The sequence below is a fragment of the Leuciscus leuciscus genome (genome assembly GCF_965113295.1).
Source record: "Leuciscus leuciscus genome assembly, chromosome: 4".
Taxonomy (NCBI): Eukaryota; Metazoa; Chordata; class Actinopteri; order Cypriniformes; family Leuciscidae; genus Leuciscus; species Leuciscus leuciscus.
This window is the reverse complement of record NC_138728.1, coordinates 28,030,372-28,085,786: the sequence shown is the minus strand read 5'-3', so window position 1 is coordinate 28,085,786 and position 55,415 is coordinate 28,030,372. Positions and strand designations below refer to the sequence as shown.

At 40.0% G+C, this 55,415-nt stretch overlaps 3 protein-coding genes and 2 long non-coding RNA genes across 5 annotated transcripts in view; 1 reads left to right on the top strand and 4 right to left on the bottom strand.

The window, feature by feature from the left end:
• Positions 1–18,150: 18,150 nt before the first annotated feature.
• LOC309497693 (uncharacterized protein) lies at positions 18,151–20,629 on the top strand (the record flags this gene model as incomplete). The annotated part of the gene is made up of 4 exons (XM_082168021.1): positions 18,151–18,420; positions 19,432–19,525; positions 19,646–19,733; positions 20,450–20,629. Exons 1-4 carry the CDS (start codon positions 18,387–18,389, stop codon positions 20,627–20,629), a joined length of 396 nt encoding a protein of 131 aa, XP_082024147.1. The 5' UTR covers positions 18,151–18,386.
• LOC309497656 (putative nuclease HARBI1) lies at positions 20,535–23,737 on the bottom strand. Its single transcript, XM_082167955.1, has 2 exons — positions 23,393–23,737; positions 20,535–22,882 (listed from the first exon to the last, which is right to left on the bottom strand). Exons 1-2 carry the CDS (start codon positions 23,639–23,641, stop codon positions 21,851–21,853), a joined length of 1,281 nt encoding a protein of 426 aa, XP_082024081.1. The 5' UTR covers positions 23,642–23,737; the 3' UTR covers positions 20,535–21,850.
• Positions 23,738–25,407: 1,670 nt separating this feature from the next.
• LOC309497726 lies at positions 25,408–32,439 on the bottom strand. Its single transcript, XR_014205686.1, has 3 exons — positions 32,316–32,439; positions 32,143–32,239; positions 25,408–25,882 (listed from the first exon to the last, which is right to left on the bottom strand). It is a non-coding gene; the product is annotated as an uncharacterized lncRNA (long non-coding RNA).
• Positions 32,440–45,696: 13,257 nt separating this feature from the next.
• LOC309497704 lies at positions 45,697–47,033 on the bottom strand. Its single transcript, XR_014205663.1, has 2 exons — positions 46,445–47,033; positions 45,697–46,084 (listed from the first exon to the last, which is right to left on the bottom strand). It is a non-coding gene; the product is annotated as an uncharacterized lncRNA (long non-coding RNA).
• Positions 47,034–54,796: 7,763 nt separating this feature from the next.
• Positions 54,797–55,415, bottom strand: part of LOC309497660 (uncharacterized protein) — a 7,604-nt gene continuing 6,985 nt past the window's right edge. Inside the window, exon 3 of the mRNA XM_082167960.1 lies at positions 54,797–55,415. This exon is cut by the window's right edge and continues 700 nt beyond it. Within this exon, the coding sequence (XP_082024086.1) occupies positions 54,929–55,415 (487 nt within the window). The 3' untranslated portion in view covers positions 54,797–54,928.

The following is a 55,415-nucleotide window of genomic DNA, read 5'->3' as shown; positions in this document are numbered from 1 at the left end:
CTGTCGAGTGAGAGAGCGGTTACCGAAGGCAAACTTCTCCAAATATCCAAGGGCAAAAGTGAGCCATACAACAAAGAATTGGAGGGACACGACCTCCAAGCGGAACGTTACCTACAAAAACGCCAGTACATATAGGCCTATGCCAAATCCATTGACCTCATGCCTGAGAGCCTGATAGGTCACAAGTTACTGGTGCGAACACAATCCGAACTCGATCAATATCGGAAGTTATTACAGATGCTCGAGGGTGTTTTAAAATGAGTTTTGAGCAGGACCTCTCTGGAACACAGGCCTCCACCACCCGGAAAAAAAAACATGACCATTCCGTCCAGGCGCCACAGCAAACTTGAGCTGATGTAAACTTTCACATAAGACCCGCTGTCTTCTTTGAACACAAGGCAACTGACCAAGCTGTATACGCTAAAAGGGGCCAAGGAAGGTCGTGTCACGCGTCCTAAATGACACGGATGCGCTAGTGGACACACGTGTGCTAAATTCTGGGGCCGTGTTGGTGGTTACATGGCAGCACGTCAACGAAAAACAGCCTTCGTCCCTGGGTGGGCTCGAACCACCAACCTTTCGGTTAACAGCCGAACGCGCTGACCGATTGCGCCACAGAGACCTGCGGTGAGCCGGTCCGTGGGTGAGAGAAGAAGAAAAAAAGCAGACTTGGACTTTTCCGGCAAATCACGGACTCGCTAGGTTGCACGCTGGAAACCGAGACCCCGTTGGGAAGAGAGAGGACTAATAGATACGCCCAACGTGGGGCTCGAACACTGCAAAAAATGCTGTTCTTACTTAGTATTTTTGTGTTGTTTCCAGTCCAAAAATCTAAAAATTCTTAAATCAAGAAGCATTTACTAGAGAAGTAAAACTACATAAGAAATTATTTTTTGTTTTCAGATAAACAGTAAGTAACTTAAGTAATTTTTGCTTAAAACAAGCTAAATTATCTGCCAGTGCAGTAAGAAAAAAAAACTTAATTCAAAAAAACTTAATAAAAACATAATCTTAAAACAAGATTATTTTTCTTACTGCACTGGCAGATAATTTAGCTTGTTTTAAGCAAAAATAACTTAATATACTTTCTGTTTATCTGAAAACAAACTATAATTTCTTATGTAGTTTTACTTCTCTAGTAAATGCTTCTTGATTTAAGAATTTTTAGATTTTTGGACTGGAAACAACACAAAAATACTAAGTAAGAAAAGCATTTTTTGCAGTGAACCCACGACCCTGAGATTAAGAGTCTCATGCTCTACCGACTGAGCTAGCCGGGCTGCCGCGGTGACCTTCTGCGGGCTGGTCGCGGTTTTTATCCGTGCCTGAATTGCGCCCGTCAAACGGAACCTCACATTTCGCAGAGGCTTGGCATAGCGTCTTGCGGGTAAAGTCAGGGTTAAGCCTAGAGGTAGGCTTAGAGTGTACTTTGTTTGTTTTAGCCATATCTCTTGTTGGGGGATACAATTTGACCCAGTAGAGCAGGCCAATAATGTGCACAATCACAACCAGGAGCGAAAGCTCCGTTTCGGTCTGTCGAGTGAGAGAGCGGTTACCGAAGGCAAACTTCTCCAAATATCCAAGGCCAAAAGTGAGCCATACAACAAAGAATTGGAGGGACACCACCTCCAAGCGGAACGTTACCTACAAAAACGCCAGTACATATAGGCCTATGCCAAATCCATTGACCTCATGCCTGAGAGCCTGATAGGTCACAAGTTACTGGTGCGAACACAATCCGAACTCGATCAATATCGGAAGTTATTACAGATGCTCGAGGGTGTTTTAAAATGAGTTTTGAGCAGGACCTCTCTGGAACACAGGCCTCCACCACCCGGAAAAAAAAACATGAACATTCCGTCCAGGCGCCACAGCAAACTTGAGCTGATGTAAACTTTCAAATAAGACCCGCTGTCTTCTTTGAACACAAGGCAACTGACCAAGCTGTATACGCTAAAAGGGGCCAAGGAAGGTCGTGTCACGCGTCCTAAATGACACGGATGCGCTAGTGGACACACGTGTGCTAAATTCTGGGGCCGTGTTGGTGGTTACATGGCAGCACGTCAACGAAAAACAGCCTTCGTCCCTGGGTGGGCTCGAACCACCAACCTTTCGGTTAACAGCCGAACGCGCTGACCGATTGCGCCACAGAGACCTGCGGTGAGCCAGTCCGTGGGTGAGAGAAGAAGAAAAAAAGCAGACTTGGACTTTTCCGGCAAATCACGGACTCGCTAGGTTGCACGCTGGAAACCGAGACCCCGTTGGGAAGAGAGAGGACTAATAGATACGCCCAACGTGGGGCTCGAACCCACGACCCTGAGATTAAGAGTCTCATGCTCTACCGACTGAGCTAGCCGGGCTGCCGTGGTGACCTTCTGCGGGCTGGTCGCGGTTTTTATCCGTGCCTGAATTGCGCCCGTCAAACGGAACCTCACATTTCGCAGAGGCTTGGCATAGCGTCTTGCGGGTAAAGTCAGGGTTAAGCCTAGAGGTAGGCTTAGAGTGTACTTTGTTTGTTTTAGCCATATCTCTTGTTGGGGGATACAATTTGACCCAGTAGAGCAGGCCAATAATGTGCACAATCACAACCAGGAGCGAAAGCTCCGTTTCGGTCTGTCGAGTGAGAGAGCGGTTACCGAAGGCAAACTTCTCCAAATATCCAAGGGCAAAAGTGAGCCATACAACAAAGAATTGGAGGGACACGACCTCCAAGCGGAACGTTACCTACAAAAACGCCAGTACATATAGGCCTATGCCAAATCCATTGACCTCATGCCTGAGAGCCTGATAGGTCACAAGTTACTGGTGCGAACACAATCCGAACTCGATCAATATCGGAAGTTATTACAGATGCTCGAGGGTGTTTTAAAATGAGTTTTGAGCAGGACCTCTCTGGAACACAGGCCTCCACCACCCGGAAAAAAAACCATGAACATTCCGTCCAGGCGCCACAGCAAACTTGAGCTGATGTAAACTTTCACATAAGACCCGCTGTCTTCTTTGAACACAAGGCAACTGACCAAGCTGTATACGCTAAAAGGGGCCAAGGAAGGTCGTGTCACGCGTCCTAAATGACACGGATGCGCTAGTGGACACACGTGTGCTAAATTCTGGGGCTGTGTTGGTGGTTACATGGCAGCACGTCAACGAAAAACATCCTTCGTCCCTGGGTGGGCTCGAACCACCAACCTTTCGGTTAACAGCCGAACGCGCTGACCGATTGCGCCAAAGCTGGGGAACATTAGTCTGTTAGAGGGGGGGAAGAAAGGGAAGAGGGGGGAAGAAAGGGAAGAGGGGGGAAGAAAGGGAAGAGGGGGGAAGAAAGGGAAGAGGGGGGAAGAAAGGGAAGAGGGGGGAAGAAAGGGAAGAGGGGGGAAGAAAGGGAAGAAGGGGGAAGAAAGGGAAGAAGGGGGAAGAGGGAAAAAAGAGGAAAAAAGAGAGAAAAAAAGGGAAAAGGAGAGGAAAAGAGAAGAAAGAGATTTTTTTATGACTTTGTACCCCCAATAGCAATATTTGTGAAAGTCTACATTTGTCATAAATTATCGCAAAAACTGTTTTTTTGTATCTTCCTATACATTTATATGGGAGTAAAGCGAATCACAAGGTTGGCGGTTCGAATCCCACTGCTGCCAGAAATTAAGATGTCTGTGAATTATGTTTCATCATTAAAAATCACATAACTGGTTTACACATTACAGAAATGAGTCTGTTCTGTCATTTTACAGTATAATTTAATATTGTACTAATGATATATAAATTATTCTAGATATATTATTTATAGTAAATTATTCCATAGTTTTAATTATATTTCTGCTTCAGTTATTTTCTAATAACTATTGTAAAAACTAATCAATTATTTTAATACTGAATGCATCCATTACAACGTTTTTTTCACAAGTGACTATAACTTGTAGTTGAATGATACTATAGTAAAGGAAAACACAAAAAACAAGGAAAGAAGCATTTATGATCAAAAGACCAAACTTTCATTTTATTGTACAAAAGAAATTAAGAACTATATACAATGAAAAATATATACAAAGAGAACTATATACAAGGAGAAGTATAAAAATAAATGAATTATTTTCTTTTTTTTACATCCTCCAACCACTGCTCCTTTGGCACTGTCTCTACTGAGGGGCAGTATACAATGCCCTCTGCTGTTCTGAACTGCCCACATTTCTTGCACGTGTTGTGCTGCACTTTGCGGGTCAGTTTTCGAACTGGAGCTGGACCTGGAGCAGGAGGGGCAGGAGGGGCAGAGGAGAGGCTGACCCTGAGAGCCTGTGGAGCAGCAACCAGGACGGGTCCCTGTGAAGCGACTGGCGTCAACATCAGGAGTTGAGTGCCTGGGGGAGGAGCAGGAAAGAGTTGCCGCTGGGTTGGTGGTGTCTCAGCTGCTGGTGCCAAAACCACTGGGGCTGAAGGGGTCTTCCTCTTCCTCTTCACCTGTGCCTGGCCCACGGTGCTACTGGGCAGGTGGTACTGGTGAGCCGGGCCTGGCTGGGGGGGCGCAGATGGGGGGCGCACATTGGCAGGGAGCAGAGGGTCAGCAGCCACAGACAAGCGGCTAGGCAGTTCCAGCCACTGCATCACTACCGCATTGTCCTGTCTTTTCACCCTGCTGTTGTGCCACTGAACCAGGGTGGTGTGGCTCACGTCCACCAGCTGGATGGTGGTCTGCTGCATTACTATTGCATTGCCCAGAATGCACCGCCTGATTTTTCTGTAGTCCTCCAGGATGAGGTCCCATCTGGACACTGTGCCAGTCCCCTTCTTCTTGGGACTCCGGTGGATGGCACAGAGCCTGACAAAAATATTTTCCATCAGGCGAGAACAGTCTGGCCACTGGGCAAGTGGGGCAGTGGTGGTAAGTGCGTGCCTCTTCACACTCTCCACCCCTGGAGTGAACTCCTGCCTCTTCTTGGGGGACCTGAACCTCCCAGTATCCAGCCTGCTCTTGTGTCTGGGAGAAAACACAACTCTCCGCTTGTCGTAGTCCAGCAGGTTCTGCCAAAGAGCAACAATATTGCTCACCTAAGCAGAGAAGAGCATATCATACAGAGAAAATGAGAAAAACAAACAAAACAAGTGTAAAAATGAATGACAAGGCAAAGAGGGAAAGTAGAAAAAGTTGAATGATCCTGACCTGCTGGTTGGTGAGTGCCAGAGAGGGATGGTTCCTGAGCTCCACAAGACACTCCGCCAGGCTGTCGACTCTATCCAGGCCGGGCACACCTAAGTCATCCACAGCCTGAAAAAAATAAAGATATGTGCAACAATATGAGGACAGTGAAGTGGGACAAAACACAGATACATATACACTGGTCTATATAAATGCCAGGATTGATTATTGCATTCTAAAATGTCAGCAGACGGTGACAATAATTTAGACATTTGTAATAAAAAAAATTTAAGGTGTCTTTACCATCAGCAGATCTGATATTCCTTAGAATAGGAACGTAACTTTTAATAAGTAAGGGAAATTCCATACTTTAAATATATAAACATTTAAATGTTTACTATGTTTGCATTATTAGACGGTACAGGGAGACTGGTAATGTTTTCACATTAAAATCAGATGCTTTCCTATTAATTCAATTGATTGTGAGGGAATTCTAGGGAATACCAATATGGCGGCACAGTGGCTTCAATTTTTATCACGTCATGAGCAATCCAGTCATTATATAGATCAGTGCACATTTAACAAAGTATTTACATACCTCAGATGCATCAGGAGATGCTGAGGCACCTTGCTGCGGCATGGAGGAGGCAGCAGACTGGGTGGAGGAGGCAGCAGATTGGGTGGAGGAGGCAGCAGACTGGGTGGATGAGGGAGCAAGCCAGGTGGAGGAGGCAGCAGACTGGGTGGAGGAGGCAGCAGATTGGGTGGAGGAGGCAGCATACTGGGTGGAGGAGGCAGCAGATTGGGTGGAGGAGGCAGCAGACTGGGTGGATGAGGCAGCAGGCTGTGTGGAGGAGACAGCAGACTGGGTGGAGGAGGCAGCAGGCTGGATGAATGAGACAGCAGGCCGGGTGAATGAGGCAGCAGGCCGGGTGGAGGAGGAGGCAGTAAGGGTTGAGGCAACAGGCTGGCAGGAGGGAACAGCCAGGGCAGCAGCCATGGTGGATTAGGCAGCAGGCTGAGAGAAGGTAGCAGGCGTGGTGGAGGAGAGAGACTCAGATGAGGGCATAAAGCAGGAGGAGACAGAGAAGCTTGGGTCATCCGTGAGACTTGACACAGTAATGTCATGTGTCTCGTCTTCCCCGAAGCCCTCGTCTTCTTCGTCCACACCTTCGTCCACATCCTCCAGCATGTTCTCTGTCTCCTCTGAGTCGGGGTTCACCACCAGGGGCTGTCCAGTCTGACTCAGGAGATAGTCAACACCAAGCAGCTCTCCTATGAAAAAGAAAAAGAAAAGCACACACATACATGACTAATTATATTCAAAGCATTCTGTCAAGATAGAATGCAACTGTAATCAGACTCAGTGTATGGTTGGCTTTGTTACTGGGAATAATATAATTATAGACTCAATCTCTAGTTGGAACATTGAAAACCACAAATTAAAAGTATAATGTAACCAGATAAGGGTAAGACATACCAGTGTATTTGGCAGGTGCCCTGAAAGTTGGCACAAAAGCCCGGCCAAACACCTTCAGGCTGTTGGTGTTGACGCAGTGAGCCATATCCCCGGAGTAGGTGAGAAGGGACGCTGGCTTGCTGGTCACTGCCGCAGTCCCCCGATCCTGATTCCACCTGTTCAGGCCTTCCAGGAGGTAGAGCTGGAAATTCAGTGCATTTGCACTGGTTCCTTGAAGAAGAACAACACATTTATACCACTGTAAAAGGACTTGCCTTTCAATTTGAATAATGCATAGCAGTTATTTAAGACATCATATGTGAGACACCAACCTGGAATGAACCTGTTCAGGTGGCAATGAAAAGATTCCAGGGATGTGGACCCTCTGGCACAGCGATACCGGGTCAGGATGACCCCCGCTTTTTTGGTGGTGCCCACCTCAGTATAGAGTGACACTCCTGGCAAGTCCTGGATGCACTTGACATGGCGTTTCTGCACACGCCAAATGTGCTCCATGCGCACTTGATCCAGGAGTGGCACACCCATAAGGTCCCTCCCATTTGCCCCGCCCAGCTCCTGCAGCAGCCTGTCAATAAGGCGTATGATGTCCTCCTCACCGCGCGTCCTCCTGCGACAGTAAAGGCTGAGGTCCCTTTTACTGATGCTCCTGTCCACCAGGAGGTCAGTAATACCTGGCATACCCTCCTGCATCAGCTGCTGTTTTTTGGCCAGCCGCAACAGGTTGAGGTCCCCCGCATCCCACTCAAAAATACAGGCGGACAGGCATCCCATGAAGGTTGGGTAGAGGGGATGGGCATCGGTGGTGCAGCCCACGGCCAGCCTTCGCATGAAGTGCCAGATGTCCAGCCGTATGTGGAGGTCTGGCCATTGCCCAAACCTGGACTGCAGCTTGCTGGTTGCCCCCTCACTAATGCAGCAGCCACAGTCCACATACAGCAGCACTGGGGGTGGAACGGCTGCCTGGCGGTACCGCTCCATTACACCAGCCACCATCCTGTCCAGTCCTGGCCCCTCCTGCACCGACAGGACACTGGTCAGTATCTGGCCGACCTCATTGCCAATGGAGCTCACCCAGAGTGCTGTCCCCCGTCCATGGCCAGCCAGCTTCTTTGTGATCTGGAATTTACAAATGTAACGACACATTCAGAGATCTGAACTTATTGTTTTAAGAGAGAAAAATCTCGTTTGAGAATTGAGCCAACGCGATTGAGAAAACATTTTTTTTCTCAGATTATTTATTACCTTTTTGGTGGAATCCATCTTTAAGATGGTGCCAAAGGTGGACGTGATGCTGGCCTTGATGTGGTCTATACGGCAGAGGATGTCCCTGCCGTATACGGACAGCAGCCAACGACTGGTGGGGATGTCGATGGGCTCTGGAGGCTCCTGGCAGACCACCGGAAAGAGGCTGGGTCGATCCACAAAGTCAGCACACTCCCCAAGATAGTGTGCCAACCGATTCAGCCATTCCTCCCCATGGTTCTCTTTTAACTGCCTCACCAATCTAGCTGGACTGTTGCCCAGCGTCCGGTCCCGAAGCAGCCTAATGACACGGATGTCACAGGCATACCTGAAAACACATTGTTGCTGTGATTAGTTACATGTTAATTGAAGGGTCAATTCAGTAGTTTAAGTCTTCACAATCAACATCTTTTCTACACTGATTTACTCACTTGCGGGTCAGGATCAGCCGGAACATTTTCTGGTGAGGCAGGTCAAGCTGGTCCCGGACAGTCTGACTCGTTGACAGATAGTTCAGAGAACACACAGTGCACCTGAGTGTCTCTGTCACCATCAGGTAATACCTGTCAATGTCCAGGACCTTCCGAGCCCTCTTGTGAACACCATAGCCCGTCAGGTTCTTGCCACAATCTGGGCAGGACACCCTCACCTTCCACAGGTGGTAGGGCATCCACACCATCAACCGATGGGTGAAGAACCGGTCAGGAGTTGGTGTCTGGTGGTAAATGAGGGCTGGGACAGGGGGCTCATACCACAGCTTCAAATCTGGCCGCAGCTTGCCAGTGTGAAATAAGGTGTTGGCAATCCACCTCTGGTCCTGCACAGGGATGGTCTTGCTCATTTCACCTGGCAACCAGAATGAAGCTGAGGCCCCAGCAGGGGCTGGCATGACTTCTCCAGGCTCCTCCTGTTTGAAAGACAATTTGTTTATTGAATAGTGTTTTTTAATTGCTTTGGTGCAATTCCCACAAGCAATTGGTACATTTTCAAAACTCTTAGTACTAATAATACAACAGATAATCAAAAGTGCACTTTTTTTTCGAACCATTTCAGCGTATTTCCATTTGTGTAAATTAAGACATTGTTTAAATTACTACATTATTAGCTTACTATAGCTGAATAACTGTGTGATCTGTATATGTACATCTCTGATAACAGGTCACTCTAAATTGTAATCTAGACACATTCAATTTCTGTAAAGCTGCTTTGAAGCCATATGCATTATAAATACATAATAAATTATAAGTAAAACTTATAATAAATAAATAATAATTTAAAGAAATATACAAATAAATGTGAATTGATTTGAATTACTATAAAACTCTTCTCATTTAGTTTAACTAGATTGAAAGCATGAGATCAGGTTTGTTACACGTGTTTGTACTGTGTTACAAATGTGATCAGTTTTTGGTAGGAGTTTTGGTAAGAGTTTTGAAAGTGTACGCCTTACTTGTGAAGCAGTACCAAAGTGAATTTAAAAAAAAGGAAATTGGTGCTGTTATACTCACAGAGGATGGAGCAGGACTGGGGGTCCTTATACAGGATGGTGAAGGGGTGGTGGTCCTCACAGAGGCCATAGATGGGGCCCCCTCAAAGGATGGAGAAGGGGTGGTGGTCCTCACAGAGGATGAAGGAGGAGGAGACGGGCTGGGAAGAGAAGGGCTGGGGGTCCTTGAAAAGGATGGAGCAGGACTTCGGCTCTTCGCAGAGAATGGAGAAGGGGTGGTGGTCCTCACAGAGGCCATAGATGGGGCCCCCTCAAAGGATGGAGAAGGGGTGGTGGTCCTCACAGAGGATGGAGGAGGAGACGGGCTGGGAGGAGAAGGGCTGGGGGTCCTTGAAGAGGGTGGAGCAGGACTTGGGCTCCTCACAGAGAATGGAGAAGGGGTGGTGGTCCTCACAGAGGCCATAGATGGGGCCCTCTCAAAGGATGGAGAAGGGGTGGTGGTCCTCACAGAGGATGGAGGAGGAGAGGGGCTGGGAGGAGAAGGGTTGGGGGTCCTTGAAGAGGGTGGAGGAGAGGGGCTGGGGGTCCTCCGACCCACTAAATTGGGCTTTATTGAAGACGTCTGGGTCCCACCAAACCGTGACTTAGAAAACTAAAAAGAGAAACAAAGTTAATTGTATGACAACCGCACTGTACATTTTCAACACAAACATTTTTATTTAAATCTACTGTTTACACATGTGTGATGGGTAGGTTTAGGGGGAAGGGTTGGTTTGGTGATAGAAAATATCTTTAACCTGACATAAAGGCAATGGAAGTCTATGCAATGTCCTCACTAATATAGTAAAAAATGTGTGTGTGTGTGTGTGTGTGTGTGTGCGTGTAAAAATGTGAATGGCCTGACTGATCAGTCTGCAGGAGTATGCTATAATTATTTTGATGTTGGTGGGCCGTAGATCATATCAAACAAATACAAAATTAATCTAAGTAAACATTAATTACAGATTATATATTCACCATTGACAAACTTGGAGGGGGCCTCATGAATGTCCGTGGGGTAGGAGCCGTGTCTGAAGCCTCATTCTGTGGCGCAGCTGTACCAGGAGCCGTGTCTGAAGCCTCAGACTGGGGAGGTGCAGCAGGAGACTGAGTGGCAGCGGCAGGCTGCTTAAACAACACCAGAAGGGCATAAGATGTAGTGAAACAGCCTAACAGTATTTTAACATATGTGATGCAACATTAAATGTCACTTTCAAATACATCACCTTAGTGGTGTGGAATCCACAGTTGCAGGCCATGGACCCTCCAAAGAGGGTGGTCTGTCCGTGGACCTGCATGGGGCATTTCTCAATCTGAAAAGACAAGAACCATTATTTACTGATATTTTCTGCACCATTCATTGTCAGGTGACCTGCATACTACACACTATGTAATGAGATACAGGTAACTTTGCTTTACCTTCTGATAGAGGTCATACCACTTCCGCTGCCTTGGGGCTGGTCTATTTCCTCCTCCAGCAGGCCAAACCCCAGAGCTGGCGAAAGCCCTTAACCTCGCCATCCACTCGCCATCTCCCATGGCCTTGTGGCTCTTTGGCTTTGTGCTCATCTAAACATAATAGGGAAATAATATTAAACAAATACATTTTTGCAAGTACTGGACAACTACACTGATTTTTTCCCATGGCACCCCTTACGAAAAATGGTTTTACTGCAGATAAAACATGGTTCATATTAAACCATGGTAACACAAATTAACCATGATTTTCTACACTAACCATAGTCTAACCATGGTATTCGTAGTAAAAACTGTGGTTATATAAATGGTAATCTGCAAAAAACATGGTTACTACACTTTTACTACAGTAAAACCATGGTTACTTTTCTTAAGGGATGACTACTATTATAACATTGTTCTTTTCATTCAAACCAAACTTCAAGCTGACTAAATGGTGTTTAATGTAAGATTATAGGCAACTGGTGATGGTGTGACCACAGTTTATAAACAGAAACAGTTATACTATAGTAAAACCATAGTTAATATAAATGTGATGACTTTATCCACAACTATATGAGGTTTTATTTATTCAAACTGACTAAATGGTGTTTAATATGTAAGATTATAGGCAACTGGTGATGGTGTGACCACAGTTTATAAACAGAAACAGTTATACTATAGTAAAACCATAGTTAATATAAATGTGATGACTTTATCCACAACTATATGAGGTTTTTTCATTCAAACCGAACTTCAAGCTGACTAAATGGTGTTTAATATGTAAGATTAGATGCAACTCCCGATCACGTGATCACAGTTTATAACGACAATCACTTTTACTATAGTAAAACCACGTAAACATCGCGACAGACAGATCTAGCATACAGAACAAAGACTCCTAATTACATCTCACAAAAATAAAGTATTTTCACGTGAATTTAATGATGATTTCATTCATAATTCTCCTCAGAACGTTAGGTTAGTAACTTAGTGATTGCTAAAAGGAAACACTCGACAAAACGGCTTTGTGTGAGGGATGAAAATGTAACTAATGTATGGCCAATTAAGAATATAGTAAACAAGTAGAAAAACAAACATTTATTTCTTACTTTGCTCGTTTATAACTCGATTATAGAGGTTTCTGAAGAGCGCCGTGTCCTGCGGTGAGCCAGTCCGTGGGTGAGAGAAGAAGAAAAAAAGCAGACTTGGACTTTTCCGGCAAATCACGGACTCGCTAGGTTGCACGCTGGAAACCGAGACCCCGTTGGGAAGAGAGAGGACTAATAGATACGCCCAACGTGGGGCTCGAACCCACGACCCTGAGATTAAGAGTCTCATGCTCTACCGACTGAGCTAGCCGGGCAGCCGCGGTGACCTTCTGCGGGCTGGTTGCGGTTTTTATCCGTGCCTGAATTGCGCCCGTCAAACGGAACCTCACATTTCGCAGAGGCTTGGCATAGCGTCTTGCGGGTAAAGTCAGGGTTAAGCCTAGAGGTAGGCTTAGCGTGTACTTTGTTTGTTTTAGCCATATCTCTTGTTGGGGGATACAATTTGACCCAGTAGAGCAGGCCAATAATATGCACAATCACAACCAGGAGCGAAAGTTCCGTTTCGGTCTGTCGTGTGAGAGAGCGGTTACCGAAGGCAAACTTCTCCAAATATCCAAGGGCAAAAGTGAGCCATACAACAAAGAATTGGAGGGACACGACCTCCAAGCGGAACGTTACCTACAAAAACGCCAGTACATATAGGCCTATGCCAAATCCCCCCAAAAAATTCACAGATGCGAGAAAAAAGATGTCAAACTGTCTTTTATTTTCGAATTTAATTCCTCAATCAGCGCTGGACTGAGCCCTGGCTGTAGACAGATCATTTGTTTCACGCTGTCAATGCAGTGGTGTGCGTTGCGCTGATCTTATTCACACTATCGAGTGTAGGTGCAGCATTCTAACATTTTGAGTCATAATGAGCTGTTTGTGAAGAAATTGTCCGCTTCCAAATTATGTCATTTTAATCAAGAAACTGAAACATTAAAAACCATTTAGCTCTTTATGGTGTGCGAGTGATAGAGCGCGGCAGCAACGAACCAACTGATCAGCTTGCAGCGTAACAACATTGAATGCTTGGCCGAACAGCTGATCATACCTGTACAGGGCGCCTTATTATTTTTCATCTCCATAAATATATCTAGTAGTAAAGCTAATGCAAGGGCTAGAAATCTATTAATCTTTTGCTGATACTTCCTTGTCATCATGGAGAGCGCAGTTCATGGTTGCATAGCAACGACAGACGCCACGGAGAGCAAGCACTTGTGGGAAAGGAGACAGCGGCGCGCCCGCTCTTTCACTTTTTTTTACACTTGGTTTTCACTTGGTTTAACACATCTAGAGCGAAAATAAAAGTGCCACAGTGTTTGCAAAGCCAGTAATGTGCTTTTAGGAACTGCACTCCTAACTCTTACTGTCATCACAGTAGTAAGTTTCACAGAAGGAAATGTATGTTTTTTTAATGAAAACTAACATCTCTACCTTGTCAGGTTTGAGCCTGTTTCTGTTCTCATCAAGGACGTTTGCAACGGTACTAAAAAGTCTGTCCACAGAGCTGCAGGGGGCACTGAGATACTGGGTTGCAACAGCAGCCATAGAATACCTCCAGACTGCAGACATACTCGCGCTTTCCGCTTCAAGCTGCTTCCGTGTTATACTTTGCCGACATTTAACCAATAGCGTCTCTGCAACAAAGTGACGTCATGCCGCACGCGTTGCTGTTTCTGTGTGGAGTCAAAAGGGTCTAACTGTGTGCCACCACATAACTATAGATGTGTTAAAAAATAATGAGAATATATATACATATATATCCGAGTCCTGATCGGGAGGTAACGTCCGATTCCGATAGAGTTTGAAACCACGTGATCGGCCCGATTTCCGATCACGTGATCGGATCTGGACATCCCTACAACACGTAGAAGGAAAATGATGAGATGGGAAATTACATCCATGTTTACACATTTCTCAAGTGGTTATATATAGAATACATAAGACTGCAGGGTCTATTTCTCTTCCTTTACAAGAATTCAAGTGAGAGTTGTGGTTCCCTTGGAATTCCTGTTGGGGTCGTAAACTTTTATGACCTAGCAAGAGGTAGGGTTACAGAATGTGATCCTGTTAGGGGAATCATTCTTTAGAAATACACTCTGGACAAAACTAATCAGACGTGCATGCATACCGGAAGGTCAGATACAATTCTGAGTTACATACAGAGGACGTTTGTGTGTGAATGTGCGTGTGTGGGTGTCTGTGTGTGTGAGATTGGAATGTCACGTAGAAAGTTCATCATCTCTTCGGTGCATCTCTTTGAGGCTCACCACAGGCACGTTAGTTTTAGGTCCTGGAGTATCTTAGTATGACTTAAGTGCCGTTCTTTGTTCTTTTCTCAAAGAAAAGTTTATCTCCAAGTCCTCCAGAGTCGCAGCCAAAGCCGATTCGAAAGACCGCTGTTCGTCATCAGCCATTCTTTGTTTTCAAGTAGCAGGGAATTCACACGGAACCGTCACAACTCTGTCGTCATTATGTTAAGCCCGCCCACCGACTCTATACACGATGTGATTGGCTTGACCAGAGTTTGGTTTTTCCAGCTCGAAAGTCAACGGAGAGTTGCTAGACTACCCTGGAAGCAAAATACATTTTGCTGCTGCTAGGGTGCGTCTAGATTTCTAGGCTACTAAGTATGTTCTCTGACCCCAAATAAACAGATAATGGAGTGATCACAATCTACAATATGCAGTTAGATATTCTCCTGCTTTGTATGTGTGTAAATAGTTGTGCTTAAATCTTTGGGTGTATTTTTACACGCCAACATATTTTGTCTCACCGCAGTGTCCCATAGTACCACACTCTTGTAAACCCTATGGACTAACTTTAAAAACATAATCTTTACACTGGAATCACATGTGTCCAAAACATCCATGAAAGATTCAAAAGACCAAATCATTAAAAAAAGAGGGTTGAAAAACACTGTTTATAATAAATACACAAAAGTTCGCAAATTATGGTTTTATTACTCCACTAGATTTAGTCATCTTGTTCAGATAGCAGATGTCACCGTTTCACATTTTGTATGTTGGACTGTATGTGTTTTAGGTGAAGACTTTTCTTTGAGGCTGTCAACATGCAGTGTTTATAGGAATAAATGACAATTAAGAATTTGAGTGATAGTCTTTCTGTTTGAGACTGTTTGACTAAATTGATACTTCGTATTAGTGCAACTTTCCCTCTATCTATCTCACAAAGTATTAACACGAAAGGTAAGTGCATGCTGTTTTACACTTAAACTATTACAACAGAATCACATCTGACTATTGCCCTGAGAGAGGCATATTCATTAAAGCTTGAGGCTGTTAAACAAAGCTCCACACTAACTCTGCACCCTGCAGATAAAATTGCACCAAAGTAAATTCTAGAGGTTAACTTGCTAAAAAGTAATTACAGCATGAGCCATTTAAAACAAATACAGAAAAGCCACTTGTGATCAGTTTTGACTTTAAAATGTTTGTAATTGACATTTATTGTAATTTATATGCTAGTCGATTACGCCGTTTACATCTTATTTGTTTTTGTTTTTGTACAGTTTGCAAAAACTATAGGCTCCGAGCGTGGTCAAACACGTTCATATAGGAATTTATGAAAAATATGAGCAAATATAGCATAAAGATAATTAAATGAGAGTCCTTCTACATGAGAGTGTTTAAGACTAAACAAATCATATTTATTTTAGAACATCTTTCTGCTATGTCTACGAAAACAGCTACATGAAAGATGAGTATTGCTGTTTTTCAGTCACCTAGAAAACTATTACACTTCAAACTCGTCTAACTATTACACTTAAAGATGTGCATTTTACAGCACAGTCATAGATACACTGTTATTTTGTGTATGTCACTAAACAACAGTTAAGCAAATGAATTACAGTTGATAAGTGGTATTTTTATGTGAAAGGGGGGATGATTCTTTTTTTATTCTGTCCACACCAATACTTTGACACCAGAGTTTTAGGCATCGGTCTTTTAGGCATCGGCCTTTTAGGCCCGATCCAGAAAACAGACGTTGTGTTTTATGTCTTAATAATTGTTCTTCTTTTTATGAAAACATGTGCTATGCAGTTTTTGGCCTCATCAGCAGAATGCCCAAATGTTTTAACATTGTAAATTCCAATTGTTAGATAAATCATCTAACTATTATATCTAACAATCAACAGTTATATGTTGATATACAGAGTTGGATTCTTGTTTATATTGAACCGCATGTTTAACATTGCTAGTGTTCTCGGCCTCATCAAAGTTCACAAGTCACAAAGTTTTCACTGGAGCACACCGACTCTGAAACAAGACCAAATATTAGCATGTAACATTTTGGACACCTTTGTTTTTATGCATCTTTGATTTTGTTTGCATTTCTTCTGAAACACCCTGTTTGGAAATTGTTTACCAATTTTTAACATCACCATGATTGTAGTGGCAAAAACAATGTTTTTCTGGCAGAAAGCTGGTAGAAATTTCTGTTGCCTGCACCACCTAATCTACAGCAAAAGAAAACATTTACAAGAGTTGCGAATGTGCGTTTTGTATGTTGAAATGTATGTTATTAAATTAAAAATGCCATGGAACAAAGACAAGGACACATCTTTCTATAAGTGGCCCTCCAAATCTGTGCATACAACAAAACACAGTGCATCAGTGTCCAATGATTTATCAGAAAATTACTTTTGTCACTTTGTTTGAAGAAAAAACTTAAATCAGCTGGTGCTTAATAACTATTGCAGTTATTAAACAGCCCTGAATTCGGTAATGACGTGTTTTATGCAATATTTATATCACACTTTAATTTTAACTCAATACATTTGAATGCGCTAAAGGTCTATGAACTTAATATTTGGTAAAATTAACTTAAAGCATGCACAAAATTAAATACATCCTAACTACTTTCTAAATGTTTAGTTAGTCCTGAAGTTATGACTTCTGAAGGCCTCTCATGTGTAGATTCACTCGGTTGAAAAATGGTATAACATCTGAAATTAAAGGTACAGTAGTTTTTTTATTGTATTTTATTAGCTAAAATCATTGTCTTTATTCATAAATATGTCCTCATTGGTGTAAAATTACCTCTGCCAATGATCTGACGTATCCTCGTAAGCGAAGAATTTCTTATCTTTATTTACATGGGACAGGTAAGTCCAAGGAGGCTTCCATGTCGTTCCGCCATCTTGAAAAACTATAATACCAGAGAGGTACAAAAAGCACTGGCCTACCTCAACACGTTTCATCAACGCGTTTTCGTTCAGAGCCGGCTGACTGAAACCAGCTGAAGGCAAGGCAAGGCAAGTTTATTTATATAGCACATTTCATACACAATGGCAATTCAAAGTGCTTTACATAGAAGAAATTAAAATAATAAAAAGAAATAAGAATAATTAAAGCAGTTTAGAAAAATAAAATAAAATACAGTACAGTACAAACAGTCGGACGAACAGCGGCACAGTGCTCATTCAGTAAATGCATAGCTAAACAGAAGTGTTTTGAGTCTGGATTTGAATGTGACTACTGTAGGAGCACATCTGATCTCTTCTGGAAGCTGGTTCCAGTTGCGGCTGGCATAATAGCTAAAAGCCGACTCGCCATGCTTAGAGTGAACCCTTTGTATTTTTAGCTGATATGATCCTAATGATCTGAGTGATCTGTTGGGTTTATATTCAGTGAGCATATCTATAATGTATTGAGGTCCTGGGCCATTGAGTGATTTATATACCAGTAATAATACTTTAAAATCAATCCTAAATCTGAAGCGGACACGGAGATCAGTGAGAGGTGCTTGTCACTGCCCCGGCACATCTGAAAGGCTGCACTGCAAGGTACAATATAATGCAGGATCATAGTTATGCAGAGCCACAGGAGAAGGAATGCTCGTCGCCAAAAAGCAAAAATTTAATTTAAAAGGAAACGTGACCGGCAAATTCAAAACGAGGGTAAATATCGGGATAGCTTTTCCCAGGTGGAAAGAGCTAATGAATGAGAAAGACTTTGAAAGTGACGCTGAAGTTGCCTGCTTTCTTCTCGACAGGTAAGTCAAAGTTACGGTCTATTTTTTTTCATTGCTTGGTTGTGTAAATCATTATATAGGCAGCATAACAGCCCAGGTGAAAAAAAAGTTCACTAAAATACATTTTATTTAAGTGCACTTAGTACACTTCCATAATGTACTTCCATAATGTACTTAAAGTGCTCTATTTTCGAGCACTTATTTTGTACTTAATATACTAAAAGCTTATCTTTAGTACTTCTTAAGATAAACTTAAGATCATCTAAGGCCCTGTCCCAATACCTCCCCTTACCCTAGATTTCTGCCCTAACCCTTGTTTTTGCGCGTTCTCGTGTAGGGGTAGGGTGTCCCAATACTCTAAAGAGCAAGGGGGAGTGCTTTTCTCCCCTTAAAATCAACCCTCAAAACATAGTGCGGTCTGATGCAGGCTTAAAACGAAGTGGAAGATGAAATTACCCAGGATACCTTGCGGCCTCAGCAAGCCGGTAATTTTTTTTACACAAGATGGCGGACACCGCTGGAAAGGAACAATTGAATTGTAAGTATATTTTCGCAAATAAGCATGTTTAAAATTCTAACTATGTTGGAATATGTTAGTTTGATGCACATCCAATGAACTGTTAAGTTTTGAACACTAATATTAGAAAATATTTCGCGAAGCTATCTATCTGACGATGTTCATGATATCTGCCGAGTGCTTCGAGAGAGTCTGCCCATCAAATATACATCTGATTTGGGTAGTTCATCTAATTTTATTTTCGATTTTGGCTTCCAAGGATTATAAAAAGAAGATGTGAGGTAAAACTATTAAAAAATAGCCGCGTTCGTCTAGTGCTTCATCTTTTTCTTCACAGCGCGCGGTCACTTCTCCCTAACGTTAAACCCAAACAGCACTAAACACAATCAGTGATTGTTGTAAAATGCAGTGTCTGCTGATTCTAAATTGCGGGAGGTGTTTGATTGTAAAAAGAGCTATTATAAGCACAATTATCCGCGCAAGAGATGTACGTTGAGGGCGGCGGCGCGTTCGGAAACGGACTGCAACTAGACAAGCAAACTATACTTTGGGTTTCATGTGCGCGTCTAAACGATCAAATACAGACAAAAATATGGCTAAATGACAGGTTTGGAGATTCACTTTAACACAGTTTATGTCTTAAATGGGAGTTAGTTGTGGAATAGTTGGGAGAAAATGTGTATTATTAGATCTGCATTCGGTCTTTTAATGTGCAGCGTCTAATAAACCTGCTAATGATTACCTTTAATGTGAATAAAACAACTAAAGGCAAAGAGAAAATTACTCCTAGCTCTTGAATGAATAACTTTAGCTTTAAAAAGCATTAATCTATAATAAACTATGCTGTGTTATTTTACATTTGATTACTTTATTAGATTTCTAGCATATTATTATGGATGCTTATATCCTGATCATAACTGGGATAGTTATGTGCATGTATTCACACTCATCAGATTGTATTGACCAAAAATCTGTTTAGTTCTCTCCTGTTAACTTGCAATTTACTTAGCGGCAACTGGTCTCTTATTTCAGGGACTGTCGAGCAGACCTTTGGCCTCATCAGGTTCTGGACTGAAAATGAGGAGAAGTTTACCAAAAAAAAATTTGCCTCCAAACTGTTATGGGAGTGAGTGACCAGATTGTACAATTCAATAACTGATAACAATATCAATGTCTGATAATGTTCTAGCCCCCAGGCAGCTACAATGCATTTTGACAGCTATTCTCATATTTGTATGTTTTTTAGGAAAGCAGTGAAAGACCTGGGCCTGGAAGGAAGGATTACAGGAGAGAAGGCAAGCAAGAAGTGGGAGAATCTAAAGAAGCGTTACAAGGTAATTCTTTGGATCGAGATCTGTTGCATGTCTTCATCACCTACATCTTACATCCTTTACACTAGGGCTGAACGATTTTGGAAAATAATCTAATTTCAATTGTTTTTACCAATATTGTGATTGCGATTTAATATGCGGTTATTTTTAAAGCTCTTTATCTTTTCTATTATTCAACAAAGACAAGCAATAAATCTTGTAAAATATGGATGAGAATCTTTAGGCACCTCATGAGCCGATCAACTTTTTTTCTTATTAATAAAATCTTATTAATAAAACTTAAAATATTTATTTAATTACATATGTAGTTTTAAGTTGGCTACTTTAAAAAATAATTACACATTAAAAAAATAAATTAATACAATAACATGTTAAGAATTTTAAATAGGCTATATAAACGAATAGCTTCAAAACATAAAAGCTATCAATACCGAAGAGGGGAAAAAAACATTACAAGCAATAAACAAAGACTGCTTTCAGTATTTAAGAGTAGGCTGTCTAAACGTTTTTGCATTCAAGAACTGTAAGTGATTATTCTTTCTCAGTTTAGACACGAAAAGCTGCATTCACACCAATGCACAGATCTCTTTTGAAATATAAAATGTGGTTTGTCCTGTCTGTTTAATAACTTAAGATATAACTGACTGTTTACATTTTCGTGCCATAAAAGCATTTTGAGACTGTTTCTGTTTCTCTTTTTCTTTTCTTTTTTATTGTAGGACCTGAAAACACCAAAGACAGGCTCAGGAACAGAAAGTGGAGAAAAAACGGTATCCAACTGGCGATACTTCGAGGCGATGCATGTGGTTTTGGGGGGAAGGCCAGCTATAGATCCTCCTGTGATTGTGGCCTCTTTCAAGCCGGCAGAGGACCCCACATTATTGCTAATGGTAAGTTGATACTAGTAGGAACTAGGGCTGGGTATTGACACAAATTTCACAATTCGATTCGATTTCGATTCACAAGCTTGCAATTCGATTCGATTTTGTTTACGATTCGATTCGATTCAATATTGATTATTTTGGATATCAGGTACAATACATTGCACATTTTCTCAAGGAAAACAAATTTCTTTCTATTATTGTAAACTATGGGAGTCAGTTGTAGCCTATAGGCTTCATTAGCCTACTATAATATTGAAGGTAAAAATTAACTGATTTGTATACAAACACTTAAAATACACTTATTTATTATTTGTTTTTGAATTTCATAAGAAACTAGACGTAATTTGAAATCTGAAACTTTGTTTCATATCAATAATAACAAAGCACAAAGATTATTGCGATTTATTGGATGGGATGCACGCAACAATGTTCCATTCATTCATCAACTGAAAACAGGATGACTAATCGATTCTTGGGATTTAAGAATCGATATCGTTTCATAAAAATGAGAATCGATTAAAATCGAGAAATCTATATTTTTTACCCAGCCCTAGTAGGAACTATCACATTTTCAAAAATAGCCTATGGTGCAATACTTGCAATACTTGTACCCCCCATCCCCCCCAGGCCATTGTCGCACCTGAACACGAACCCCTTGAGGAAGACATCTCTGAGCCTGTATCTACTCTTCATCCCACCACCCCAGTTCGTCCCACTACACCAACCACCACTTGTCCCACAACTCCAGCTACTACTCGTCCACCCACCACTCCAGCTACTCCGAGCTCCTCTAAGAGGAAGAGAGGAAATGATCTCATTCTGGATTTTCTTCAAGCAGAATCTGTTAAGGAGCAGGAAAGGCACAAAGAAACGGAGGCCCAAACTGAGAGGTTTTTAACCCTCTTCGAAAAACTTGTGGACAAAATGCCCCAACAATAGTTATGTTGTGTTTGTGGACAAAATGCCCCAACAATAGTTATGTTGTGTTTGTGGACAAAATGCCCCAAAAATTGTTATGCTGTGTAAAGATGTCATTAAAATGTTCAATATTTTTTTGCATGTCTAGATCATTATAAAAGAAACCATTACCAACATGTTTTCAAAATATAATTAAGTTTAATAGAACTAAAGTTAAAATGAACCATAAGTACACACTAGAACAACCCAAAAAAACATGGGCATGTAAAAAAAACACACACAGAGAGTTGAACTATTTACAATTTTCATCAGAATTGTCTAATGAGGGGCTTGTGCGCTGATCAAGGTAGCAAGTCTGTCCCTTGTGGCATTCCCCGGTGTCTCATGTGCCTCAGGAGCTTCTTGTAGGGGAGGTTCTGGGTCCAGGATGTCCACTGCCACATCATTGTCAGGTTCCAGTTCATCACCATTGTCAATACAAACATTGTGCAGGAAAGCACAGGATGCTATGACCTGGGGTGCAAACGTAGGACTGACCTCCAGGGCCCTGAAAAGTGTGGACCTCCAACGAGTCTTCATGATGCCAAAGGCCCTCTCTACAATGGAACGTGCCCTTGATTGGTGGTAATTGAATTTCCTTTGCACTGGGCCATTCACAGGTTCCCTGTATGGAGTGATGAGGCAGATTGGTGTCTCCAAACAAGGATATCCGCCATCTCCCAGGATAAAGTATCCATTGGGTGGATAATTTCTGGCCAGATAAAAATAACTGTTTTTCAAAATGCGTGTGTCGTGTACGGAACCAGGATAGCCTACAAAAATATCCAGGAACTTTCCAGCAGAGTCACAGATGGCTTGCATGTTTATGGAGTAAAACCCTTTGTAATTTAAATAGTCCAGGCGATGAACTGATGGGGGCTTAATTCTTATGTGACAGCCATCAATAGCACCTACAGCTTTGTTGAGGACGGGCGTTCCAGAACACTGGGCAAATCCATCAGCCACAGTGTCCAGGTCTGCAGGCTTCGGAAAGACGATGGCTCTATGTAGATTGTCCCAAATGAACTGTGCCACCTTGTGAACAATTCTGTGAACAGTGGATTTGGGCACACTGAAAACTCGCGACACCACACGATAGGAAAGTCCATGGGCAAGCCAATAGACATAAATCAGGACTTCCAATTCATTGCCCCATCCATGGTCCTGCTCTTTCTGCATCAGGCGCTGCAGGGCATGCATGGCCTGCCTATTTAACCTGAAGTCATGTTTTATCTCTAACTCCACATTAAACCACAGGCGTAGGATGGGCACAAGGGTATTCAAACTGCAGTATGTCACTGGACGGTCACTCTGGAAAACAATGAACAACAAGTAGCCTAATAAAAACATGTTTTGCATTACACATTCCACAGTCAGTGTAGATTGGTGACATTTACAACAATAACATTTTTAGCATTTAGTCTTTTATTTGTAATAAACACTTTAAGTGGGCTATTTAAAAAGTGTTATTTATGTTAAATTACGTTTTTTTTAAACATATGCGCAGAGTGTTAACTTATGTAATATTGTGTTCATAGAAAAAAATCGTCGGCAGCCACTCAAAAGTGTATGAATAAGATACATTTTTAATTTTATCAGCACCCCCAACCTAAAACCACCTCCCGCACCCCTGGATTTAACTAACGTTATACGACCTGAATGTGTAGGTCGTGTTATTTTATCGACACAAACAACAGGTAAGTTAATTCTATTTGGGCTAGCGTTAAATCATCAACAGCTGAAGTAAACATTTTTTATTTATTTTTTTTGAGGTAAATATATAACGTTAATCGTCAAAATATTTAAACAAATCGGACATACCTGAAATAAATCCTCAAGGCAAAGAAGACGGCGAATGCGTCTTCTATATTCCACATGTCTTCTCTGTTGATTCATCAGACGTAGATAAACGAACACAGCCAACACAACAGCTGGAACCGGCATTTTTCTGAATGAAAATAGTAGTAGTAGACGACGCTGCGCGTGACGTAGTGAGGTTTCCTGCGCGTGACGTAGTGAGGTTTCCCTCGTTTGCCGCGCTAATTTGCATATAGTGGTGTCCCATTTCATAGGGAAAGATCTTCAACTCCACTTCCCTCGTTGAGGGGACTTACTTTCGAGGGCACTCAAAACTTAAGTGGAAGTTGTAAGGGGGGAGAAATGGGACAGGGCCTTAGTGTACTCAACTGTACGGTGGCCGAGAGAGCTCAACGCGCTGCAACTGAAGAAAACACATGCAAATAGAAAAACACCTGCAAATTAAGAAAACATCTTCATCAGTTTCACAACACATGTGTGCTCCAAATACTCACAACACAAACAAATACAGAAACACGCTGCAAAAGTTCACAACACAACCAAATACAGAAACACGCTGCAAAAGTTCACAACACAACCAAATACAGAAACGCGCTGCAAAAGTTCACAACATAACCAAATACAGAAACGCGCTGCAAATAGGACAGAACACAACGGAAATGTTTCCGGGGAAGCCAATAAGTGACGGACCCGACTGGGACGTGCTTACGGAGCTGTCTACTTTAATTTAATTTAATTTATTATTTTATTTTTGTTGCAAAACGTACAGAGATTACACGTTTATGACATACAACTTTGTATACAATATACAAAATGCATTTGTAATATGTTCAATGTCATAAGAATACTAATCAGAAAAGAACAAGCTGAAGACTAAAATAAATTAAAGAAAAAAAGATAGAGAAAAAGAACATGAGGGAAAGATATTAATATATACATCAGTTACATTGTACACATTCATGTTATGTTAAAATAAGTTTCATAAGAAATGTTAGAATGAAGGGTCCAAATCATAGACAGTAGGCTATATAAGAGGTCCAAATATGAGACGGCGCTGCGTTGTCATGGGAACATCACAGGTGAAAATAATGAGGAAATTACATTGGCTTTCGTTGCTCCCTTCATCAAGTCCGTTCCAAACGGCTACATAATGGCACACAAGTGCCCCGCTCCCTCCAAAGTGCCCATGTCAAGGGCTCTGCCGTCTGCCCTTTTAAGGGAGTAACGTTAGGGCATAGGTAATGCTCACGAGCAATAAAAAACGTCCCAGCCGGGTCCGTCACTTATTGGGTTCCCCGGAAACATTTCCGTTGTGTTCTGTCCTATTTGCAGCGCCTTTCTGTATTGTATTTGGTTGTGTTGTGAACTTTTGCAGCGCATTTCTGTATTTGATTGTGTTGTGAACTTTTGCAGCGCGTTTCTGTATTTGGTTGTGTTGTGAACTTTTGCAGCGCATTTCTGTATTTGATTGTGTTGTGAACTTTTGCAGCGCATTTCTGTATTTGATTGTGTTGTGAACTTTTGCAGCGCGTTTCTGTATTTGATTGTGTTGTGAACTTTTGCAGCGCGTTTCTGTATTTGGTTGTGTTGTGAACTTTTGCAGCGCATTTCTGTATTTGATTGTGTTGTGAACTTTTGCAGCGCGTTTCTGTATTTGGTTGTGTTGTGAACTTTTGCAGCGAGTTTCTGTATTTGGTTGTGTTGTGAGTATTTGGAGCACACATGTGTTGTGAAACTGATGAAGATGTTTTCTTAATTTGCAGGTGTTTTTCTATTTGCATGTGTTTTCTTCAGTTGCAGCGCGTTGAGCTCTCTCGGCCACCGTACAACTGTGCTATTTTGAGACACACTGAAGATGAACTAAAGTGTATTTTTTAATTTTTTTTATTTTGTTACCACTTTTAGTAAAACTGAAACCATCTTTAATGCATTTTAAATACACTTATAAATTATTTAAAATATAAGAATATATAATATATACAAATCATATTTATAATACAAAAAAAAACATAATTAAATATGTTAATGGTGCATTTTAAAAGTAGTCAAGTACACTATTACTGTGTTATCAGTAGCATTTTCTGCCTCATTTATGCTAAAATTATGAAAATAATATATTTTAATGTATTACAAATACAGTGGAAAAATTATCATTCAATAAAACACAGTAAAAAATATTTGTATAAAACACACACACACACACTTTGAAAGCTAGTAAACTTTAATGTACTTCACCCAGTGTACATCAGTACAGCAGCATATGTAAACTGTAAAAAAAAAAAATACATTAACATAAATATAAATAAACCTAACTACAGTCAATAAAGTGCAGTCATTAATAGCTGCAAACAGTTACAGTACTGTTACAACTCAAACCATCTTCATCCTTCAAGTGAATTGGAGTGATTGGTCTTTGAGTTTGCCTCATTGTTGCATTTCCTTCGAATCATTGCTCGCACCTCAGACGTGTTGGAAATTGTTTGATCACAGTGTCTGTGAAAGGGGAAAAAGATTAGTTTATTTTTATATTAAATTAAAGCAAAATTAACCTCTGTTAAAAAAGTAACTGTTCCCTTGCACTGCTTCGATGATGCTATTGGGGAACGATGTTCTCTAGGCGCCTCTTCAGGGGCGTAGCACAAGATCCCGGGCCCTATGTATAGGCAGTCCTGATGGGCCCCCATGTTCCAAATAAAATATATTCCAGACTTTTCAAGGGCCCTCTCTCCCCTTGGGGCCCTGGTAATCAGTACTGGTTTTACCCCCAGTCCGACGCCCCTGCGCCTCTTTAATACTTCTGAGTCGCACTTGTAGTGTCGGGGTTAGGGGTGGTAGTGGCGCAATGGATAAGACACATGCCTTTGGTGTGAGAGACCCGGGTTCGAATCCACTGTGAGACACCAATGTGTCCTTGAGCAAGACACTTAACCCCTAGTTGCTCCAGAGGCGTGCGACCTCTGACATATATAGCAATTGTAAGTCGCTTCGGATATAAGCGTCAGCTAAATGAATAAATGTAAATGTAAATGTAGTGTCATAGGCTGTCGCCAGTCAAATTCTATTGCCGTGATTGTACAGCTTTTCAAACACCGGTTCACATGGAGGGTGTTCCCCATAGCTTCATCGATGCAGTGTCTCATTCCCTGTTCTCAGGGAACAGAGGTCGTAACCTAGACGTTTTTTTATTACAACACAGTATGATGTTTTGACATTTCCCTATGTTGTACCAACCCGATCTCACGGGAAAACGTACAAATTCTACGAGGTGGCTAATTCGTACGAATTCATACGACCTCAATCGTACGAATTCGTAAGATTTTTGCAAAATCGTACATATTTTACGAATTGCCCAATTCGTATGAATTCATACGAATGACCTATCCCTGACCCCGCCCCTAAACCTACCCATCACGTGGGTTTAGACAAATCGTACAAATTCGTACGAGTGAGGTCGTACGAATTCGTACGATTTAGCCATCTTTTTATCATTCGTACGAATTCGTACGAATTGGTCGTGAGATAGTGTTGGTTGTACATACAAGGTGAAAAAGATGTACTGTTAAATGTATTATAAATGCATTAAAGTACATTTGTTTTGTACTAAAAACATACTTAAGTACATATTTAATACATTTAATAGTAAGTCTTTTTCACCTGGTAAAAATGGAATTATTTAACATGGCATGTGTAGCGACTGAGACAAATCAGACACAATTATTTGGCATATGCACGAACAAATCTTTAAAAAACTTCCATCTGAGAGCTGTGGTCCCAACCCAGCCTGCACTCCAGCCATGAGAACAGCAACAATACAAGTTCATCCTATCTTCTTCATCCAACGGAGAAGAAACGATTGCAACTTGCACCATGACTTTTGACCCTCACAGACACACCAACGGACTAATTGTTCAACCACTTCAAGAATTGTCCACGATTGACCATGCAAGTACAGTCTATCAATTTAATGAGGTGCTCTGAAAATGATCAGCTGATGGTTCTTTTCAATGTTAAATAGATCTTTTCCATATTTCTATTTCCTGCTTCCGGTTCCACATCACTCACCCCTTTACCTATGCATGTATGGATGAATGTATGTATGTTTGTTTGTTTGTTTGTTTGTTTGTTTAGTTTAGTTATGTTTGTGATTTAGTTAATAAAACTTGTGCAGAATTATGCATTTGGTTTCTGATCCTCTGTTTGCATACAAAGTCCCTTTTACGATTTTGATCCTGTTACATGCTCTAATTGCTGTACACGATAAGAAATAATAATTTTTCAGTGACCCTGAAAGATACACTTTTCGTAGAATAAATGCACAATCGAAGAGTTCGTTGGAACTGATTAATTGATTGTAATATTAATTTGGCTTACCTCAAAGTTAATCTAATTAACTGACCCAAATATTAATAATTAATCATAATTGGTAATTATGGATTATTATTAATATTTCCCCTTTGAGCTAATATTGTTACACATGTAATGCTTAGTTCATATATTTTAACAGTAGACATTCAATATAAAATGTTAATGCAATTCAGAAAAGGAGTTAATAAAATATCTCTTGAACAACTGTGAAGTCTACATGGTATGTCACTGTATCACAGCAAAAAAGGGCAATTTAACTGTTTAACTGAAAAAGTATACCCAGCCAACAAGAATAATAATTATAATGTACAACAAATGCTAATCTTTATTTTTAGCATTAATGTTTTAGTCTGCCCCCTTTGACTTTGAGAGCAAAAAAAAAAAAAAAAAAAAAGTGATGAAACACATACACTCTTCACCTCTGTTAAAAAAGATTAAAGGAAATTAGAAGTAGTGCAAAATATTGTAAGCCAGGACAAGTGACTTGCAGCTGTCCCAAAAAACAATTAAATAAATAGATTTTTACATGAATGAACACAAATTAGACTAGGAAACTAGAAAAAAAATTTGGGAAAAAAAATGTTGCAAAAAACTAAACAGTGAGTGTTCTGGCTTAGTCTATTTAGCGTCTTTGCTCCCCCTGCTGGTTTTGTTGTATTTTGCACTTTGAATTGGGTTTATTCAGTTTCCGGGGTTAGGCTCAAAAGAATAACACATTCGGAGTGCGATACAAAAACAAAGCTACAGTCAGTGTGCAAGGTGGGGATTTAAACAGGCAAGATGGGAAGAGTTTTGTATGTTGTGTGAAGAAAATTTCAAAAACATAAAGTTAGAAGGGAATATTGATGAGAGATATAAAAGAGTAGTACATGAAATCATTCTAGCAGCGAATCTATCTATACCATTAATAAGAGGTAATGGAAAAAGAAAGAAAAATGTTCCATGGTGGTCTGAAGAATGCACAATAGCGATTAAAGAAAGGAATAAGGCATTCCGGGTTTTAAAAAGGATAATAACTCAAGATACAATAATTGATTATCAGATAAAAAGGGCAGCTGCAAGAAGAGTAATTAAAAGTGCAAAGAGGAAAGCGTGGCAGGAGTTTTGCAACACAATTGGGAGAGAGACTGGAATGCATGTAGTGTGGAGAATGATAAGGAAAATGAATGGTATTAATATACACAAACAAGTCCCTGTAATTGAGGAAGATGGAAAGGTGGCCAGAACAGATAAAGAAAAAGCAGAAATATTGGCCAAAACATTTGCTAAAGTCCACAGTATAAACAATTTGAGTGATGAGTTTTTAAAGAGAAGGCAAGAGTTAAATAAAATGTATGAGAATGTGTGTATGAAAAAACAAGATGACTATAGTAATATGAATGATGATTTTAATATTTTTGAGCTTAAAATCGCGATTAGCACATCAAAGGATACAACACCAGGGAGAGATAGTATAAGTTATAGTATGTTAAAGAATTTACCGGATGTAGCTCTTAAAGTAATAATGGATGTATATAATCAGATATGGAGTGAAGGAACATTACCAAAAGAGTGGAAAAATGCAATAGTGATACCAGTAACAAAACCAGGTAAAGATGCAACAAAATCAAGTAGCTATAGGCCAATTGCTCTTACATCTACATTATGTAAAGTGATGGAAAAAATGATAGTTAGAAGATTAAATTATTTTCTTGAGAAAAATGAGATTTTAACATCAGCTCAAAGTGGATTCAGGAGGAAAAGATCTACAATGGATGCCTTGATATTATTTGAAAATGAGGTTAAAAAAGCTTTATTAATGAAAGAATATCTTGTTACTGTTTTCTTTGATATTGAAAAGGCATACGACACTTTATGGAGGGAGGGACTATTAATTAAGTTAGACACAATCGGAGTGGGGGGGAGAATGTATAACTGGATATTGGATTTCTTGTTTAAACGGACATTTCAGGTAAGAATAGGGGAAGAAATGTCAACATTGCAAGATATTCTGAATGGGACTCCACAAGGGAGTGTAATCAGTCCCATATTGTTTAATATAATGATTAACGATATTTTTGAAAGAGTGAAACCAAGTATAGGGAAAGCACTATATGCAGATGATGGTGCAGTTTGGAAAAGAGGTAGGAACTTAAGGTATGTAGTAAAAGGAATACAAGAATCAATAAACGAAGTTGAAAGGTGGTCAGTGGAGTGGGGACTAAAGTTTTCAGTATTAAAGACCCAATATTTGATTTTTACAAGGAAAAGGAAAGTGGAACAAGTGAAGTTGAAATTATATGATCAGATATTAGAGAGAGTGACAGAATTTAAATACCTTGGGTTAATATTTGATGACAAATTAACATGGAATAAACATATTAGGAAAGTTGAGAACAAATGTAAAGGAATCATAAATTGCATGCGAGCTATAGCCAAATATGAATGGGGAGCAAGGAAAAGTGCACTATTAAATGTGTATCAAGCCTTAATACGGTCTAGTTTAGATTATGGGTGTGCGGTGTATGGTGATGCAGCAAAGTCAGAGCTACAGAGGTTGGACAGTGTACAAGCTAGGGCACTTAGAATTTGCTGTGGAGCAATAAGATCAACACCTTTAGATGCCATCAGGGTTGAAATGGGGGAGATGCCACTAGACTTAAGAAGGAAAAAGCTTACAATGATGTACTGGGTTAATTTACAGGGTTGTACAAAGAGTCATCGTACACGAGAAATTTTAAATGATTGTTGGGAATATAAAAAGGATAACGGAAATAGTTTTGGGTGGAAGCATAAACAATGGGTTAAGGAATGCGGTATGGAAAATATAGATATTTGTCCTAATATGCCATTAAAAGGGGTAGCGGTTTGGAATATTCCCGAACCTAATGTTGAGATGAGACTGCTGGAGGATCGAGAGAAGGCAGAAGGAAAATATTCTAATAGATATGAAATTAATGTTTTTATTAGAGAACGTTTTTTCTCTTGTATACAGATCTATACAGATGGTTCTAAAGATCCAGGAGAACAAAAAGTAGGAGTAGGAGTGTATATTCCAAAATTTGAGACAAAAATAAGTTTAAGATTGAGTGACAAATTATCCGTATATTCAGCAGAACTAACTGCTATAATAATAGGATGACCTGCTACTAGAAATTTATACATTATTATATAGGCTGAATACTGAGGGTATAATTGTATACTTTTGTTGGGTGCCGGCACATATTGGGATTGTAGGAAACGAAATAGCGGATAAATTAGCAAAAGAAGCGTTAAAAAAAGACTTGATAGAAGTAAAGATACTTTTAGGAAGAAATGAAGTTAGATCAATAATTAATAGAGAAATAATAGGAAAGTGGCAACAAAGATGGGAAAGTAGCAGTACAGGTAGGTGGTACTATAGTATTGTAAAATCTGTAGCGGGAAAAGAATTGTATTATGGAAGGCATAGAAAGGAAGAGGTAATGATTTCTAGACTAAGGATGGGTCATACAGGGTTAAATTCAACTCTGGCATTAATGGGAAAGCATGGGAATGGTATGTTTGATGAATGTGGTGTTGTTGAAACAGTAGAACATGTGTTTTTAAAATGTAGTAAATATGAAGAACAGCGTAGAGACCTTTTTATTAATATAAAGAACAGACCAGTGGGCATTATGGATATATTGGGAAAGGTTTTGAGTAATAGTCAGAGGATTAAGGAAGTAATAACTTTTTTAGAGGTTACAGGACTAGATCACCGGATTTAGACTATAAGAGGAGAAAGTATAGATCTGATCATCTTGGAGGTGAAGAGCTTAATGTGTAAGCTGGAGGAGCTGAACACGCAGCGCCAGCTGAAAGTGGGCTCTGATCCTAAGGGATGTTTTTTTTTTTTTTTTTTTTTTTTTTTTTTTTCGCAAATCAGATCCATCAACCATATGTACTAAGTAAACAGTAGGTGGCGGTAATACTCCTAAGGAGTCAACGGCCATGGAACAAAAAGAAGAAGAAGAAGAAGAAGAAAAGAATAACACAGCACATGGTTACGCATGTTGAATTCTCCATCGATCCATAGCAACAACAGCTCTTAAACGAGGCACTGCTTGTAAGTGGAGTTTGATTATTCTTGATTATGACCTTTTGTATGTATATAAAAGTAATTGTTTTGTTAGTTCTGCATTACTTTGTGTAAGTATTTTCTGTTGGTTTCTCCTGTGGTACATGACTTGACATTTATCATGTGATGTGACAGTCTATTTATGTATTCTTTTGTTTTCATATTGTTTTACAGTTTTACACATTTATTCAGTAAATTTGAACGACGACTCCAGTGTCAAGACTGTTTATTGAGTGGATGTGTTTAGCTTGCTGGGAACGAAGCCAGTACAGTGAGCTATTTATTTATGAAAACAGCAACTAAAACTTACCAGTAACTTCTGATAGCAGTATCTTTATCTCTTCGAGTCTGATTCGACTTCGACTTGAAAAGCTTGGCTCTGATTGGTCAAATTGAATGTAGCTGAACTGAAAAAGAAGTGCTGTTACACCGAGTCAAAAATTACGACTGGCAAAGTAAACGTAAATGTAATACAAATCTTACCTAGAAACATAATGAGGTTCCAAATGTCACACGTCATGCAAACTTGAAGATGGGGAAAAAATAAAAACAACACTAACAGTTAATGTTACGTTTTCTATTAACGTTAGATAAAAAAATAAAAAAATAATCTAAATGCTGTCATGATCACTCAACCTTAAGTAGTTGCAAAACATTTAAGAATTCCGTTAATCTTCGAAAGAAAAACTGAAATATCGTAAGTTAATGAAACCTGAGAGATTTAACTTATATCCCTCTGATGAACGATTCACCAAAACTGTTCACGTTTGAAAAAGTTTGAAAAGGAACCAATCAGGATTAGTCACGTGTGTTATTCGTATTTTTCAAATTTAAACAAGTACAACATATTTTTGGACAACATTTAAACGTCTTTGGAAAATGTATCTATGATGCATTTAAAATAATATGATGTTGATATCCTTGTGGGAATTTCAGTAGTAAAAACATATCATGTAATGGACAACAGCCTAGCCCTTTACAAGTATAGCCTACAAACAAGTAAAAGTGAACAACATTAATTTTAAGTGCTTATTACAATGCTTAATAATAGTTGACAAATGTTTATAATACATTAGAAGTTGGTACATTATAGAAAAATCTAAAATATTAAAATCATAAAATCATACATTTTACAAATATATTGCACTAGGCCTAAGTGTTTAAAGTACTTTAAACACACTAAAAGCTTAATCATTTTGCTATGTTCTTACACAAGTTACACAAATGTACTTTAAGTAAGAGCAACATAAGTATGTTTTCTTTAAATACACTAAAACTTCACACAAATGGTATGATTGTGTTTAGCATATTTCTTAAAAATGTAACTAAGCATATATTTATTACCAATGTACTTATTGTGCACTTTTTAGAAATATATTAAAAGTATGCTTGTGTTTGGCATATTTCTTAAAAGTATAATTAAGCATATATTTATTACCAATGTACCTTTAGTGCATTTGTTAGAAATATATTAAAAGTATGCTTGTGTTTAGCATATTTCTTAAAAGTATAATTAAGCATTTATTTATTACCAATGTACTTGTAGTACATTTGTTAGAAATATATTACAATTATGCTTGTGTTTAGCATATTTCTTAAAAGTATAATTAAGCATATATTTATTACCAATGTACTTCTAGTGCATTTGTTAGATATGTATTAAAATTATGCTTGTGTTTAGCATATTTATTTAAAGTATAATTAAGCATATATTTATTACCAATGTACTTCAAGTATAGTTTTTAGAAATATATTAAAATGCAATTCAATGTATTTTTAATGCACTTCAAATAAGCATGTTGGTAATACAAATGTATTATAAACATACTACTTGTATTTCAAGTATATTTTTAATACATTTAATACTACGTCTTTTTCACCTGGGAGTAGAACATGTATAGTTAAACTCGATGAAGTGCTGTCATGGTTCTTGAATTCACTGTTTTCTTCTTGTCTCGTGTAGTTGTTGTTATGTGGGTGTGTGCGAGTGGGCGTTCTGCTCATTTCGGATTGATCAGCGATCCAGCTGATCTCAATCTCATCATCAGCTGCAGCCTATTCCCTCACCTTCATATACTCATTGCACTCTTCTCTCTTTGTCAGATCGTTGTTTGATGTCCTACGTGTGTGTTTGGTCCTGTTCCAGTCAGCGTTTCAGTTTTGTGCTCCAGTTCCTGTTCCGTGTTCATCTGGCTTATGTTCGTTGTCTGGATACCTCACCATTCACCTACTTCATCACGTCACTTCATCGACCGGATTGCTGACTATCTTGTCCCTGCGTCACCAGTCTTCCAGAGACTCTTGAGCTATCATTTTCTAATAAAAGAGTTTACTTGCATTCTTGCTTCCGCCTCATCGATCATGACAGAACGATCTGACCAAGCAATGGAAGCAGCGAGTAATCCGTTGGAAGAGTTCATTAACTCCAGCATTCTGCGCATGGACAATCAGGAGAAGAATCTGAACGACACGGCACGAGCTGTTCAAGCGCTGGTGACGCAGGTGTCCGAGCTCACCCAGCAAATACAACATCTGCGAGCTCCCACTGCGCCACCCACACCGGCCGTTCCCCCCACACCACCGGAGAGCGTTTCCCAGTCAGAGCCCCGCCTACCAGTTCCAGATTCATACGCCGGTGAGCCAAGCTTTTGTAGCTCATTTTTGACTCGATGCTTAATGCATTTCTCTCTCCAGCCCAGGACCTTTTGCAACGAACGAGCCAAGGTTGCGTTTGTGCTTACCCTTCTGACTGGGAAAGCAGCACTATGGGGGAAGGCGGTGTGGGAGAACCAAGACCCATGCTGCGCCTCGTTCCAGACACTCTCCGCCGAGATGAAGAGAGTTTTTGACCGAGCCGTCGCCGGGAGAGAGGCGGCCCGGATGCTCGCGGAACTCAAACAAGGAGAGAGGTCAGTGTCTGATTACTCGATTGAATTCAGGACTTTGGCGGCAGAGTGTCAATGGAACGAGGAGGCGCAGTGGGACATGTTCCTCCATGGGCTGGCTGACCGCGTCCAGAGAGAGATCTTTGCCCTGGACCTTCCTACTTCTCTTAATGGACTTGTAGAATTGGCTCTTCGAGTGGATGCGCAACTGACCAGGGTCGAACGACCGATGCTACCCAGCCGGGTTGTGGGAGGAGCCGACAGTCAGTGGTCCAGCGGCGGGGACGCGGTCAGCCCCGTTTACGATCATGAGCCTATGCAGGTCGGGCGAGCTCGGCTTTCCCGGGAGGAGAAGGAGAGGCGGAGGTCCCAAGGGCTCTGCCTGTACTGCGGAGCGGTGGGACACTACGCTTACAACTGTCCAGTAAAAGGCCAAGCCCGACAGTAAGTATGAGGCTACTGTCGGGTGGGATCTCCACTGAGAAGACCTCATCAACATCTACGCTCCTCCCAGTAAGACTAAGATGGTCAGCCCACAATTACGACTGTCAAGCACTGGTGGATTCCGGGGCGGAGGGTAATTTCATGGACCATTCATTTGCCTTGAATCCCCTACCTGGATGACATATTGATATTTTCATCTTCTATCCAGGAACACGTGCAGCACGTCCGGCGAGTGCTTCAGAGGTTGCTAGAGAATGGGCTTTTTGTCAAGGCGGAGAAATGCGCTTTTTACGCACAGTCCGTTTCTTTCCTAGGATACATTGTGTCGTCTGAGGGAATACGTATGGATCCTGAGAAGGTTAAGGCTGTGGTGGAATGGCCAAGTCCAGATTCCTGTAAGGCCCTACAGAGGTTTCTGGGGTTAGCCAATTTCTACCGGCGGTTTATTCGCAACTTCAGCCTACTAGCCTCGCCCCTGACTGCCTTGACCTCCCCCAGAACTACGTTCAGGTGGTCAGACGCAGCTGAGGCTGCGTTTGCCAAACTGAAAGGCCGCTTTGTTTCAGCCCCCATCCTCATTGTCCCTGATACATCACGTCAGTTCGTGGTGGAGGTCGACGCGTCAGAGGTGGGGGTAGGTGCAGTGATATCCCAGCGTTCTCCCACAGACGACAGGATGCGTCCGTGCGCGTTTTTGTCTCATCGTTTGTCCCCTGCCGAACGCAATTATGACATTGGTAACAGAGAGTTGTTGGCAGTCAAGTTAGCGTTGGAAGAATGGCGTCACTGGTTAGAAGGGTTGGGGGTACCTTTTATCGTCTGGACCGACCACAAGAATCTGGAATACATTAAAACTGCCAAAAGATTGAACTCCAGGCATGCTCGGTGGGCACTTTTTTTCGGACGTTTTGATTTTACTCTCTCGTACCGCCCGGGTTCCAAGAATATCAAACCCGATTCTTTATCGCGCATTTTTGACCGTTCCGAATGCCCGTCTACTCCCGAGTGCATTTTGGCCGAGACCCTATTTGTCTCCACACTCGTGTGGGAGGTCGAATTGAAGGTCAAGACGGCCTTAGAAGGAGTAACGCCTCCCCCCGGTTGCCCACCGAACCGTTGATTTGTACCGGAGGGAGGTCGACGCGTCAGAGGTGGGGGTAGGTGCAGTGATATCCCAGCGTTCTCCCACAGACAACAGGATGCATCCGTGCGCGTTTTTGTCTCATCGTTTGTCCCCTGACGAACGCAATTATGACATTGGTAACAGAGAGTTGTTGGCAGTCAAGTTAGCGTTGGAAGAATGGCATCACTGGTTAGAAGGGTTTGGGGGTACTTTTTATCGTCTGGACCGACCACAAGAATCTGGAATACATTAAAACTGCCAAAAGATTGAACTCCAGGCAGGCTCGGTGGCACTTTTTTTCTGACGTTTTGATTTTACTCTCTCGTACCGCCCGGGTTCCAAGAACATCAAACCTGATTCTTTATCGCGCATTTTTGACCGTTCCGAACGCCCGTCTACTCCCGAGTGCATTTTGCTCGAGACCCTATTTGTCTCCACACTCGTATGGGAGGTCGAATTGAAGGTCAAGACGGCCTTAGAAGGAGTAACGCCTCCGCCCGGTTGCCCACCGAACCGTTTATTTGTACCGGAGGGATTACGGTCTGACGTCATTCATTGTTCCAACGTGGCTTGTCATCCAGGAGTTAGTCGTACTAAGTTTTTGGTCAAGCAATGACTTTGGTGGCCACTTATGGTTCGCGATGTTCACAGTTTTGTTTTGGCTTGCTCAGCTTGTACCATTGGTAAGACCTCCAATCGACCCCCAGATGGGTTACTTCAACCGCTGCCTGTCCCTTCGAGACCCTGGTCCCATATTGCGCTAGATTTGATCACCGCCCTTCCGCCCTTCCGCCCTCTCAAGGTAACACGGTAGTTTTGACCGTGGTGGACCGGTTCTCGAAGGCGACCCATTTCTTTCCCTTGCCCAAATTACCCTCAGCCAAGGAGACAGCGTTGACCGTCGTTGATCACGTCTTTCGCTTACATGGCCTCCCGACAGACGTAGTTTCTGACAGAGGACCCCAATTTGTGTCCAAATTTTGGCAAGAGTTTTGTAAACTATTGGGAGCGACTGTCAGTCTGTCCTCAAGGTTCCATCCCCAGAGCAATGGTCAAACTGAGAAAGCCAACCAAGATCTGGAGAGAACGTTGCGATGTTTGGTCTCCAAGAATCCTTCCTCATGGAGCCAACAACTGTCAATGGTGGAGTACGCCCACAATACGTTACCAGTATCATCTACGGGCCTATCTCTGTTTGAGTGTAGTGTAGGTTACCAGCCACCAATTTTTCCTAGTCTGGAGTCCGAAGTCGCGGTTCCCTACGCTCACGCCTTCATCCAGAGGTGTCATCGCACCTGGACTAGAGCCCGTGAGACTCTACTCCAGGTAGGAGCACGCACCAAGGCCAAAGCCGATCGCCACCGGTCTAGGCCTCCCATATACGTCGTTGGTCAAAAAGTGTGGCTTTCTACCAGGAACATTCCTCTCCGCTCCGTCTCTAATAAACTTGCTCCCAAATTTATCGGCGCGTTCACTGTCACCAAGATCATTAGCCCGGTGGCAGTCCGCCTCAAACTCCCTCCAGTGTACAGGAGAATTCATCCCTTTTTCCATGTATCCAAAATAAAACCCGTGTTTCGTTCTTGTATTCCGCCAGTCCCGGTCCCCCCCCCCCCCCCCGCCGCGACTCGTAGAAGGGGAACCTACATATTCGGTTAATCGTATTCTGGACTCAAGGCGGAGGGGACGCGGATTCCAGTACTTGGTGGACTGGGAAGGTTACGGTCCGGAGGAGAGAAGTTGGGTACCTGCTAGAGACATCCTGGATCACTCCCTTATTGATGATTACAATCGACAGGTAAGGGAGTCTGGGAACACCAGGAGGCGACTGTCACGGTTCATGAATTCACTGTTTTCTTCTTGTCTCGTGTAGTTGTTGTTATGTGTGTGCGAGTGGGCGTTCCGCTCATTTCGGATTGATCAGCGATCCAGCTGATCTCAATCTCATCATCAGCTGCAGCCTATTCCCTCACCTTCATATACTCATTGCACTCTTCTCTCTTTGTCAGATCGTTGTTTGATGTCCTACGTGTGTGTTTGGTCCTGTTCCAGTCAGCGTTTCAGTTTCGTGCTCCAGTTCCTGTTCCGTGTTCATCTGGCTTATGTTCGTTGTCTGGATACCTCACCATTCACCTACTTCATCACGTCACTTCATCGACCGGATTGCTGCGTCACCAGTCTTCCAGAGACTCTTGAGCTATCATTTTCTAATAAAAGAGTTTACTTGCATTCTTGCTTCCGCCTCATCAATCATGACAAGTGCTATTGGAAGACATGTTGTCATAGCTTCTTGGCACATAACGGCTACCGTAGTTGCAACACACATTTGAAAAAGCGAGGCGCTAGAGAGCACTATTCATTTAAATGCAAAATACAATTTCACCGCTAGATGGGAGAAATTCCTACAAAGCGTACCTTTAAGGACTAACTTGTAGGGTCTTTAACAAAAAAAGCCTCCAAAATCGAGGAGGTCAAAGGTCATGCTTCCTGCTATAGTATCATCCATAGATATCAAATATAAACGCTAGATGTCTTATGGCGCAGTCACTTCCGGCATCACCGTTCGGCCATCTTGTCACAGGCAGGCTTAATGTAAGGTGAGTGATCAGCACGTACACAAATCCTCTTATCTCGCTGAAATCTTGACGGATTTACAAACGGTTTGGTTTCTTACAAACGTTATTAACGTGGCTATAATTCCGAATGCTTCAACATGTATGTTATAATTATTCATATGTATGCAGTGTATGTATGCAGTGTCATAACTACATCTCTGACGTTTATAACAAACCAAACCGTTTGAAAATCGGTAGAAAATTTAGCAAGTTATTTAAAAGTACATGCACCATTAAACGAGTGAGCGAGCTGTCTGTGGCAAGATGGCCGCCACGTGCGGACGTCGACCTCCATTGGCCAGCAGCGCGCACGAGACATCTAGCGTTTATATATGATATCTATGGTATCATCAGCTCTCCCCAAAGTCTATTCATGCGGCCACCAGACAGACAGCCTGTCGCATCAACAAATGCTAACATTTTAAACTTCTACATATATTTTGAGTAGATAACCAATAGTATATTCTCAGAAAAGGGTTTCACCCTGTGTGTTTCCACACTGATTAAGGATAGTTCGGGAGATACAAGAAAAGTAAAAATTATCTTATACATCTTATACGTGTAATAGATCATAGCTACCGTAGAAAAAGTAAGATCATGCTTTGAATTAAGACGAGTAAAATTAAATATTCGCTCAAGACAAACTGCCGTGTCATGGACCACAGAGGCACATCGCGTCTCTGAAAATGTGTGGTGATTTTCCAAATGATACAACTTAGTATAAATAAAAGCAATGTGGAGTCCTCGGATTTCTTAAAAACAAAACAACAACAACATTCTTACAAACTTTGACAACATGTTTCATGTTGTATGGACAAAAATATTGTATTTGGCAAAAATACAATATTTTTGTATAAATAAGATCTAAGGCATCTAAGCATAGTTTTTGCTTTTTTTTTTTTTTTTTTTAAGTTTTTGAACAGACGCTGTTTAGTAAAAATAATACCTTAGGTTAAATTTAGAAGAAGATAAATAGAAGATACGATTTTAATAAAACTTTAAAGATTTGATTTAACAGTCTTTTAATTTTAAAATATCTAATTAAAACTTTTAAGGTTATGCTTTTAAATGAATTTAGTATAAAACTCTGGATGTAGTATGCTCTGGAGCGCAGACTAGCTTTACTGTGACATTGTGTCCCAGAGGCTCATCTGGTCTGTAACTCCTCTCGTCTCTGTGAGGATCTGATGCTTCATTTCACACTGTGGTTTATCACTGTGAGGGTCTGGGATTGTTTTGTTTATGACAACTTAAACTATTTGCTTTTTGGATTGTTTTTTAACATTACATAAAGAACTACTTCACATCTCTGCAAATGTAAGGTGTTTTTATAAATATATTAATTTAGCTAAAACTATGTTTACATTTTTTAAATACATTTTAGTAAACATATGTTATTATTCATTGGTTGTATATTTTATGTATAATAATTTACAAAAAAAAATTTCAGAAGCGCGTGTGTGAGCGCGCGCAGAACGGCTTAGAAATTATATTAAATTATTTATTTATTTATAAATTTTTTTTTAAATGTACAAATGTAGTTTTCTGTGATGGTCGTGTTTAGGTGTACGGGATAGAATATGCAGTTACAGTACAAAAATCATTATGATTTTAAGCCCCCACCATAAAAATGTAAACCCCGCATGGACAAAAAAAAAATGCGATTGATGCGAAATGAGATTTAAGACGACTAAGTACAGTTTTTCAGCAATCGAAAGTTTTTGAACAGACATTGTTTAATAACAATTATACCTTAGGTCACCGTTAAACAAAATCATTACAGTAATCTTCTAAAAGATAAATAGAAGATGCGTAAAAGTTTTCATTTAAACAATCTTTCATTTTAAAAGATCATATTTAAACTTTTACGATTATGCTTTGAAATAAATTTAGTACGAACAAAACTTTGGCTCTGGAAAGGCGTTAGCAGACTAACATTACATATGCTGTGACATGATGCACAGAGGCTCATCTGGTCTGTCACAGTTTCTAAATGTTTTCATTGTTGCGCTCTCTCTCTCTCTCTGAAGATAGGCCTATGTGGTCATTTTCTCACAGATACAACTAAAGGAATTATTGAACATTTCACATGTGTGAGATGAATTGTGACACTTCAAATTTCGAATTATTTTACATACCCATGATAAATAAAAAATATACTTTAAGTTCAAGTCAAGTTTTTCCACAGACCATCGTTGTAGAATATTTGTGTTTATTAAGACTTTTAATAATTCATTGAATTGAATTTAAAACGTCTTTTTTTTTTATATCATTTAAACTTTTAAGATTATACTTTGAAATAAATTTAGCACTACCAAAACATTCACAATGTCTCATCAGACCGATAGACGAAGCACTATTTGATTGAAGCACAAAATGCGACAACGAAGACCCCGTACTGTTGCCCACCTTAAGACTTGTTTGCAGCAAGAATGGGACAAAATTACACCTGAAACACTTCATCACTTGGTGTCTTCAGTCCCTAAACGTCTTTTAAGTGTTGTGAAAAGGAATGGCAACATTACAAAGTGGCAAATGCTTTACTGTTCCAACTTTTTTTGAAATGTGTTGCAAGAACCAAAATAGGAATTTTGTTTTTATGGAAAAAAACCCCCAATAAAAATCATGAGGAACACATTAAATTATGTGCTGTTGTATTGTCTGCAATGAAATACAAGTCAAAGTACATTTAGAAATCGCTACTTTTTTTTTAATTTGTGTTTTCCATACTGTCCCAACTTTTTCTGATTTGGGGTTGTAATAGTATTTTTATGGTATAAAGAGAATCAGATTACGCTGAAGACCTTCAAGAAACTTTAGGATGACACCTGCCTCCTCAGGTGGTATAAGCAAGTCACCACTGCACTGAACACAACCAGGTCAGCAAAACCTAATCTCGAACACATAAGGCACAGTATACTGCTAACTACCAGCATGTCATGTGTACAGTCAGTCGGAGTGATAAAATAATTATAAATACTCACACATATCCACTCAGATACTCAAAAACTACAATGCCTCTTGTGCCAACATTTTTTTCTTTTTAATTCTTATTTTTTCGTCCCCACCCATTTCTTTCTCTTCTTTCCACCATTTTTACCATCCGTCTCTGTTGCATTCACCCAAACCTGAACCTGACCGAAAGTAAACTCCTTTGATCGACGTCTTTGAGCCAATCGGATGTCAAGAAAAACGAGGATCAGTCCAAGTTGGGAAGGGCCGCTCATATCCCCCCTCAAGATTGAAAGTATTGGTTTGGCCCAGTCTGAAACACACACACAGACACAGCGTTCCGCTGCAGCTGAGTATCATAATAAAAATAATAAAAAAACTCTTGACCACCGGCCGGTTCGGCCTGAAATGGACCGGCCGTTCGGTATTGTTCCCGGTATTCCCGATTGCCAAGCCGCCCCTGTCTGTAGGTGCAAGTCATCGCTTCAGTAAAGTAGACACTGTTTGCTTGAACTGAGAGATTTTGGGAGACTCTCCTGGGATTTCTTTGAGGTGTTTTGACAGAAGAGTTGCTGTCACTGGGTATGGAGATGAATACTCCAGATTCTCCACACAAGGCAGTGATGGCACATTTAAGTGAGTGAAGCACTGTTAAGAGTTCCTCCATAACTCCCCAGCTATCATCAGTCAGTTTGAGGGTTCGTGCATCTGATAGTTTAGTGAAAGCTCTGTCTGATAAGACAGCCGATATTGCCCATCTTTGCTCTGGTAAGCACTCGGACATATCATGAATAGAATTCCACCTAGTTCGGCAGTACTGCACTAATTTGTGCTCAGGCAAGTTCTGCAGTTGCTGCTTTTGATTCAGTGCTTGTGTCAATAGAATCTGTCTGCATCCTGCAAGACTTCAAGTTACGCCCCTTACAATTACGTCATTTCAAGTTACGCCCACTTCAAGTTACGCCCCTTCAAGTTACGTCATTTCAAGTTACGTCCACTTCAAGTTGCTCACTGTTTTTTTCGACTTAAAGCTGCGCTGCACAGACCGGTCGGTGTATGATATCAAAGTACCGCGAGAGCGATAAGAGCAAACAGACACTTCTGAATGCTTTTGAATCGCTCTTGCACGAGTTTAACATAAACAGAACAAACTGTTTCCCACACATAGTGCGGTGCGCCACAGAATCAACACCGGCCGCAACATATTGCGTTTCGTTATAAAAAATAAATAAAAAGTACGCTCGCTATTTAAAACACGTAGCGTATTCATTCAGCTGCATTTCCTTTCCTTGCTCTTGTAAGACTGAAAATACTGGTTGAGGCCTGATTTATGGGACAAAAGGGCCCGGCTGGCTAATTAACATTGGAACTCTCAGAAGCACATGAACTAACAACAAAGAACCCACACAAGAGCATGGTTTAATGCGAATGTTTATCATTGACTGTTATGCTTTTGGTGTCATTTGAAATGTCTCAAAGTGAGTGGTACAGATATCTCATATCCAGATAGATAAAATAAAAGGAAATAAGGTTTATAGAAGTTCATAGGGAACTGGTTTAGAGATAATGCCAGATAAGGCAACCCCCCTTCTGTGGGATAGAAGCCATTTGAGGGTGGTCTCACCCCATCCCCCTTGTCACCTGGACAGAGGATAAAGGAAGGTGTCCTGGCTCTCTCTGTCTCTTCTTCTTGGCTGGACGTGGAATTGGATAGGTGGTTTCTCTCTCTCTCTCTCTCCCTCTCTCTCTCTCTCTCTCTCTCTCTCTCTCTCTCTCTCTCTATCTCAGGTACAAGCTGGGTAAGATTCTTTGGTGTAACCAATGTATAACCATGTTCTAGATATTTGAATTGATTGTGGAATTGATCTCTGATATCTGAAATATTAAATTGCTACAATGTGATTATTCCAACTGGGTTTGACATTGTTTATTTAATGGTTAAAAGGAATAGTCAAACATTCGCTCACTTTTAGTGAGGCACAGATATTATTAAAACCTTTCATTTATGGAGTCAGATGAATTAACGAGTGAGTACATGATTAATGTATTGCAAATTTAACCAACCAATACTTTGCATGAGTGAGGACAGAACACGTGACAACCTTCCCCGTGTATTGGCGAACCGGCAGATTGGGCCAATATAGCGGGCCTTACACTCTCCCTCCGTCTCTCTGTCACTCACGCGTCTCTCTCACAAGCAATTTTTTGTCTTGCCTTATTTGATCGGTAAATGATGTAGAATGTAGATGACTGCTGTGCTTGCGATAGGAACGAGCAGAGAGAGAGAGAGCCGCGCGCGCGCGTCTTCAAACTGTCTGGCTCTCTCTCGCTCCCTCCCGCATATTAATCAAAATCAATTGAGAATTGACACGATGGTAAAGACCGAAGTTTCACGTGGAGCATTCGGATATTTTTTTCCTGAACTACCGCTGGGTGTGAATTGTGCTAAAAAAAATTAAAATAAAACTTTATGATTATATTATTATTATTATTGAAGAATAATGATCTTTGGTCTTATGTATGTCATTGGTAATTCATTGTGTGTCACTGGTGTTACTGTCTTTTTTTTTCTGTCACATTAAATAAAATATTACATGTGACATCGACATGATCATTTTACATCCATTTAATTCTGCATACACTCAAAAGTTAAGATTTAAACTAAGGATTGCATCATTAGGCTACTTGATTTTAACTGGTTTTCAAATATTTTCATCATTATAGCAAATACATGGTTGCACAAATGAACTAACATCATTCAACATACTTTTAACAAACATGATTAAAATAAATAAAACAATTTCTTTATTTGCTGAATTATTATTATTTTTCTGTACCTCTGACTACATGTGCTGAATTTTTTTTTTTGAAATAATATTTAATTAAAACCTTTAATATATTGCCAAGCTGTCATTTATGTGTATTCATAAAGTCAAAGGGTAATCTAATAATGTGGTTTAAATGTTAAACTTACGACATTACTAAATGTCTCTATACGAGCTGGCATCTTGCCGACAACATCTCATTTTGAGTTTGACATATCGTGTGGTTCTATGTGATTTGGACAACTTCAAGTTACGCCCACTTCAATTTACGCCCACTTCCTGTTACTCCCCTCTCTTGCAGTCCGCAGACAGACCCATCTCGCTTGTGTTGCAGTTGAGCTGTGATGGAAATGAGAAACAAGACGACTGGCAGATGCAACAACATGGTTTATGTGTAGAAGCTTGAAACCGTCATTTGTAGCGAGTTTGAAGCATGTGCGCAAAACACGGCTGAGAGTCCCACTCTAAAAATTTCGTGTTGGCAAGTACCATGTTGCTCGCATTGTCATGCATGCATGCAGTGATTTCTCCGCTTTATGTAAACAAAGTGCATATTGATGCAAATTTTGTTATTTGCTGGTTTTCGACTTAAAACTTGGTGAATTTGATTTCATTGTGTAGTATTAGTACTTTTTAAACAGGATTCTGTGATAACCGTGATCATTTTGGTCACTATAACCATGAAATGAAATGTTCATGCCATTTCATCTCTAGTTATGATCAACTAAAATCAACTATAATTGTGTTTTAACAGTATAATATGCAAAGTACAATTTTCTATAAAAAGAAATAATCTCTGATTCTGTTCTTTTCTCCGACATTTAAGGGTGACACATATTTAGGCCTACTAAAACAGTTTTGATAGTTGTTAATATGAGAGTTATGAGACATTATTTAAGAGATTTAAGTATTGTATTACATGAGTAGCTCTCGGCCACTTTCATTTTTAAAAAGTAGCTCTCAAATGAAAAAAGGTTGGAGACCCCTGACCTAATGAATGAAGATCCAGTTAGACAACTGTAGGAAAGATCAGGATCAGAAATTTATTTATAAGTGCTTTGTTCAGCTACTACTTTCAGTGCTGTGAAGACGTCAAACTTCCAATATGGTCAACAATGGGATTAATGCCAACCTGGCAATCCAAAGAAGATCTACATGTATAGGCTAACAGTATACAAACAGAATAGCATGAAAACAGTCATGCTTATGGAGTTGAATCCCCCCAAACTGTTCTCCATGTTCCAGTTGTAGGAGATCCATGAATGTCCAATTTACTGCGGGTCCATCTGTTCTGCCACCCCAATGCACCTTGCATATGTTGACAGACAGATAACTCCTCTGCCAATCACCACACTGAAGCAGATACCCAGTTCACTTCGTTTAATGGCTGACTGGAAGTAGGGTAAAACTGAAAGGAAAATATGATACAATAAACGTATGAATTTAAGTATACAGTATAAGGAATTTAACACAAATTGCTAGTATACAATGGCACATATGAAATAACAGTGTATAGGACTTCATACATGGATGTGAAATAAACTGACATCTCAAACTGTATACTGGCTCACTTCCAATTATATCAAAATGAGTGATTAACAATAAGTAAACATAGCAGCATAGATAATAGCATAGATGTGTGTGCCTGATAATTAACGCATGGTAAATGCACAGTACACATATGTATAAGGATCAGAATGAAATTTTACTCTAAACATAAAATACAATCAAACATAGTTGAATCATTTCTTAACATAAATGTACATACCAACGATAACTCCCGAAAGACAAGAAATGTAGCAGATTGCTCAGGATGAAAGCAGACTAAAGGATAGCTATCTTCCATGCAGCAGACTGAAGCTGGTCTAACATTGATGATGTCATCAAGTCACTGCTCTTAAAGGAGCCAGCACATATCCAACTTAACATCACATAAAGACAACACACCATCCATTGACACAGAAAGCATGTTCCTTAAATTAAGTTCCTTGGTGCCCTCCTGAAATTATAAAAAAATAAAATCAAAACAAAGTCCACCTCAAGAATGATAACGTTTTCATTCATGTTCACTCAGATTAGATGGTTTGTCTAAAGTAGTGATTCTCAAACTGTGGTCTGGGGACCACTGGTGGTATGCCAGATTACCAAAGAGGTCTGTGAGCAAAAGTCATCAACAAAAATTAGAAGACTGACATGGACTGTGACACTGTTGATCATTTCAATTCAATTCTCATGACTTGTTTTCTAATCATGCACATTATTAGCAGGTGAAGTTAGCCATGGTTTCAGAAGACTAAAATGGCCTTTATTTTTACATGCATAGGGATGATCATTAAGCCAAATATGTCAAGATTTATTTATTTATTTTAATTGGCTAAGTGGTCCTTGGTTTGAAAAAAAGTTTGAGAAACACATCTTAAGCCATAATAGTGAATGCTTGCAAATTGGGCCTATGTGATATGGTTAAGTGTCAAAATTGTTAACCTAAAATTGAGAAGCACAAAACAGATATTTGGAGTCTAATTATGAACTGGCCTACATTATTTAATTCAATTCAATTTTACTTTTAGCATAAAAATATGCAAGAAGCATAATGCATATTGAATGCTTTATACATAAAGTTATTTATAGCACTGCCTTCCATTCAGAATGCAGTAGGCCTATGCCTAGATGTCACCCACCCACAACATTTAAAAAAAACCAAAACATTCTGAGTTTAGTTTTTAACAGCAGATGGCACTGCGTGCTTTAGATGCCTTACACACACCACTTGAACCTACTATAAAATAATAATAATTCATAAAGTTTGAAAAGGTTGAAGCGAAGTACAAGGGTGTTTGCAGTGGGCTGTTTATGGAAGTAGAATAATGTCAAATGTTTTTGAAATAAAAAGCCTGTTGAATTGCACTACTTGAAAAAAAATAGGCATTGCATTAACCATGCTTGCATTTTAATGCATTGTATTTTTAGTGCTTACATTTTTATGGGCTGAAATTCAACATGGTTGAATATTTAAGCTGTGAATATTTCAATTAAAAACATTTCAAACACCTTTTCATTATTAAAAATTCAATAATCCATATTCACCTTTCATATTTCACTTCCAAAATATTCAAACTGTTTAAAAATACAACCAATAATATTCAACAGGCAATTTTCGGTCCATTTTATTTCGCTTTGCAAATTCGCTTCCACAAATTCAGTGGTTCAAATTCGACAGTAAATTCAACATTGACGTCCAGGAACTGCAGGAAAAGCAGTAGATTGCCGAGCATACTCTCCATCTGCTGTTAGTCGACCTCACCATCAGATGGTGCAAAAGCGCTTGTTGTTGACGAAGACATTCATTCATAAAATGAAAATGATTATCTGTGTCAGTATATGCGGAAAAGATGATAAACACACAAAAGCTGTGTTTATGTTTCATTCAATAACTTCATTGTTACTTTCCCTGTGTATTCTACATGTCATCAGCTTTCTCTACCATGAACAGGATTATAATCGGTTTCCCTCAATACCTCATACTCAAGGATTTCCCTTCCGTTGATACAGTGATATGAAAGACCAATCTTGCACCTTATTAGGGAAGTAGGCTGTAGGCTACAGCCTACAGGCAAGAAGATGGACTCAGAATATGAATTTAACGCGCAAAGTTTCATGCTGAGCGTTTCGTGATATACTGGCATAAAATCAACACATACATATATATATATATATATATATATATATATATATATATATATATATATATATATATATAGTATGCATACGTGTATTGCATTAGCTTAAACTGTCACAGCACTTGCATATTGTCCTCCTATTGTTAGTTTAACTGTAAACCGCTTTGGATAAAAGCTTCTGCTAAATGACTAAATGTAAAAATTGGCTTGACATTGGACATTCGCACATTTAGGGACCGTCTCTAAAGTTGCATACAACATTGGCATACACGTTTCTAACTTCAATAGCAAACTTAAATTTATTTGAATAAATATCAAAAATCCAAAGGGTGCGCATTATGCCTGACACTAAATGAACACTTTACAGTAGGTTTTATGACTGTAAGTCGTTCTATTCAAATGCTATCGGAGTTAGAAACGTGTATACCAAAGTCGTATACACTTTAGAGACGGTCCCTAAATGTTCGAATGTCCAACATCAAGCCATCTGTATGCCAATCTATCACTGTGAAACGCTCAGCATTAAGCTTTGCGCGTTATTCTGAGTCCATCTGCTTGCCTGCGAGTTTGGTCTTTTACATCACTGTAGTCCATTAAGCTACGTTAAGTTGTATATGTCCAGCAGGGGAATCCTTAAGTATTGAGGGAAACCCTAATAGCCTGCATGCAGCACATCCACAATATAAAGTTAAGGCAACTAAACAACCAAGAGAAATATATGTCAACCTCAAAAATGTAACATTGGATCTGTATATCCGCATCGGGGAATAACATTATAGGCCTAATCTCGTTCACGGTAGAGAAAGATGCATGTAGGCTACACAGGAAAAGTAACCGTGAAGACACTGAATTTAACATAAAACAGCCGTCATAATAATCACAAATACACTTACATTGCTGTAAATGAGTTTTATGAATGAATGACTTGTTCTAACTGTTGCTGGTCTTCAACACGCGCTTTTGCACCATCTGCTGGTGAGGTAGACTAACAGCAGATGGAGAGTATGCTCGGCAATCTACTGCTTTTCCTGCAGTTCTTGGACGTCAATGTTGAATTTACTGTCGAATTTGAACCACTGAATTTGTGGAAGCGAATTTGCAAAGCGAAATAAAATGGACCGAAAATTGCCTGTTGAATATTATTGGTTGTATTTTTAAACAGTTTGAATATTTTGGAAGTGAAATATGAAAGGTGAATATGGATTATTGAATTTTTAATAATGAAAAGGTGTTTGAAATGTTTTTAATTGAAATATTCACAGCTTAAATATTCAACCATGTTGAATTTCAGCCCATAAAAATGTAAGCACTAAAAATACAATGCATTAAAATGCAAGCATGGTTAATGCAATGCCTATTTTTTTTCAAGTAGTGCAATTCAACAGGCTTTTTATTTCAAAAACATTTGACATTATTCTACTTCCATAGCTGTTTACATTAATCTCGCGTCATAAAAGCATTATATCAAGTACATTCTCAGACTCAGCCGAACACACGAGCGCTCTTCTTTGTGAGCATTTGAGTGTGCGGTTAAAAACTAGCCTAGAGCGCCATCTGCAAAAACTAAGCTCAGAATCAATTCGCAATGCATTCGAAAAAAATTGGAATCAATCCAAGAATCGTGATGCATTGATATGAAGAGTTCAGATGCAAAAGCCTCTAAATGCCATCTGAAATTTTCTTATAGAATGATCATTTTTATCAAGCTTGTATATTTAAATTCAATAATTTCACTTAAATGGCAATGAAGATTACCTTTTAATTGTCATTTAATTGAAATCACTGAACTTAAATATACAAGCTTGATAAAAATTATCATTTTATAAGAAATTTCAGATGGCATTTAGAGGCTTTTGCATCTGAACTCTTCATATATTGTCCCAAATATTCATTAGGAAATAACATGAAAACACACAAAGCATTTTAACATATTCAAAGCATTTTAAATGTTACTTTGAGAGTCTTACCTTAAAATGCTCCAGCAAGTCTTCTGCCGTTGAGTGGCCCAAAAACTGAGAACCAAGATAGCGAGACCTGACAATCGGGGTGCTGGTCTCGTCGGTTGACCAATGTCTGACGTGCAAGTCCAACTGTTTCGTTTTCGTTGTTGTGTTCATGGACTCATCGAACATTATGATGAAAGCGTCCTTGTTTGCCCGTGTAATTAGTTCCTTCTTTAGGTATGGGGCAACACCAAATCGTTCTAAGTATGCAGTTTTGTCCCTTCCACATATGAACGTACTCGCACATGCTGAGTCAGGGAACATTGCTTGAAAAACTAGGCGGATGTCCTCATTTGAGGTGTACGAGTGGTGGCGGCTTACGGTTTGAAATACCCACGGTATTTCGGCCTTAAGTGTAGCTACATTCGCAAAGCTGCCGAAGGCATTGCTTTATGAAGTGGACGGCCTTGTGGAAGGCTGAGAGGTCGAAGTGCTCGGTTCAACAGGAGATGAGAACATACTTATGGGCAAACTACTTGCCTGCGACGACACATACTTCTTGTGCTTCTCTGCTTTCATGTGTGAATCGAGCGCTATGTGGCCCATTGTCCCCAGCTGTATCGTCTTTTTACATAAAGCACACCTCGCTTCATGACTACTGGCTGTTTGCTTCAGCCACCCCCGATAATTTTCGTCCTCCAACCAATTGTCATTAAACAAACATTTGCCCATGCTTGCGATTTCGCAAAATGTCATGGTGTCGAACCATCAACGTAACGCATTCATCAATCACTTACTCGTATGTCACCTATGGAATGATGCGGGTTGCACCCACATAGATCGAAGTGCTGCCCCCAAATGGTGCGCTGGTCAAATTGCACAAAAAAATTATAATAAAAAAGGATGACGAGTCGGACATGAAATTTAAGGTCCCACATGAAATTCGATAAGGAGGAAGACCTCCTTATCGAAAATTCCAGAATTCAAGACATTATGAATCGAAAATTTTATTTAAGACGTTTCAAGACTTTTTAAGGACCCGCGGGGACCCTGCCAACTGCCAAAAGGCTCGCCGTCTCTACCTTCTATCCACGCCCAGCGCCATTTATTTTTGAGTCCTTTATCTATGGGTAGGACATCATCCCCAGGCTTCATGAACTTGCGCTCCATGCTTTCTCCGACAACGCTAACATGACGTATGGATCTCAATCACACTGTGTTGCCAGGACCCACCCTGCTCTGCTTCTGATAGGCTTGTAATGTTAGTTACAGCTGCGTTCCTCTCATTTGATTGGTAGGTGAAATCAATTGACTCAAAAAAATATTAAACCGCATGCAAGTTCCCAAATTATTATTATTCTTTTCCTCACGACCGCACGCCGGAGATTCGGCACGGTGCCGGAATACTTTAAAGCCCTGTACAACCATAAAATTCCTTTCTTTTTCACATGACTGCATATGCCGTCAGGTCAAGGCAGCTGGTGTAGTTGTCTTTCAAAATCTCACGTGGCCCTCCTGTTTGGGATCGCACTTGGATGTAAACTGTGTAATTAAAAAAAAACTTTAAAAAAAAAAAAAAAAAAACTTGGTGTGTGGTTTGGTGTGCATAGTATCTGATTGGAATGCCCTTAAATAAATTGTTTTCCAAGGACACTTTTTGGAAAGACACCTAAATTTACCTTAAAAAAGCTTGCAGAATTTTTTTTGGGGGGTGTGCCTTTATCAAATATAAACACACACTCATATAAATATGAACATAATCATTTAGGTTATCCCTCTTTCTGATTGTATTAAATAATAATAAAAAACAGCCACTTCTTTGTCTATTTAAAGCTACAATATGTAAGATTTTTGTAATAAAAAATCCCTTGCACAGTATGATATATTTCCTGCAGTTGTGTACTTACAATATCCCAAAAGTTCCCAAAGATTTTGAATTTAAGAGAAATTCCAATTTTAATAATGGCTCGTCCCTGTCGCCCTGTCCCACTTGTCGCCTGTCAATGACGTAATATCCGCGTTATCCCTGGTTTCCGCTCGTACTGCCATAGTAACCATGGCGACAGACGTGGACAACTGCGTACGTCTAGCGCAGTGTTTCCCAACCGGGGTGCCTTCTGGCGAGAGCAGGGGTGCCTTGTAAAACCTCCATCAAACATTTAAAAATTGCAAAAATGTAAAAAAAAAAAAAAAAAAAGTTGTAAGTCTCTAATAACAACTAATAATGCGCACAAATCTATAATAAAAATGCAAATCATAAGTTTTCGGCGTTGAATTGCGGGGCTTGCGCGTGACTTTATTCCCGTGCCTCATTCCCAGTGCATCCACATAAAGCTGCCTATTTTTCATTGTTGCGCATACGGTCAAATACATACAAAAACACAACGTCCGTCTTGCCGCGTATTCACATAAACACATCGGTTATGTCCGTGCTGCTGTCAACGGTAACGCGTGCGATTAATGTTTTTCAGTTTAACGCGTTAAAAATATTTAACGCAATTAAAGCAGCACCCGTTTTTTTCTGTCATCCTTTGGCTAGCGTTACATTATATAATCACGTTATTCTTCATGCAAATGCTTTTAAACCATGCAAGCGAGAAAATACAAAAGAGAATGCGCTGTCTGTGATGCTGACACACGACGCACAGAACGATGCGTGCCAGAATCGACTTCTCTTTCGCTTTGAGTATCCTCATGAGAGTAGTCTTAAATTAGTTAAATAAAGTCTTAAATGAACGTTAAGAGATGTGAGAAAATGGGACGCGTGTGGGATCCACATGTGCAGCAGTGACATCAGAATCAAATAACACTTGCCATTAAACAGTTATTTGAAATATACTGTCTTTATGTTGTTTCTACATTAATTTGGAGATTAACTGTGAAATTATTACATAAAATATATTAAAAACAAGCTATCTTATGCAATTATAACGAAATTATCCCAATATAAACACACAAATACACTGAGTGAGCAAACATTTAGGTGAGATTTACAATGGTAATTGAGCAATGTTTATATATGAATAAAAGCCTTAATTAAATATGTCATCATGTAAAGTGATCTCTTCAGAAGAAATGAATGATTTCCTAGACTTTAAATGTATGGACAAAAAAATTGATAATATTAAAAATATCTATATGACAGTAGGCCTATACGGCAGTTCTTCCCTGTGGTATTGAAAATGTATACATTTCAAGGTATAGTATCATAGTAGTATCGTGACAACACTAGTGTAGGGTGCCACACATTTTTTTTCAATTTTCAAAGGGTGCCTTGACTGAAAAAAGGTTGGGAAACACTGGTCTAGCGGCACGCTCACGCTTTTGTTGTTTCGTTCAAACATTATGGAGCATGGCAAGCAGACTTTGGGCACAACGAGAACTAAAACGAGGATCAATATCAACGTGGCGTTTTCGAGATGCCGAGAGCTCCACGTCCGTGACAAACTTCGACTTGACAGGAACACACAAATGTAGAGGTGAGCAAATGTTCATAAAACTAATCAATGTTTATAGCTCAACATGATGAAATGTTAGAATATGATTAGTATGTTATTCTAATGTTGATCTAGCTTACTGCTAGTCTCATACAGACAAACTAACACATAGAATAACATAACTTTCAACACACTTAAATGCAGTTAGTGTGATAGTGTAGACCAAGTGAAACGACCTGTGTGAGTAGGAATTCAGCACTTGCAGGTAGTTCGGTAGAATAAAATGTCCTTATTCCTTTATATACACGGGTCTCGTGTGTGGTGCTGATATCTGTCTCTTGTTCGCAATCGCACCCTGCATCAAACAGATTCTATATGTTTGCACTTAATTATATTTATAGAATCTTAGAAATGTGATGGTAATTAGATTAATGTAGTGTCGATACATACCCTTATGAATGTATGTATGTGTATCTCCTTGTATATGACCTGACAAAAGTTAATATGTGACTAAGTGTATGACAGAGACAGAGGGTTTCCATTCAAGGGTATAATATGATAGACAAATCTAAACAATGTATTAGTTATGGCTGAGAGATATCTTCATTTAGCCTCCGCCTTGGGGGTGGAATAACTATAAAGAATGAAGGATGCGCCCACTCGTTGTCACACTCTGCAGGCACTTTGTAATGACTGTATGACTGCTGACCTTTCCTTGCAAGGGAATAAATAATTGTTAAAGACAATTGATCCATGTTTGTCTCTTATTCAGTTTTAGACAATTATTTGCCACCACACATTAAAAACATCAATGTATTCACTCATCCATAAACATCATTAGATCCTTCGGCATGACGACAACGTCGTCAACCTGTGCCTTTGTTATTGTAAGAGGTTAGCTACCCCTAACGGCGAAAAAAAATACACATTGTAGCTTTAAGCTTTTCATAATCTGTTCCCATAAAACTAAAGGTAATTTTAACATATGGCTTCAAAATAACAAACATATTATGTTTGTGCATTCTGTCATTAAAGATGACTCAAATAATGCAGTGCAATGTTCATTATTTCAGGTTGTCCTTTTATTTCTAATTTTACTTACAATGTTGTATTTCACAGCAAGATGGAAGCTAGCTTATCAAAAATGTTGACTCTGAGATATTAAGTCGAATCAAAATTGTAAGTGACCCTTCTATACAATCGTAAATAATTTCACACAAATGCATATTTTCTGGTGCCATTTTAAACTTCTGAGCCATTTGAAACCCTTTCCACACAAAGAACAAAAATAGGGTCTCAAAAAAGCATGCCTTTTCATGTGTATCTGTAAGTGAGATGGCAAAAGAAATGTTTTATTACACAGATCACAATTAAATTGCCTTCCAGAGTGAATGTGCATTTGATTTTCAAAATTGCTCCTTTTTGGTAACCTCTTGTCAGACTCACAATTCTGCAATTTCTTTTCAGAATGACTTTGCAAATGACGTTTCAAGTCTTTCTGATATGTGAAACACTTTCCACACTGAGGACATGTGTAAGGCTTCTCTCCAGTGTGAATTCTTATGTGAGTCTGAAGGTTTCCTTTAACTGTGAAACTCTTTCCACACTGAGGGCAGGTGAAAGGCTTCTCTCCAGTGTGAACTCTTACGTGAACCTCAAGGCTAGCTTTGCTTTTGCAA

Excerpts from the sequence above, each read along its gene's own strand:
- LOC309497656 (XM_082167955.1), bottom strand. The coding sequence starts at position 23,641 with ATGAAATGGGACACCACTATATGCAAATTAGCGCGGCAAACGAGGGAA. Across the intron at positions 22,883-23,392 it reads GCCTTGAGGATTTATTTCAG|AGTGACCGTCCAGTGACATA; the intron begins GTATGTCCGATT and ends ATTGTTTTCCAG.